This window comes from Hemicordylus capensis, chromosome 3 (genome assembly GCF_027244095.1).
Source record: "Hemicordylus capensis ecotype Gifberg chromosome 3, rHemCap1.1.pri, whole genome shotgun sequence".
Classification (NCBI taxonomy): Eukaryota; Metazoa; Chordata; class Lepidosauria; order Squamata; family Cordylidae; genus Hemicordylus; species Hemicordylus capensis.
This window is the reverse complement of record NC_069659.1, coordinates 179063274-179135362: the sequence shown is the minus strand read 5'-3', so window position 1 is coordinate 179135362 and position 72089 is coordinate 179063274.

Here is a 72089-nt window from a genome sequence, read left to right as displayed (position 1 = left end):
AAACTGCTATCACCCACTGGGCATGAAAGGGGCATGGGGCAGTGGCGGCCTGTGAATGCGCCACTGGGGAGGTGGTGGGAGGCACCTTTAAGTGAAAATGAATTTGGTGCTTACCTCCGCTCCTACTACACTTGTACGCTGTTCGACGAAGCAGCATGCTGCCCAGCAGCCCTTGCAGTGGGAAATTACCTCTGCCACTCATCTGGCCACTGGTGGGGGCTCTGCTCCATGGAAGCCAGGTGAGTGGCAGAGGCGATTCCCCGCTGCAGGGGCTGCTGGGTGGCATGCTGCTTTGCCTGACAGCCTTCAGGTGTGGCGGGAGAGGAGGTAAGCACCAAATTATTTTACTCTTAAAGGTGCCTCCTGCTTCCCCCCCCCCCCGTGGTGCATTCACGGGCCATCACTTGCATGGGGGTAATCTTCATATGAAGACCTGATGCAATTGATAGGACCAGTCCTCCTGTGGGTCTACCCTGCTTTTCTCTGGGCAGGGCGTTGACATATTGTACATAAAGCCATCCATCTCAATCTTATCCGTGGCCCAAGTCTCCTACAGGAAAAGAATATTGAATTTAGACAGGTATTCTATAAAAGAGATATCTCTACAGGTAGATTTACACGCCCAACAGGCTACATTCCACGTGCAGAGGGAAAGTCTGAGCAAGTTTATCTGATAATTGTCACTTAGGTAATTCAGCAGTGGCTGGGACAGAAGCCAGCTCTTCAGGTGGATTTTATTGCTGAACCAGATTAGCAGAGCTCAGGGCCTTATCAGACTCTGTTGGGCAGACATCCAGGGGAGATAGCTCTATTATTTGGAGGTCTGATGAAAGAGACATCTTGGGACTGGATTGATCCTTCTTCAAAGATTCTGTAATTTCAGGCAAAGATGGGAGGGGCACCAGAAGGTCCTCCAGCTTTTCCAATGATGAAATAGGCTCTGAGGGGAATTGCTCTGGTTCCATAGAATCTACATTGGAGTGCCTCTGAGTGCTCTCTGGAGCTATTCCTGTTGGATGATTTTGACTTGCATGGAATGTCTTAGAAATATCTATTAAATCAGAAGCCAAGAGTCTTACTTTGGGCTTCCCATCCTGGGTCTCGGTGTGCTCCAATTGCAGTGCTGTAGGACTGTGAACCATTGCATCAAGCCCATCCACATCTTTTATCTCCTGGCTCAATTGTCTCACATCCAATTGTAACTTCATCAGGAACTCTGCTTCATGCATAGAGCTCCTTTCCATGAATTCAGCATGTTTCAGAAAAGCCTCCCCCATATTTAACTATTCATTAGCAGATACATCTTCTAGAATAACAGAACATTCAGTAAAGGGGCCCATCTGTATAAATTCAGAGTTCAAAAGCTCTATTAAGTCCTTGTCTAGGGAGACATTGGTTAAAGCAAATTGATCCTGTTTCTCGACGACCTCTGTTTCACCAGGAGTTGAAATTCTGGAGTTATCAAATAACTTACACTCAGCTTGGTGCTGACCAACTTTTGCAAGAGGACTCACAATTGTTTGAACTGAGGACAGAACCTGTTTGAGATTAAGCAATTTTTTTTACTGATTTATTTTATTCCTTGCTGCATCTCCTTTGCCAAATCATCTGAAGATAAGATTAAGCTATCCTCCCGAAGACTGTCCAGAGTTTCAACTGTAATGCCTTTTTAATGTGAAACTATCTCAGCAGCTAGCAGTGAGAGCAAGTTTTCCACAGTGTGCTTATCAATGTTATGCAAATTCAGTCTGGCTGTCAGAGATCTTGCAGCATTAACCCTTGCCAATAGTAATGGGAAGATGGAAGTGTTTTGAAATACATGGGCAGGAAAGATTTGATAGCCAGCCAGAAAAGCTCTTATTTTGAAATGTATCAAAGGAACAGTAGATTGACTGAAAGTTAACAGAATTCTTTCACACACTGAGGAAGAAGGCAACCATTCAATATCTAATATATTAACACTCTGAGGGTGACAATGAAGTAATTGACCTAAAGAGAATTTAATAGCCTTACAGATAGACCAACACCTTCCCATACTGTATCTGAAGTGCAACCTGTTTATTCTGAAGAATTCTGGTATCAGATGTCTTGCTGGAGTCACTCCCTATTCCCACCACATTTCTGTTCACAGAAGTCTTTGTGATAAAGCTAGCTGTACTAGATGAATGCTTTTGCACAAGGACATCAACTGAAGTCATAATACAATCAACCTTCTGACTAACTGAGTTTAAATTTTCAAATATTGCAAGAATGGTCCAAGCAGTTAATAAACTTTGATCTCTGATAAAATCGACCAATAACCTGGGGCACTTCTCTAGACACAGCCCTTAAACTGGTGCAGGAGATAGATTCTTTAAAAGTTCTTTATCAATTACCAAGGTATTATTCCCCTGCAACTGATAACTGTTGCTGCTTCAATAAACTCAAGCTCCTGTTGCTCCAAGAGAGCAAATCTATTCCATGTGGACACAGGGTAGTTCACACTTACAGGCTCTTTTGATGTCTTACTATCCTTCATTGCCATAAATGTATCCAGACCTGTTTGCTTCAACGTTTTCACCCATCCTTGCATTTCTGGACTGATACGCTGGGTGGTTTTTGTTTGTTTGTTTGTTTTTTGGCCCATTGTTTAGGTTACCTCAAAAGTTTATTACAGAAAACAATCTGTTGTCCTTTAATAAAAATCAAATTATCCAAAAAAATTCTAAAGCCAAGCAATCAGTCAGCCAGCCAGCTGATCAACAGTGCCCTGGCTGATGAAGTGCATAACTCCTCTGAGAGACAAACCACCAACAGCAGAGTTTAAAAGAGTTTAAAACCAAAACTAAATAACTACTAAGAGAGTCCATATATAAAACAACATTAAAAAGGCTTAAAAATAAAACATATGGGCAAAAAAAAAAATTCCCACTGAACTGAGCTAACGGGACCAGCTGTTTTCACATCACCATCTTGGCCACACAGCCCCAATGGGAAAAGTGGGTGTTTTTTTTACCCCGGACATAAATCAGGCTAGGCTCTAATGAACAATTAAAAACCTGAATTGTGTGTTAAGTGCTCCCTAATATCTTGCACGACTTTGGCACAAATCCGGCCAATGTGCGAATGCACACCTTCCATTAGGAGCTAAAAGACCCATCTAGAAATACTCCAGGTGCATTTAATATCTCCCAACCATTTTTACAAAATATTCAATTATGATTTTGGAAGGGGTAACCAATAGGATAGAAAGAATGAAAAAAAGAGAGAAAAGGTAACCTTAAAACCTTAATGGAAGCTTTCAGAAATGATAGTTAATAATGAAATAAGAAAAATTCCTTTCTGTATACTTACCAATGTTTGATGACTCACGTAAAAAAATTTTTTGAACTGTTATTAATTCGCACTTCCTGTCTTTTCTTTTGAGGCATGAAGCAAATATTATTCTCCACAGTAATTTGCAGTCTTTTGTTGACTGAAGACCTAGAATTTTAGATTGGCCCTAACAAAGGAACATCTAGTAATTTTTTATACCATTTTGACAGACAGTTCTTCTTTCTCTCTGGTTAACTGCCATTCAGGAAGGCGCAAGACAATTATAAGATGTCAGCAAGATTGAAGAGCAAGACAGAATCCTTTGGCTTATTTCTGAAAGGTCTCTATTTTTTCTTTATCATGTGTGAAACTTTTATCGCATTGTGGTTTGCAAATTGTAAACATAAAATGCTTTGTGTTGAGCAACTCAAAAAGAATGCTTTGAATATCCTTACTGAGAGTGAAGCTTCATAGCAGAGGTACTGATTAAACAATGTTGGGAGTTTTCTTTCCATTTTATTAAATCAAGTGTATTTTAATGGTCTGGAAGAGCGTAGAAAAGCAGCACAATTGAGATTCTCAATGATGCTTTTAACATACAGTATAACCATTCATTTCCCCTAAAAACATCTATGACAGTTGAGGGAGTTGTATATGCAACAAAATATAACTAAGTGTAATCCCATGTAAATTTATTTGGAAATATGTCCCACTGTGTTCATTGGCATTTACTCCCAGCTAAATGTACATTGAATTTCAGCCTAAAAAGCATTTTGCTAAAATCCAAAATGTATATGCATTACATATATATATTTCCATTAAGCAAGTATTTTGGAGATCTTCTCCACAAATCTCTTGTTTTGAAGACATTGCCACCAGATAATTATTTTTATTGGAAACTACATATGAAAGAAATGTGCTGAGTTTTTAAATTTTGGTCAACCAATTTTACTAGTTCTGTATGTGAGACCTAAAATCTAATTGGAAACAGCATGCTTGCCTGGATGGCTTGCAAATATGCCATGTTCTTTGGGAATAAAGCAGACACTTTCCAAATCCCATCTGTCACTTGATGTTTGTGTGCATTAGTTGTTGTTATTATTGTTATTATTATTATTACATTTTATATCCCGCTCTTCCTCCAAGGAGCCTAGAGCAGTGTACTACATACTTAAGTTTCTCCTCACAACAACCCTGTGAAGTAGGTTAGGCTGAGAGAGAAGTGACTGGCCCAGAGTCACCCAGCAAGTATCAAGGCTGAATGGGGAGTTGAACTCGGGTCTCCCCGGTCCTAGTCCAGCACTCTAACCACTACACCACGCTGGCTCTCATTTCTGTTCCATTTCCTTTGAGGGAATCTTTTCCCACAAAGGGAGTAAGGTGTAGGTTCAAGATTACATCTGGAGGTGAGATCTTGTATTAGCATAAAAGGTGGTAACTTCTGCATTTACATGCCCATTTCTGATTGAGTCAGGCTGGCATTCCTCGCCTTGATTGATCAAAACTTTGTTCCCATGCAGTAATGAGAGTTTTCAAGCTTTTGAAAAGACTGAAATAAGTTAGTTTCCCTTAGAAGATACAGGAGTGTGTGAGTGCATGCACATGTGTGTGGCCTGTGCCTTCATGCCTTCTTTGTCCTAGAAGAGGCATTTTTACAATGGATTAAAAGCAAAGGATGATTTTCTGTAACCAAGGGTATTAGGAACTCCTCAAATAAAATGATCTACATAGTAAGAAACCTGAATTGATAGATTTTTGAACATTTCCTGCTTCTTAAATGGCATGTAAACTCAGTTTCCTTAAATAAACATAAATTTACTTCTTGATTATTATTCTGCATTCAGAGTCTTTCCACTCCGACCACTCAAATTGGTTAATGAAACTGCCCTGGGGTGATTGGTAAAAACCCCTAAATCTATGTTTGGGCTGATATGGGAAAATTAGCTCAGAAAGGACAATTTCACATCAGATTTAATTTGAGCAAAGTTGTGGACTCAGGAAATGACTTAGACTGAGACAGGATTTAAGTTTCAAAATAAAAAGAGCATATTTATTGTGGGGAGGGGTACAAATCAAAGAAATGTGTGGTAAAAGCAATATTACTATCAAAAATACTTTTAACTGCAATGAGGTGTTTTAATTTAAAATCCTAATTGCATAAATTCCCAGGCGGACAAGAGAAAGAGGCTTATAGAGAGAGAGAGGTGGTTGGATTACAGAAAGGGGAATCGAGATAAATTGGGCCCAGTGAGGGGCAAACCCTCATATCACCTGAACTAGACGAAGGGCTCCTTGAACAACCGATGGACCTCATTCCTCAGGGACAGCTGGGGCAAAGGTGGGTGCAAGAAGATTGGAGGGATTAGGGTTAGGGTGCTTCCTCTGTGGAAACAGCTTCCTATGTTAGTGAGGAGGATTGGGCAGATGAGGCTGGGCAAGAAAGCCGATCTGGAGAGTGGCATGAAGAACTGAGCACAGCCTAGTATGGCCTGTGGTCAGTAAATCGCCCAAACAGCAGCTGGTGACTCCAAGGTATTGGGTACACAAGGAGCACATGGGATCATTTAATTGGGCCATCTTCTACCAAAAAGAAGTCAACATGTGCTTCACTCAATACAGAAAAGCCTTTGATTGTATCAACCATGTCAAGTTGTGGAATATGGTTAGGAAAATGGGCATCCCAGAACATCTAATTGTTCTCATGAGAAACCTATACAAAAGGAGAGGAAGCCTCAGTCCAGACGGAACATGGTGAAACAGACTGGTTCCAGATCGGCAAAGGAGTAAGACAAGACTGTATACTTTCTCTTATTTATTCAACTTACGTGTACATGCTGAACATATACTGAGAGAAGCTGGATTGTAAGAAGATGAGCACGATTTTAAAGCTGGAGGAAGAAACATCAGTTAACTGTGCTACGCTGATAACAGCACTCTGATAGCTGAGAATGTGGGTGATCTGCAAGCTCTAGTAATGAAAGTCAAGGAGCACAGTGAGAAAATGGGACTACGACTAAATGTAAAGACAACTAAACTAATGACAACGGGTACAGCAACCAGCCTTAAAACTGATATTTATTTATTTATTCATTCATTCATTCATCACATTTATATACCGCCCAAACCTTCGTCTCTGGGTGGTTAACATAAAACAATTAAAACACATATAAAAAGTTTAAAAAATTCAACAATTTAAAATCAATCACAAAATTAAAACCAACAAATTTTAAAAGGCTGAGAAAGCTTGGTTAAACAGATGGGTTTTTAGATGTTTTTTAAAAAATTGCCAGAGATGGGAAGGATCGTATCTTAGTGGGGAGTGCATTCCACAATCTCGGGGCAGCAACCGAGAAGGCCCGTCTCTGTGTAGCCATCAGACGAGTTGGAGGTAACTGGAGACGGACCTCCTCAGATGACCTCAATGGGTGGTGGGGCTCATAATGAAGAAGACGTTCTCTTAAATACCCAAGGCCTAAGTTGTTTAGGGCTTTATAAGTTATAACTAGCACTTAGTATTTTGCCCAGAAACCTATTGGCAGCCAGTGTAACTCCATCAGCAAAGTGCTGATAACAAAGACATTGAAGTGGATAGCTTCTGCCTTTTAGGATTGACCATCAACAGTAAAGGATCCAGCAGTCAAGAAATACACCACGGACTAGCACTTGGTAGGGTTGCAATGGAGGCCTTGGAGAGGATATTTAGATGCCGTGATGTGTCCATACATACAGAGATTAGGATTGTTCGGACAATGGTTTTCCCCATGACATTCTATGGATGTGAAAGCTGGACCTTGAAGAAGCAAGATAGAAAAAGTATTGACACTTTTGAACTTTGGTGCTAGAGAAGACTTTTGAGGATACCATGGACAGCCAGGTAAATAAACAAATGGATCACAGAACAAATCAAACCAGAATATTCACCGAAGGCACAAATGACCAGGCTCAAACTATCATACTTTGGACTTTTTTTTTTTAACCTTCCCTCCTCCAGGAGAGTTCCTTGGGGTGGGGGGGAGGGGTCTGCGGAGGTTCCCCCTCCCCCCACCAGCCTTCAAAATGCCCCCTTCAGGCCTTTTCAGCCAATTTTTCAGTGCATTTGGGCCTTCCTTAAGTGGCGTGGCAGCCAAAATGGTGGCCACCACACATGCGCAAATGGCCTCTGCGAGGCCTGGCATGGCCCAGGGCCTCACAGAGACCAATTGCACATGCATGGCGACCATATTTTTGGCGGCCATTAATTTTTTTGGGAACAAATGGCCACCGCACATACACAAATGGCCTCTGAGAGGTCCTGGGCTATGCCAGGCCTCAGAGGCCATTTGCGCATGCACGGCGAATGCCATTTTGGCCGCCGCACCACTTTAGGAAGGCCCAAATGGGCCAAATTGCCCATTTTTTGCCAATTGTCCAATTGCCTTGGGATTTTTTGGGTGGTAGGCACCCCTGTCTGTCTACCACCCACCCCGCTTTTGTGCCCCTAGGTGCTCCACAATAGGGGATAGGGACTGGTTTGGGTCCCATTATACTCTATGAGAAAAATAATTAAAATATTTCAAATATTCATAAAAAATCATAGGGGTGTCTGATTGCTTCAGGGTTTGCATGGTTTTTGGCACCCATGGGTGCTCCACAATAAGGAATAATGGCCTGTTTCGAGTCCCATTATATCCTATGAGAAAATAATAATAATAATAATTTTCAAAAATTCATAAAAAATCATACGAGTGTCTGATTGCTTTGGGGTTTGGGTGACAGGTACCCCTGGGTTCCAGCTACCATCCTACCAATTTTTGGGTGTCCAAACCGGTCCGAACCAAACCAGGGGGTGGTTCGAACAAAACAAAAACCGAACCACCCCCTCCTGGTTCGGACCTGGTTCGAATCCAAACTAAACCGGGCAATCCGGTTTTGTGCACATCCCTAGGATCCATGCCCAACATGGCTTATAACATATAGCAGGGAGGCTGTTCGTGATGGCCTAATTGACATCATAAATGACTTGCTGAAGGATGGAAGGATGCCTCCATGTTTGAAGGAGGCAATTGTGAGACCTTTACTTAAGAAGCCTGCCCTAGAGCCCTCAGTGATGGATAATTATAGGCCAGTTTCCAATCTCCCTTGGGTGGGCAAGGTAATTGAGTGTGTGGTGGCTGATCAGCTCCAGGCAGTTTTGGAAGATATTGATTAGGGATTGCACAAATTGATTTTTTAAAATTCGATTTGTGCCCCAAACAAATCACCCCTGATTTGTTTTGCATCCAAATCTACCCCCTCCAAATCACACCAGATTCGATTTGTATTTGCTTTGATTTGATTCAGATTCGGGCCAATTCGGACCATTTAACAAGGTCCTAGGGGCACCAAATTTGGGTGGTGGGTACCCATGGGTGCCACCTACCACCCAAATTTCAAGGAAGTGGAACAATTGGTTGATTTTTAATGAATTTTTTAGTTTTTACCAAAAAAACCCATTTATGGCGGAAAAAACATTTCCGCCATAGGAAAAGATGGGGATTCGAAGTTGCCATATCCTAACCCTAAAATGGATCCCCAGCTTTCTTTTTTTTTCTTTTTTTCTTTAAAAAAGCTAAGCTCTAGCCCTTGTAGAAATGGAGTTATGGAGCAAAATGTGCAGTCATTGCTCTTCAATTTTTTGGATTCTTTGGTGTATAATAACTTTTCCTCACAATGAATCCCTATGAGGATTCATTGCACACCTTCATTTCTTATGTTCATTTTGACTGTAACTGGACAGTGTCAACTGTCAACTGCCATGTTCCAACTACACCCCACACTCCCACCTACTAGGCAGTGGGATACTCATTTTAATTTTTAGGAATATTGAAATGTTTAGATTATTTGGTATCTAATAACCTTTCCTCATAATGAATCCCTATGAGGATTCATTATACACCTTCATCTCTTCTTTTCATTTTGACTATCACTGGACAGTGCTACCTGTCAACTGCCATTTTTCAACTACACGCCCCCCCCCCCCCCACACACACTGGGGTACTCAATTTATTTTCTAGGTATTTTTGAAGTGTTTAGATTCTTTGGTGTCTTCATTACAAACCTTCATTTCTTCTGTTCATTTTGACCTCACTACTTTGCAGGTGGGGGTGGGGAATTAGTGGCATCCCATGTTCCAACTACCCCCCAACCCACAAGCCGCTGGGTACTCAGTTTATATTTTAGGAATTTTTGAGGTGTTTAGACTCTTTGGTGTGTAATGTATCTTCATAGAGATTCATTATGAGGAAAGGTTATTAGACACCAAAGAGCGTAAACACTTGGGGGGAAAATCCTAGAACATAAACTGAGTAGTACCCCACTGCCTTGTGGGTGGGAGTGGGGTATAGTTGGCACATGGCAGTTGACAGTTGGCACTATTGAAAAGACAGTCAAAATGAATAGAAGAAATGAAGGTGTGTAATGAATCCATATAGGGATTCATTGAGGGAAAGTTATTATACACCAAAGAATCCAAACACTTGAAAAATAGTGACCACACATTTTGCTCCATAACTACACTTTTACAAGGGCTAGAGCTTAGCTTTTTCCCCCTTTTTTAAAAAATGAAAGCTGGGAATCTGGGGAATTAATAAGAGGGATCCGAATCTTGAATTGATTTGAACTGCATCAGGCACAATTTGATTTGTACCCGAATCTAGCCAATGGACCATAGGGTTGATTTGTTTTGTCTCGAAATCACCCAAATCAGATAGATTCGGGTACAAACTGATTTGTACCCAAATCAATTTGCACCCAAATCAATTTGCACATCCCTAATATTGATTATCTAGTTCTATTTCAAACTGGCTTTAGAGCAGGCTTTGGGGTGGAAACAGCCTTTTTTGGTCTGATGGATGCTCTCTACCAAGGAATGAACAGAGGGAGTGTGACTGTTGGTTCTTTAGGCCCTCTCTGCAGCTTTCAGTACTATCAACCATGGTATCCTTAGATCATTTTTGGAATTTGGGAATATGTGGTACTGCTTTACAGTGGTTCTATTCTTATATCTTTGGTAGATTCCAGATAGTGTTGCTAGGAGATAGTTACTCTCTGAAATGAGTACTATTGCATGGTGTCCCTCAGAGCGCCATCTTATCTCCAGTGTTTTTAAACATGTACATGAAACCACTGGGTGAGATCATCTGGAGATTTGGTGGCATATTAGAAAGGTGGAATATTAAATTCTCATTAAAAGCAAATGCATGACTGTACCTTGGTTTTGCCAATGAGGATCTACTTCTGATTCCCAGGAGAGAGAAAATTCTTCTCTGACTTTCAGAAATCAGCTCTGCATTGAGCAGATACTGAGCTCCTCCCAAGAATAGCAGCCCAATGTCTAGTTTGATTCCTCTTCCACATACAATTTAGTGGAAGTCACTATCTGGTATTGTCTTATTGCAGTGTGAGGTTCACCACTCCTGCCGCTGCAACTAATGATGTGAACAGGTGGTGGGAAAGCTCATAGGCTGATGATGTAACACCATAGGGTGAATTTCACTAGATATTACGAAGGAAGAATGAGGAACTATACACTGGACTGCTGTCTGGGAGAGCAGCTCTGTGGCTGCCACAACATCTAGTTCTTTCAATGGCATGTTCAGTCACATGACTACCAGGAATACAGATCCATGAGTGTGTTTTGGAACAAATTGGTGGGGGGGGGGATGCTAGCAATGCTGCATGACATATTGTGCAGTTAAGTAAAAACAATTCCTTTGATCAATTTTCATGAGACTAAATCCATGAGATTGATTTAGGATTTGTTTCCTAGCTGTCATGTAGTGATTATCTGAACATTTTAAAATTATGAGAAATTGTTTGTGATGCTTTTGGTGATACCTTTGGTTTTCAGAGATTTAGTGCCCTATGGCATACAATCTTTTTACTGCCATTTTTAAATCATTTGACAAAGGTATTGTAAAATAAGTGAGGATGGTGAAGGATTATACATTGCATTATTACCCCAGATCTATAAGATATGCATAGCAGTAATGATCTACCAAGTCTTCTATGTAGTTATCCAGAGTGAGGCATATGGAGCAAATTAGATATCTAGACTTTTACTATTGTAAACAGTTTCATGGAAATGAATTAAAATTTGTAGCTGAAGAGTCGTATCTTTGTCTGTGTTTGAATGTCATCTCTGCCACTATGTTAGCCAGAAATAATTATTTCAAATCACAATACTGTTTACACTGAATTAACCTCCAGTGTGCCCCAGAAGATGATAGCTGACATCCTGACTAACCCTCTGCTGATGTGCCAGGATTTGCCATTGTGCAGTGTGTGTGTGTGTGTGTGTGTGGTGGGGGCGGGGGTTTAACAAATCTTTGGCAATCTCTCCTTTCCTCTGCAGCCACATAGGCCTGAGTTCATCAGTCTAAACTACTACTACTAATACTAATACTAATACTACTGATATTTATATATCACTTTTCAACAAAAGTTCCCAAAGCAGTTTACATAGAGAAATAAAAATAAATAAATAAATAAATATGGTCCCTGGTCCCCAAAGGGCTCACAATCTTAAAAGAAACATCACACGAGCAACAGCCACTGGAGGGATGCTGTGCTCGGATTTGATAGGGACTGTTGCTCTCCCCCTGCTCATTCAAGATAATCACCACTTTAAAAAGTTGTCTGCTCAGTTATCAGGGTGACTATGAAATAGGAATAATTGCATCCCTCTCTGATTTCATGGACCCTCTACCTGTCCATTAAGTGCTTGAAGGCAGGGATAAAAAGAGAAGAAAGGGGGCAAAGAGACTCAAAGAGGCAGAAGGTTAGCTCTACCTGTCCTTGATCCATTGTTGCATTTGGTGCACTTGTAGATGGGTGTAGATCTCCCATCTTACAGATCTCCTCACAGGAAAAAGGCAGAAAAGTGGGAAGAAGAAAGGGTGAACATTGTAGAGTAGGTATGTGCAAACTGGTTTGGAACCGAACCAGTTTGACATTGAACCTCTTCAGTCAATGGCTCAATGCCGAGCTGAACAAGCCCCGCCCCCCATTCAGTTAGCATTGAGCTGAACCCCTTGACCTGTTTGGGGGTTCAAACTGTAATTTAAAAAAAAGATTAAACTTACTCATTCCAGGGGTCACTGCCATGGCTGCAGGGGTTCCCCCTCCTTTGCTGGCCTCCATTATTGCCCAAAATCACCTGGTTCAGGTGGTCTTTGGCTTGTTCCTGGCCTACCCTCCACAGTGGCCTTTTTGGACACTTCCGCACATGCCCAATGGACCTCTGTGTGGTAGGGTCAAATGGCAACCGCAATGGTGGAGAGACCCGGAACAGGCTGAAGACCGCCCAAACTGTGGGATTTCGGGCAAAAATGGAAGCCAGCAGGGGAGGGGGAACCTCAGGAGATTCCCCCACGGCCGTGGCAGCACCCCCTGGAGGGGGCAAGTTGATTAAAAATATTTGTTGTTTATTTTGAAGCCCTCAAACTGGGGGGAGGGGTCTGAGGGGGTACAAAACCGAACGAGGCCAACTGGTTTTGTGCCCACTCCAAGCGTAGGGCTACCATTTGCATGCTTGAGAACCAGTATGGTGAACTCTAAGAGTTTATTTTAATTTTTATTTGTTTTGACCATTTTGTAGGCTTTGAACCTAGGAGTGGAACTAGATGTCACGTTCAACTTGGGGCTGTCACTGAAAATGTTGGAGTTGTTTTTGCCACCACTTTCTGTCAAAGTTTAGATAGTGTTGCCAGAAAGCCTGATTTTGGGGGGCACAGAGCACCCCTCTATGCTATTGGAATTGTGGGCTCACAGTCTCCATCATGGATACTTCTGTTCATGGGACCATGAACTTTTCACCTGCCCATATTTAGCAAAAGTTCACAGCTGATCACTTGGCATGAGCAAAGCATGAGGCAATGCACCCTGAGGTCACAACAGCTTAGACTTCAAAGGGTCATCCCTAAACCTCTCTCTTTATCTCAAGAAAAAGTAACCAGCCAGCAAGTAGACCCAATTCAAAGGATATACCTAAAGGGGAGAAAATAATCTCTTTTTGCAAGAGAGATAGCATTGTCTCTGTGCTGCAACTCAGATAAGAAGCAACATTTCCCAACTCACCATTAATACCCCCATTAGTTGGCAACGACAAGCGGAGGTGGCTCATTAAAATCTAAAAACATATGTCTTTGCACCTAGAGTGGCATCTCAGTTTCCAGATAAGCCTGAAGTCTACCAATTATTCAGATCTACATGTACACTTCCACAAGCCATTCTCACCTTTTGTTTGGCTAATCACACCCAAGACTGACCAGTTCATGCAACTATGAACTTCATTGTTCTATCTGAGTTTCTGCCCCTCCAGAGAGGGAGTGTGACTGATGAATTGCCTCCGGGCATGTTTTGTAGTATAAGTACTCCTGGCCAATCCACAAGGCCTTGGAATCTGCATGGGAGTCTACTTGGACCTCACCATACTGGTTCTAAAGCATGCAAGTCGTAGCCCTATGCTACCCGGCCTGTCTTCTTCCTGCTTTTCTGTCTTTTTTGTGTGAGGAGATCTACAAGTGCACCGAATGCACCAATGGGCCAAGGATAGGTAAAACTAACTCTCTGCCTTTCTGAGTCTCCTTGCTCCATTTCTCTTCTCTCTATCCCTGCCTCCAAGTCCTTTCTATGGCAAGCCTTTATCTGCAATTTAGACCCTAAGCTAAAATTGCCTCTAGTGAGATTCTTGTTAAGATTATGAGTTGAGATTTCATTGCCTTACCTAACTAACATTTGTCTTCCTGTTCCCCTTTTATCCTTAAATAAATCTGTTGTATTGCATTTCTGCCTCCTCCTCATTCCCAAAATGCAAAACTCCCTCAAATTGATACTGTAACAGAACTGTTTCTTCAAACCAAGCTAATTTCCCCATGCTAAGCCAAAAAACAACAACAACAAAAACACAACAAAAAACACCCAACAAAAAAACCAACAACAAACAATTGGAGTGTCTAGCCAGCACTCTGGGGCAGTTCTAGTAACAGTAGATTTACCATGGCTTTCCCTACATCTCCATTCCTCTGCCAGTGGCATTTGATAATTTGGACAGGGAGTGTATGAACACATGAAGTGATGGTGCCACAAGTATAGTGTGTCTAAATACTATAGGAAGAGGAAACAGAATGTGTGGTGGGGATGGTGTTTTCAGTAGCAGGCTTGTGTTGACATTATTTCTTGTGCCACCCTACTCCAAACGGGTTTATCTTAAACTTTTCTCAGTTTTGCAGGTGGCTAGTTCTGTTTCGAATAAAGCCCTGCATTGGGAGGCAGGGTTGCAGATAGTGAAATCTCATTCCTGAGCTTGTGGCCTTAGTTATTGGCTGAAAAATATTCCCCCCCCCCAAATGACTGGCCCTCTAATGTTGGCAGGCAGTTTTCAGTCATCATGAAAATTATCCTTGATGGAAAAGCAACGTGTGGGCTTTCACCTGAAATCTTGATGCTTTTAGGCAATGAAGGGGCCATAAATATGTTGAAATAGTGTGTATTAGATGTAGCATATCAATAAGATCTTGGACTAGTCTCTGAATACCTTCCATTGGCACTTCTGGAGGGCAGGTTGTCTGCCCTTGTGGTGCAGGAAGGGTAGAGACAGTAGGACATGTGTTGTTATACTGCAATTTCTACAACCAACTTTGCAGCAAGTTAATTAACCCATTTCTGTTGCAGTTGCCAAATCATCCAGAAGAATTTTATGTGTCTTTTAAAATTATCAGATAAACAACTAGAGATAACTTATTCAGTGGCAAAATTTTGAACAATGGCTTGCAGAGTGCATTGCGAACTAACAAAATGTTCCTCCAATCTATAATTGGGTGATCTGAGTAACGATAAATTACTGAATTTAATTGGTTTCTTTGCACATTCCTTTTCAATTGATGATTATACTTTTTTCTATCATTATTTTTGTGATGTAAGTTATTTATTGTTATACTATTATACCATATTATACTTACATATGATTTATATTTCCTACTCTCATATCACATTTGGGCTGGGTTCAGAAGTAGCATAGAATCGTGGGTCCAATGGACCCGTAATTCCACACACCCCTCTCCCTGCTCTACCTCTTTCTATGTTGGGAAGAGGGGGAGAGGGGCCTCTTTGCAGTAAGCAAGTCTGCAGAGAGGCGGGGTAGCTGGCTGTGTGGGCTTCCTTCTTGACGGACAACCTGCACAGCCAATTGGACTGGAGTGATTGAGGAGCTTCCTTCCTCCTCTTGGGTCCTATTGGGCTAGGTTTGAATGTAGCACTAGCACCACAAAACCAGAGTTAGGGGTGGCAAAACTCCATTCTAAATAAATAGGTACAGAGTGGAGTTTGGTGAGGGGAACTTCAGGTCCCTTTTCACTCTTACCTCTAGTTTGATGAGTTTGTACGTATGGCTTTGAAAACCCAAGGTGAAGGGACCTCTGGCTTCCTATTTCGCCTGAACTAGGCCCAGGTGTTACATTTTCACTATGTTATATTATATTACATCTGGTAAAAGACCATGAGAAAGGATTTATTTACTACCTGACAACATGTCCTTATTTTCCTATTCACTTGAATTGGAAAATAGGGACATGTTGGCAGGTAGGGCAATGCAGTTTCCAGTGTTTCCAGGTTCAATCTGTTAAGCTGAGCATGAGAGACCCATGGGATTAACAGCATAAGTTATCTATCTATTTTGTATTTTTACTAGTGCTTTGCTGACAAGCAATACTGTCTGCACATCCTATCAGTCTCCCAAAGATCACAGCACTGTTGGACAGACTAACACACCACAATCAAATAGCAGCGAATAACCCATATACAGAGAAGATACCCCAAGAGAGTAAGCCAAGTTACAAACTACAGATTAATCACACACATGTGGTATATGGTCAAGGAATTTAGCATGTAGAACAAATTACCCATATACCATGTGAGAACACTGATCATTCAAAATGTAAGGACCTCTTCTACTGGTTATGCCATTTGCAAACACTTCATTGCACATAAACATTCTCTTGAACATGAGTGAGCAAACCAATGAAATAGTGGCACTCCTTGTTGTCTGCCACCTTTTCAGCACCCACCACCTCTGCATTAGCATCAGGAAAGAGAAGAAGAGGATGACCAGCAGCAAGGTGGATGGACTCGATCATGACAGCACTAAGAGACTGTAAAGACCAAGTTGAAGACAGATCACCCTGGAGAGAATCTATCTGTGTGGTCTAAGAGTTGACACCGACTTGATGGCACCTAATCAATCAATCAATCCAACCAATCAATCAATCAATCAATCAGATACTTTAGAAGAAGTGAGAGGACCCAAATGCCTTAAACTCTAGACATTGACAAAAAGGAGACAAAAGAATGAGGGTAAGAAAAAGGAGGCAGGGTAAACAGGAGATAATCTATATATCTAATTCTCCTAAATATATATGTTGCTAATCCCACGTGTGGCAGGGGATAGCAACGGGGATGGGAGACAATGGCGGTGGCAGCGGGCCGGCCAGAGGAGGTGGTGGTGGGCTGGCCTGGGCCTGGGCCTGGCCTGGTCACTGCAGCAGGCAGCAGCGGGCCGGCCTGGCCCGGCTGCCCGCCGGGAGGAGGAAGCAGGAGGAGGCGGTGGGCTGGGCTGGCCTGACCGCCCGCCAGAAGAGGAGGAGGAGGAGGGCTGGGCTGGCCCTGGCACAGCTGGATGAGGCGGCAGCGGGCCGTCCTGGCCCAGCTGCCTTCCAGGAGGTGGAGGCGGACTGGCTTTCTGGCCGGCCTACAAGCCACAAAGCGTGGTGTGGGGGGGGGAGGGGAGAGGAAGTGGGCCGACCAGCCAGAAAGCACGGATGGGGGGAGGGGAGCGGCCAGCCGGCCAGCCAAAATGCCAGGCATGCTGGCGTGGTGGTGGTGGTGGTGAACAGTGGTGGTGGGTGGGCCAGCCAGAGGCACAGATGCTCTGCACCCAGCCCAGCTAGTATGTTATTATTTCAGTTAGACATACTTAAGCTTAGTTACAGTAGGGTATGGGTCCACAGGTGTAAGAAGACATTTGAAGGAAGTAAAACAGGAGGCATCATGCATGTGTGCTGAGAAGGCAGTTCCAAGCATAAGGGGCAGCAAGGGAGAAAGGATGCAGAGAGCAGAAGACGTTTGGATGGTTGAGAATGGTGGAGCTGGAGGCACAGAAGTCATGGGCAGTGTGTGTTAGGATGTGTGATCTGAGAGTTTGCAGGGGGGCAAGCCATTGTAAAGCAAGAAGCTTGTGCTGGATCCATAACAAACAGGAAGCCAATGGTAGGATTTAAGGAGGGCATGATGTGGAATAATGGAGGAGGTGATTCTGGCAGCAGAGTGCTGGATGGAGGTGAGGGGCTCAAGATGGACCAATGAAGGACTAGAGAGGAGAAGGATGCCATTGTCAAGGCAAGAAATGACCAGGTTGTTATCTAGAGCTTTTTCCAGGGGCCATATTCTTGCTATAGTAATAGCAATAGCACTTACATTTATATACCGCTCTATAGCCGAAGCTCTCTAAGCTGTTTACAATGATTTAGCATATTGCCCCCAACATTCTGGGTACTCATTTTACCGACCTCGGAAGGATGGAAGGCTGAGTCAACCTTGAGCCCCTGGTCAGGATCAAACTTGTAACCTTCTGGTTACAGAGCAGCAGTTTTACCACTGCACCACCAGGGGCTCATGTAAAAGGAAGTGCTATAGTGTAAAAGGAAATGCAATGTAGTTTAGCAATAGACTGAATATAGGGAACAAAGAAGAAAAGGGAATCAAAGATAAAGGCAGGGCTTCATAGTATGTTCAGCAGGGTGTGTGGTGAAAAATCAGTAGATAAGGAGAGAATGCTGTACAAGAGAAGAAGGTTTAGGAGGAAAGATGAACAGATTGGCCTTGGACATATTGATCTTGAGATGACAATGAGGCATCCAAGCTGAAATGTCAGACAGCAGCTGGAGATGCAAAATTTGATGGAAGAAGAAAGCTCTGGGTTAGAGAGGTAGAGCTGGATATCATCTACCTTCTCTTTTGCCCATTATTGTATACCAGGCAGAGATAAGCAGTCTTCCTGATGCAGGCACACACACAAACACCAGCTTCCACCCATCTCCCCCTTAATCAGCACATATTTAAAATATATATTGTGATGGGGGCAGAAAAGACCCAAACAGCCTTGTCTTTCCTGGGAAATGGCCAGAAGTGGGGGTATGAGGAAAACTGAAGCCATTTCCCATACAGTCTTCTGCTTCCCTTTGCAGACTTGATTTGCATAGAATTTATTGGAACAATCCATTTACACACGTTTTCTGACATTTTCAGAGTTAATCTTAAGATTATATTAAGAAAGTTACCTTAAATCAATATACGAAGAATACCTACCTCCACAGCTGGATTGAAATGTGGTGCAACTGATATGGCGCTATTAAATTACTTTTTAATGTACTTCATACCTAAATGATTGTTTCCACTGCTTATTTTCTTTTTGATCAAGGAGAACATTTGTTCTCTCCCTTATTATACATTTCTCTCAATAAATAATGTTTCTGATCAGCTACTATCATGGGGTGAAAACCTGGACATGTTCATTTTTCCTGGAATATGGTGTCTGAATATCAAGACAGATTCATTTTCTCTTTAATGATGTTCAATCACTAAATATGAATGAATTTCCATTCCATTCTATTTCCATATCTACGGATACAAGACTTAAAAGCTATACAATTTCTATACCTGAATCATTCTAATTTGCACTCTTAAAAGACAAAGCACTTGAAAATCACACAGTTTTGTGAATTATCAAGTATGATTCTAATCTAAAACCAATTTAAGAAAACATAAACCATTCCTTTGAGTTCAGCAAGATTTTGGACTTTAACACAGTGAAGGAGAATCTATCATCTTAAAAATAATTTGTTCATTTTGTTCTGAACAGTTGTACTTTAGATTTTTACTGTATGATTAGGAGGTGCTGGTGAACACATTGTATTATGTTGCTTAAAATCCATCACTTTAACGTTATTAAAAAGAACACTGTACTAATGTTTTATATTTTGCAGAATGAGATTGATCAATCAATCAATCTTTATTACGGTCACAGACCAGCATAAAGTATAAGGGTGATTACATGTTAAAAGTGAGAGTAGATAAAAAGTGATTACATATAAAATGGTACATATTAATACTAAAAGGACTAAAAATAATAGATAATACACCAAAAGCATGAGGGCCTAAATGCCTGAGAAATAGTAAAAGTCATAAAAATGCTTGAAAGGCATAAAAGTGAGGGGCATAAAAATTGATGTAGAATGAGATTGTTACTGGCACTGTTACTACAGATGGATAGGAGAGTTGGTCTTGTGGTAGCAAGCATGACTTGTCCCCTTAGCTAAGCAGGGTCTGCGCTGGTTGCATATGAATGGGAGACTAGAAGTGTGAGCAGTGTAAGGTATTCCCCTTCTTAGGGGATGGAGCCGCTGTGGGATGAGCAGAAGGTTTCAAGTTCCCTCCCTGGCTTCTCCAAGAGAGGGCTGAGAGAGATTCCTGCCTGCAACCTTGGAGAAGCCGCTGCCAGTCTGTGAAGACAATACTGAGCTAGATAGACCAAGGGTCTGACTCAGTATATGGCAGCTTCCTATGATCCTACTGCATATATTTTGAGTGAAATCCTTGATGATTTAGACTTCATGTGAATTCTAGTGTTTTATCTACTTACCGTTATGAAAAATCATATATGTATTCTTGGGGCTTTTAGCACCTTAAACTGGGGTTTGCCAGAATGTGTACATGGAATGGCAAATCCTGGTTCCCTTCCTATACAACACAGACATATGCAAACTTTAAAAAAAAAAACCCACCACATATTATGGTTAGGGTAGTGCAGCACTGGGTTTGGGGTGTGTGCAGCAGTGGGATCGGCCTCGATCCCAGCACTGCCCTCCTGGGTAGCCTGGGTAGTAATTTAATACCTGCCATTTTACCTGGGTAAAAGGGTGCAAGCGTGCCCTTCTTCCCAGGTGAATGGTCATATGTATGCTTGGACTGCATGCAGCCTAAGCCCAAAAGTGGCTGACTCTCAGGGGTTCCCCTATTGCACTATACTCATCATGCATTGCAGTGAGGGATATCTAGAGGCTGGGAAAACAAGTCTCAGCCTCCACTGATTCACACTGCACAGAGCAGCACAGATTGTCTGTGTGGATTGTCTGTGTGTGCGTGGTGGCATTCGAATGATTTTTTGGCAGATCGTCTGGGGGGGAAGGTAAGTGAAACCCTGCCTTCCCCCATCACCACTACCACTCTCCCCGCCCTGGTGGGGAGTGTGTGGTTAGCCTTATTCTTCTTGTACACTGTGAGATGTGTGTATTTATACAGGAGCTTTCCCTGTACCTCAATGGCATGACTGGCCAGAGATAGATAGATAGATAGATAGATAGATAGATAGATAGATACACACACACACTAATATACTTGTATACAAACACACAGGCGCGCCATTATGAAAGCTCCTGCAGAATAAACAAAGTGTAGCAAGCAGTGTCTCAGAGGACATTTATTTCCTGCTTTTCCACCAGCTATATAGTCTTTAAAGCTTCTTACAACATTGATCATTAAATAAGCAGATAACAGTCAAAATCAATGATGTAATGTAGTCATGCAGGCTGGGGGTGAGGAAGAACTTTTTATTCCCTTTTGTCTTTAGCCCCTTGTTATGCTCTTATCGGAACTTCGTTGCAGCCTTGAAATTTATATCATGTCATATGATTATATCATTGTATGATACCATCATATCATGCCACAGGCAGTGGCAAATTTAAAGAGAGGCAAAATAGGCACTTGCCTATGGCAGCAAAATTTGCTGCTCAAAATTTTGCTGCCCCTCTTTGGTTTTTAGAAGAAAAAAGGAGGGACTTTCCTCTTGCCACCTCTACCCTTGCTGCAGCAATAGGGGCGGCAAATCCTTGGGTGCATATCGGTGTTAAAAGGCTTAATCTGCCCCTGGCCACAGGAACCATGAATATTGCAACTCCCCAAGTTTTTATGAAAACAGAGGCAGTAACCATAATTGCTTCTGCCAATATTTAAACAGAAGTGACACACACAGATTCAAACCTGCCACTTAAATTAGCTGAAAGCAATACTTTTTACACCAGAACATGCTCAGGGGAAGGTTGAACCATTTATTGTTGTTGTTGTTGTTGTTGTTGTTGTTTTATTATTTTCAAAGGAGTACTTCCCACTGACCTGCAGAAACCAAATTGTGAATGGACACTCCAGACACACTCACCGCTGTCTTGAGCAGCAGGAGCATGAAGCAATTGCAGGGGAAGAAATACAGCACAGGCACTAAGAAAGCCAGGGGCTGAGGGGAAGAAACCCAGTGGTGGCAGGAACCAGTCCCAGTGGGGAGGAATGTCGCCACTTCAGTGGGAGAAGGAAGGAACACAGCAGTGGAAATCAGTGAAAAATCTCTTCCCATCCCGATCTCCCAGCCAGTGTGCAGCCTTCCAAACTCTACCATGGCGTTTCCTTTCCCCCCCCCCACCTGTTAAAGTGGCAGCATTCTTCCCCACTTGCTGGGGCCGATTCTTGCCACTGTCACTGCCTCCTGACCCTCCCCCCACCATCCATGCATGCCAAAGCAGCAGCATTCTTCCCCAGCCAGGTCTCAGCAAGGATGGTGGGTGGGAAACATGGAGGTGGTAGGAAACAGCCAGCCAAACTGCCACAGCCCTGGAGGAGATGGGGTGGGCATCGCCAAGCTGTGGGCAGGCTTCAGCCCTCACAGCCCAGTTGCACAGCCCAGTGTTGGGTGGTGGTGCAGCCACCTGCCTGGGACATAATCCTGATGATTTGGGGGGCCCAGGGATTGTGGGGGGCTAAACTTCCACCCAGAAGTCCAGGGGGAAAGGAGCCTCTGAGTGTGCATATGAAGTAGACTTTGTTTCTTTCCAGTTATAACTGGAGTTCTTTCCCCCTGGCACTGCTTCTCCACTCCCAACCCCTTTATTTTAAAGGATCTTTCCGACCTGCTTTTCTTCCTTGGATATTTTTCTCCTCCTCTATCATATCCTCTGCATTAACAGTTCCCTTAAAAAACCAGTTGGCTTCTTTCTGCATTTCACACTGTTTTTTTCCTGAGCCATATCTTAAAATGTATGCTGGGAAGGAGCCCAAACAAGACAGAGTTCCATTGGTGGCTGATGGTACTATACATCTCAGTCACCGGAGACTCCAACCATACCTTCCCTCTCTGTCCTTCCACCCACAGATCTTCCACCTGTTCCTGCCCAGCTCTAACCATGGAAACTCTAACAAGTCAACTATAACTGTAACATTTACTAACTGTAAAATCAGCTGCAATAATTAAAAGAATCTCTGTGTTCAAAGGTGATATACCTCTAGATATGTGGGAGGAACAACAGGGGAATGTTGCTGCCTAGCTTCTGCTCTTGGAAGCATCCCAGAGGCATTTGGCTGCTAAATCTTTGAGTTCTAGGCTAGGTGGAGAGAAGGGATTTATCCTAAGATATCAAACAAGGCACAGGTGGGATCTGAGCCTCAAATCCCACTTCCCTGCCCCACAAAAGGACAATTCCACCTTTTACAACATTTGCTGTAATTCATCATCATCCTTTATTACAGTCACTGACAAGAAAAGATATGTAACAAATAAATAACAAAACCCATGCATATCAAATAATATGCAAAAATTGTTATTGCATGGTTGCAAATTTAACCAAGGAGGTAGTTTTGCATGTATTACAATCAGAAGATGTAATACAACTATCTAAGTACACACTTACTGTATCTACCCTGATGGTTTATAATGCTTATTAATTAAACTAATGGCAGTCATACCATCTCCTGCTGCCCACTGAATGTTAGCTTCAAACCAAACATCACATTGAAGAAGTCACCTTGTGATGAATTCTACTTGTGATGATGCAAAACTTGACTACATTGAAAGAAATCCTGTGTTCAGGTCAGATATTAAACAACTTACACAAAAGGAATCCAGTTGGCGTGGGAGATTAAGTTCCTGAGTTACCAGGATTTGCTGTAATTCTGTGATATACCATGCTCCTCTGCCCCTGTCCCCTGACTTCAACTTTTTGCAGCGTCTCACAGAGGCTGCACCTACTACTTTCCCAGACAATATATAACAATGTGCAGGGCTGTCCTTAGGGCAGGGCAATCAGGGCAACTGCCCTGGGCCCCACTCTTTTAATTCCCATTAAAATCGCCTGTAAGGGGCCCCCACACTGACATTTGCCTCAGGTCTCTCACCCCACCAGGGACTTTTGCACACAGCAGGCTTTAATGCAAGTTTACTGGGAGGCTTTACTGCGAACTTGAAGTTGTCCCCCAAAACTGACGCAAATAGTGGATTTTTTTACCCCAGATATAAATCGGGCTACACTCTAATGTGCTGTGAAAAACCCGAATTGTGTGTGAACTGCTCCCCAATAACTCACAGGGACTTTGGGGTAAATCTGGCTGATATGTGAATGCACCCCCTCCATTCCAGAGGAGATGCGAGTTAAAGGTAAAACCCCGTGTGAAAAACTTCCAGGGTTCTTTAAAGACAGCCCTGGCAATGTGCATCCACTACCTTTTCATTCTACACATATGGAAGTAACCTCTGCAGTGTGTAGTGATGGGCACTGGCTTAGATCGTTTTGACAAATAGTAGTCAAATCCATGGAGGATAGAGCTATCTATATTTACTAGCTATTTTCATTAAATACAGTTTCTAAGCTCAGAGGCAGTGTACCACCGAATATCCATTGCTGGGGAAAAAAATAGGGATGGGTAATTGCTTTCATGCCTTGTGTGTGAGTTTCCCAGAGACATCTGGCTGACCACTGTTAGAAACACAATGCTGGAGGAGATGGGCCTGGCACAGGTATTCTTTACTTCTTAAGCACCTGTCAAGGTGCTCCTCTCCCCCATATATACTGAAAATATTTTCTCACTTCTCTGATTAATTTTCTTCCCAGATTTTCCCCAAATTAATTTCCCTTTTTAAAAAAAGGAATTCATCCCAGTTCCCTCAAGTTAATCTTTCCTTCTGTTTCCATCTGCCAAAAACCTGTTCCCAAAGCAAAAGTAGAAATCTCAGTTTCCACTCTAACCTAGAAGTCTTGCTCCATTCATTCAGTTTCCCCAATCAAATCACCCTTTGTGTGGGGTAGGGGTGGGGGAAGAGAGCAGGGTGTAATGATCTATGTGTAGATCAGGGTGTGAGGAAATTAATGTGTGTGTGATAAGAATGTATGAGTACTGTACAGATAAAATACTGCATAGAAAATGTTGCTTATCTCACATTTCTGCAAGCCTGCAATCCAGTTTTTCTCAATATACACTGAGGAATATTGAACTACTCAGGTTCTCCTCCTACCTTGCTTCCACACAAATGAAAACTGGGAGCACACACAGCTCCCAAACCAGGTTAGAACGTAGTTTTTGACTGTGTGAATGATCTCACTGTTTATTTTGTTGCTAAGATAGCAGTTGGCTTCTTAAAAAGTTGTTGTTGCTCAGTATGCTCACACTGGGCAACATCCTGACTACAGTTGCATGTATATAGCCATGCCTAGTGTGGTAGTATCCTTGCTTTGAAGCACAGGTGCTTGCATGGGCAGGGTAGGGCAGGGGGGAGTAATTTTCACCAATCTCTCCTTTCCCTGGAAGCCCTTTGAGCAATGTGCAATTATGTGCATGTGCCTGTGTTTGTGGGGGGCAGTTTTCTCTGATCTCCCCTTCCCTCAGAAGTGCTCTGAGCAATGCACTTTTCTTTTCTTTTCTTTTATTTTATTTTATTTTATTTTATTTTATTTTATTTTATTTTATTTTATATACCACCTGACTCCAAAGGCTCTAAGCATTATGTCCTGAGGGTCATAATTCACAAACCATTAATGAGCTGATCAGCATTCATTCCAAAGTTCTCCAAAGTAACTATCTTGGAATAGTTACGGAGCTGCCACATATGCTCCAAGTAAGTGCATTCGGGGTGCATCTAAATCTCATAAGTTTGATGACTTAATCATATGACTGATTTAATCTGGTGACTAGGGATGTGCACGAACCAGTTTGGAGGCTCTTTTATGGGCCTCCGAACCGGTTCGATAGACTGGTGGTTTTGCCAGTTTGAAGGTGGGGGGAATAGCTTTAAGGAAGGGGGAGGGTGCACTTACCCCACCTCCCGCCATGTTTCACCCTCTAGTGCTCTGTGTAAGAATAGTCCAGATCTCCAGACTGGAGGTGGCCATAGATGCCCAGCCACTTCTGGTTTGGGGGATCAATGGGGAGGCAAGGAGGTACTCTGTTGCCCCGCTGGACTATTTTTACACAGAGTGCCAGAGGGGGAAGGGCAGGGGGGACTGCACTCTCCCCTGTCCTTACAGGTACCCTCCCTGCCACCATTGGCTCAAAGGGTGCTGGTTCCATGCACACCACTACTGATGACAGCCCCAGTTATTACCAGGCAGCATCAAATTATTATTATTTTATTACTATTTTTACATTTATATCCCACTCTTCCTCCAAGGAGCCCAGAGCAGTGTAATACATACTTGATTTTCTCTTTCACAACAACCCTGTGAAGTAGGTTAGGCTGAGAGAGAAGTGACTGGCCCAGAGTCACCCAGCTAGTTTTATGGCTAAATGGGGATTTGAAGTCGGGTCTCCCATGTCCTAGTCCAGGACTCTAACCACTACACCATGCTGGCTCTGTTCTCCATATTCTCCAGTGTTCTGAAAAATGCTTAGAGTATGCAAATATCGCCTTTCCTCCAATTTGTTTCATTGTAATTATTTGCCTTTGTCGCTATTGCTTTTTGTTTTTGCATGACCAGCTCAGTAATGGCCCTCTCTTCTACTCAAGCCTCTTCCATGGTTTCCCAGCTAATAAGTGACCACACAGTAAAAGGAGTGGCATCATAATGCTGCAAGCCAATCATTTTAGTTAGATGATGTCACTGCCTGCCAATAAAACCAACTGAGTCAGAGCAACAGAAAGCAATATATATGAATAGGCTAACTTTTTCATAAGAAGTGTAAACATTGGTCAGTTTTTCAATCCTATATGTTACCCACTAAATGACTTGAGCTCTAGATATCTGAAGGACCACCTGCTCCCAAGTAAATCTTCCTGACTTACAAGGTCTTCTGAGAGCACTCTTCTCTGTGCTGCCAGTTGAAGTCTGGAATTTTTTAAAAAAATGAACTATCAATCATTTTGGCTTGGATTATATTTTGTATTGTCCCCTACATACAAACAGTAACTTGTTGGACCATGAAGAAGGTTTATGTAATTTGTTGTGGGGTCTTGACCTATTTTTAGGGTATCCTAATAGCATCTATACTCTTGATACATATTTTAGAAATATATTGTCACTTTGTGGAAGCTTCCCCACCAGCATCTGACTGAATTTAACTGTTGAAGGGGAAGTTTCAATCATGAAATATTCAAAATAAAAGTGACTGATATAAAAGAAATGGAAGGTGGCTTTGCTTGTGTAAACTTTATTTCGGTCGTAGACCAGCAATACAACAATATTAAAATAATAATGATAATAACAATAATAAGATGATAATATAAAATCAGACTACATTTATACGCATTTGGCATATTATATAACAATATTTGGCCACGATATGAATAACATCCAGATTAGGATTAGTGAGCAAATAGTTTAAATAGAAATCCTCTCCACGACCCGGAAAATTTATCAAAAGTGGGGCAATTTGTTGGCGTCTTATGTCTCTGTAATATTCACAATGCAGTAAAACATGAGCAGTTGTTTCAACATTACCAGATCCACAAGAGTATAATCTTGATGTGTATGGTATACCCTGGAATCTCCCATGGAGCACAGCTGTTGGGAGAGCATTTACACGGGCAAGTGTTAGAGCTCGTCTACATTTTGGAATTAAAATGCTACTTAGATATGTAGCAGGCTTGAGCTCGGTGCACTGGCTACCTATGTAAATGCTACTCGGTAACTTTGCATGATCCATCTGCAACTCCACGTCATGGATACGTTGCACAATTTCTCTTCTGGCCTGATCGAAACCTAATCTAATAAAATCATCATGAGAGAATCCATATAATAGAAGTTTTTCTGTAATTGCCAATTTCCAATTGGATTTAAAGGAGTCTTCCAGAATTAAATGCACTAAGCCGACTTTCATGAAAACCAATTTTAACCAGTAGAGTATGATAGATCTCCAATAATGTGATTCAAATCTAACCAGACCCACCTCCCTTCTAATAACAGTATTTGGGACACAACATGGCAGCTGTAATATAGTTCTTATGAACTTAGTTTGCAGTGTTTCTAACGGAGCAAAATTACTAAATGGGCCCAATTGTGCACCATACATTATCTGAGGATATACTTTGGCCAATAGTAATTTTATTGCAACAGGGATGTACAGAGCTCCCCGTGAAAAATAAAATGATTTGATCAGATTGATTGATAATTGGGCGCTCTGAATAATATGTTTTTGATGCGCAATACGGGAACCAGATGAGTGGAATACAACACCTAAGTATTTATAAGATTGAACTTGTTCAATTGTGTTCCCATTCATGTGCCAGGTATATCTCTTTGGCCGTTTAGCAAACACCAAAACTTTTGTCTTTTGGTGGTTTACCTCTATCATCTCTCTGTTACAAAATGAACTTAATTGTGCTAGTGCTCGACGTAGTCCTATGGGTGTTTGGGATAAAAGGATCATATCGTCTGCATACAGCAGGACTGCAATGTGTTTCTGTGCCAGTTTTGGAGGGTGCATAGACATGTCAGATAAACAGCTCACCACTGAGTTGATATAGATGTTAAATAAAGTAGGTGCCAAAATACAACCCTGCTTTACCCCTTTACTAGTTGGAACATCTGACGTTAAATAACCATACTGGTTGCAGCGGACCCGCAATTGAGACTTCTCATATAGTTTATAAATTAATAATAGTAATCTCTTATCAATTTCCAAATCTATTAGTTTTTGCCAGAGCCTGTCTCTTGATATGGAATCAAATGCCGATTTCAGATCTATAAATGCAGTATAAAGTGCAGCACCCGACTTAGCTGTATATTTTTCAACAAGATAATGGAGGGTCAGGGCATGTTCTGTAGTAGATCGACCTGTTCGAAAGCCAGCCTGTTCAACTGCAAGAATGTTCTTTTCCTCAGTCCAGTCCACCAGCTTAATTGCTAAGTGTTTAGCATAAATTTTACTAATCACACTCAGGAGGCTTATAGGCCTATAATTTGCAGGATCACTCCGTTTACCTTTTTTGTATATTGGAACTATTATCGCCACTCCCCATTGTGGTGGAATTTTTGCCGTATTATCAATAAACGTGAACAGTGAGGATAAAACTGGAACCCACCAGTCTAGGTTAGACAGAATCACCTCTATAGTAATATAATCGGTTCCAGGGGCTCTGCCTTTTTAAAATTGTCTTACAAGACCTTCTACTTCCGAGCAGGAGACCGAGTCCCGTCTTGGGGGGTCAGTTATATATGCCTCGACATTCACCGTTATGGCGTCATTTCGTCTATACATTTCGTGAAAATGATTTTCCCATTTATCAGCTGGAATTATACAATCAGGTAAAGTGAGGGCTCTTCCTAATGAAGGTGCTACCAAGCACCAAAAGGTGCTTTGATTTTTCAGTTTGGCCGCTTCTATTAACTCCTCCCCTCTCTGTATCATCCATTGAGATTTCTTTTGCTTTAATAGTCTCTTATATTGCCTCCTCATTATTAGTAAACCCTGTACATTGAAGTTAGTTGAATCATCTGTGTATCTATCAAATATTAATGAACCTTTCGCCTCTTGGCAGTCTCTATCAAACCAGGGACAAGAAAGAACTTTCCGTCCAGTTTTTGGCCTAGTGTTAATGAGCATTGGGTGTATTAAGGTTAAGAGGCTATTCAATCATGAAATATTCAAAATAAAAGTGACTGATATAAAAGAAATGGAAGGTGGCTTTGCTTATTAGAGAGACTTCACAAACGACCTAGACACAGGTAGGGCCATATGCTGTTGGACGATAAAAGTGCATATATGTAAAGCATGTATTTCATATACTGTGTGTATTCAAAATAAATAATTTTTTAGCTGCAGTTTGCTGGCCTTCTAATAATTCCTAAACTATTAATAAATAGAATTTCAATATGGATCTAGCTTCTAAAAATGGTTGCATTGGCACTGTGTTCATATGATTCTGATGGTACAATATATTTAATGACTTCAAACAAATGATGAACAAGCTCTCCTCTCATTTGATTCAGAAGTAGGCTGAGCAAACAAAAATGTTATTTTTCTAAAACATCAGAAAATAGCTGTATTAGTTTAGATATAGTTGCATCATCATCAGAAGCACGATAGGACCTGAATCCCTCTCTCCAACTTCCTGTGAGCCCCAATGCCTTGCTATGGGCCCCTGCTGCAGCAGTAGCATCAGCTTGTGCTGAGGCTGCTTCTGTGAGAGTGACAGGCACAGTGGCTGCTCTCCCTGTCCACCTCTCTCTTCAGCTTCTTCTCTTTGTGACACTTGGAACATGGCATGACCACAGGATTCCACGCACCAGGGAGGGGGAGAAAGAGTCCAGAGTAGAAAGAGGAGGACAGTTTTTCTCCAGTTCAGATTAGAATCTGAGCCAGAGAAGAACTATGGCAGGCGTAGAGGCTGGGTTGGGAGCAAAGAAGGAAACGGGTTAATTTGGAATACTGGCACACTTTACCAACATGCCAAAACCATATTTGGTGGCAAAAAACAAAACACAGATTCCCTCCCCACCACCAATGGTAGGGTCTGTTGACATGCTCAGTTATGTTTGTCATGAGTGTCTACAGTAGAAGCATTGCATGCCAAATCAAAACCCATTTCTACTGGCTGGCTTTACACACTATATTTAATTCCATATATTTTGCTAAACTAAAGCTAAACTTCCCCTCTACAATTCAAACTTTGGAGGTGTATACCCACCACCCTATAGTGTTCCCTTTTGTGTAATGTATCCATAATGGATTTGATTTGATGAATTTGACAAGCCAGGCCATTCAAAAGAACAGATTTTTGTGCAACTGAAAGGATTGTGTAAGTAGTATCTGGAACAATATGCTTATGTTCCCTTTTGTTAAACAATCAAAATATATGTTTAAGAATGAATAACCTGTGAATTACAAGACAGATACGGCAACCTGCTGTGAAATAATTTGCACTGAAAGATTTACAAGAAAAGTGGTAATGGAGGGGGGGTGCATTTTGTACCTATATTCTTGTTTGTCACTTTATGTATTTCAGGACAGGTGACATTGATTTATTATGTACTACTGCTAGAAGGTTTTGCTGAATTTGGGGAACAATGCCGCCCACTGCACAGTCGGTATAACTACCTGGAATTGCTTGTGAATGTCAATGACAAGAATTCATTTTGGATGTAATGTGCACTGGAAACAAGACGGAAAAAAAAACATTCTGGATGGCTCGGAATGACCTTGGGATGAAAGTATGAGCCATACTTGACAAAAGGGGGGGAAATAGTGGGTGAGGACAATCCGCTGTACCACTGCCATGAGTTACTTGGCTAATAAATATCAAAAGATGTATTGCTGAAATAAACTAGAATGTGAGTGATGTATCCATTTCTCAATTTAATCAGCATAGTGTTAATTGTTTTTATTGTCAAGGATGTAGGCTTATATACAGGGTTGGCTCATTGCCTTTGACTGCCTGAGACAAAATGCAAGGTGCCACCTTGCCCCACTGAAGCCCAGCACTGACGCTGCTCTGCCTCCCTGCCAGCTCTGTCCTTGGCACAATATCACCACCCCTTTTCCTTCCTCTTCTCTTGAGTCCCTGTGCTCTTTGCTTGTCCCACCAGCCCCACCCCCTAGACCGGAACCTGTTCTGCCACTTTTCTTCCTTCCTGCCTTCTTCTCTGTGGGAGTGCTCTGCCTGCCTACCACCACCTTTCTGGCTTCAAAGGAAGCAGCAGCAGCTTTGCCTGCCAGGTCCATACACTCAAACCTGCCAGGGCCCATTGGGGACCAATGAAGAAAGGAGAGAATGCTTCAGGTACCATGTTCAAATCTGTACAATTTTCATCTCTCTCTTTCTCTCTCTCTCTCTCTCTCTCTCTCAAACAAAAAGCACAAACTGGGCTTTTCTGTGGATCATCTGCCTCACAAGATACTTTAGCAATAGCAATAGCAATAGCACTTACATTTATATACTGCTCTATAGCCGGAGCTCTCTAAGCGGTTTACAATGATTTAGCATATTGCCCCCAACATTCTGGGTACTCATTTTACCGACCTCGGAAGGATGGAAGGCTGAGTCAACCTTTAGCCCCTGGTCAGGATCGAACTTGTAACCTTCTGGTTACAGGGCGGCAGTTTTACCACTGCACCACCAGGGGCTTTAATTGTGGGTTGCTGTGCTGTGCTACTAGATGTAGTGTGCAATGTACTTCGATTGTTAGCACAAGGACCAAGAGAAGGTAACTTGCATGTATTTTCACAATGTTCTTTCTAGATGTCCAGCCAATATGGTCTTCATTTAATCTCAATGTCAGCACCGGCCTCCCTCAGTGTCAGGACACTGTAATGGCTCTAAATTAATCAGTGGGTTGCATCATTTCCCACAGGCCCTTGAATATTGTGAAATGTTATTAAAATGTGGTATGATTTTGCTAGTACCAACTGCCTGGAACACAACTGTATAGCCATTGTTGTCATAGGGCTAATAAGACTAGGATAAGAAATGTTGAGAAGCGAGATATGGGGTTGGATTGAATTAAATTTTAGATTATTATAATGCATGGAGCCCTTTGTTTTATGTAATGGATGAACTCGGGTGTTATGGTTCTGTTTTATGTTTTATTACTTTATTTGACCAAGTTCGCTTTTATGTAAAGCTCGCTTTTATGTAAAGCTTTTGTACTTTGTGTTTTGCTGATTGAATGACCATAACAATAAAGATTTGATTTGATTTGATTGTCATAGGTGTATTGTGTGACCTGGTTGCGCTGTTAAAATTTCAAGGATCTGGACTCTAGTCTGGCTACGTGTTTGTGAAATGTAAGCAGGCCTTAGAGAAATAATGCTCTTATAATGTCTATGTTCAGATAGAATATTGTTTAATCTCTGTGTTCAAATGCAGGAGAAGCAACATCATCAGGACAGAGGCAGGATAAACAATATCCATCAGGGCCATCACCAACATGCCCTAGAAGCATCTGACATCAGTTGTTGTTGGGAACAGAATGCCAAAATGTATGGACTTTGTTCTGATCCAGCATGGCAGTTCCACCATTCATTCTTGTTATCATCTGATGTTATGTTAATGAGTATGTGAAACTTGGTGCAACATACGTTGCCTTATGACTGTTACCATAGTATATGCTATGTACCGTCAAAATGCTTATTTTGACTGTCATCATCTGTATCAGACACCCAGAATCAAATGCTGGGATGATCTGACTTGATGTAACAATGTTTTGTTAATAAGCTGCCAGAAAATGGATAAAAAATATATCTAGGCTTAACTGTTACCTTAGCCTTAATTGGAATGGAATGCAGAATGACATACATAGCAGGGAGAAATACTAAGTAATGAAATGTTACACAAACACCCACCCGCCCATTAGTATCTGTTTTGTAATGGCAAAGCTTCTGCACATTTTTCTTTGTATTTACTTCTTGCACCTCCTCCATGACCACCTCTCAGTCATGCTTTTTTCTTTTGTTGTGGTAAAGTCACTGGAAGTAAAAATAAAATAAAATCCCTCCCGGTTTCCTCCTCATTTACCTCCACCACCTCCTCCTCCTCTTCTTGCACCTCATTTAGATCATCAGCATACATTGCTGCTGGACACAAATTACAGGACTACTAAGGTGCCAAAGAGAACTCACAGATTCAGCAACTCAATCTCTTCCTTCCAGGCCACCAAGACAGTCTGCAGGCTGCCAGTGCTGCCACCCCAAGAGAGAGCCCCCACAGCACTATAGGGCTACCAGGGCCATTGCGGCAAGAGAGCTCACAGCCTCAGTAACCTCACCTCCTCCTTTCAGGCCACCAAGAGAGCCTGTAGGTTGCCAAGGTCAGGCTGGCTGCTCCAAGACAGAGGCCTAGTAGGGCTATCATGGCAGGTGCCTCCAAGAGAATCCACAGCTTCAGCAATCCTGCCACCTCTTTTTCAAGTTCATGGGCATCCCTATGGAAAGGAGGAGGAACAGACTGAACACCTTCTCCCAATTTCTTTTTCCAAGAAAGTGCTCCCCCTTTTTAAAAATCGAGAATAGATTTAGAAGGAGGACGACACAACCTGGACAGAGGAAGTGGTAACAGGGGGGTGCGCACTGAGCTAGAATTAAAAATTCCAGCCCAGCAGGTCCTCCAAGCCTTCATCTTCTCTGTACTCAAATGTCGCAGATCCTGGGCACCCAGAAAAACATTTGAGGCATGTGTCCCAGGCCTAGCACGGCCCATCATGTTTTCTTGCATTATCTTTAGAATTGTTTGCTAGGTTTAATGGATGGTGCTGACTTCTTCTATGGCTATTCAATGGCTGAACATAGCACCAACTCATGCAGTTCACATTGCTCTTTGCATCCAGCTGACTAGTTGATAGGCTGCTGTTCATCTTGGCAGATGGATTCATTATGTCATGCAATCTGCGATATAGATAGGTGTGTAACTGAGTGCATTTTCTGTTTTGTGGAGGTACACATTTTCTTTCTCTCCCCATATGTTTGCAATGCCTACCTGCCTGCTTGCCTGCCTGTCTATCTCCAAAACTCTTTTTGTCTGCTTGGGAATGTACCTTAGAGAATTGTTCTTATAACCCCTGTGTTCAGAGGTTGTATGATAGCCAAATGATGGGGATAAGCAACAAAAGGGACCCATTGTACCATATGTCTGTGCTTCCTGTATCTCACAAAGGAGGTTGTTAACTACAAAAGAAGCTCATGCTGCCATAAATCAATCTTCAAAGCACCGTAGGACTCTTCTCTCTTTGTGTTTACAGGCTAATGGCTAGCTGCCTCAGTATTTCTGAGCGGAGACCAGATTTATTCCTGGAATTCCTTTTCCAGCTCGATTTCCCTAGCCAGCATTTTTCTTCTCTTTGAATCCATGCCGTTCCCTCATCTTAGAAATCTCAAGCTTAACTCAGAAGGGAAACAGGGTAGCACCCAGGAAATCACAGAGAAAGCCCATAAAAGAACACAGTTTTATGTCCAATGCAAGTCATTTGTTAAAATTCAATGCTAGAAAAACATCTAAAAATGAGCGGCAAACAATGCTTTTGATATTAAGAAATGTGGCCCATTGATCACTTGTTTAAGAACAGGGCTTTAGGACAATGCTATATACATCTCTGAAATGCTGTATACCTAGGAAATGTAAGTGCTAAACCCAAAAGAAATTATGCAAATTGATATACATTTTGTCAATTATCTTAAACAACTATTTCAATTGGTATGGTTTATTCTGAAGTTGTTGGGTTTTTTTAACCCAATTTTATTTTTTCTTCTAAGGAATTTAGCATAGGAAGAATGAGAGATGAGGAAGTGGGCAGTACCTGCTTATGATTAAGAGAAACAACACTAGAGTGCCTGAGAGAATGAGGAGGCCACTGATGGAGCACAGAGGCTTTGCTAGCTGAATGCTGGAAGCTTGTGCAGACATGACTGAAATATCCCCTGCTAACTGGGCAAAGCGGCACCTTTTACCATGGTGATTCTCTTTATTTAGCAGGGGGAGAGTAACTGGCCCTGTCCACCGCCAGCACAGTACCTCCAGTGACTGTTGCTGGTGTCTATCGTGTTTCTTTTTAGAATGTGAGCCCTTTGGGGACTGGGAGCCATCTTATTTATTTATTATTTCTCCGTGTAAACCACCCTGAGCCATTTTTGGAAGGGCGGTATAGAAATTGAATTAATAATAATAATAATAATAATAATAATAATAATAATAATAATAATAACAGAACAAAGGCTAGCTGACCAGAGAAGATTCATAATAAAAATTAAAGTATTCACAGGAGCTGAGCTGGAAGAACTGCAAAGAGCAACACAGGATCAAGATATGGAAGAAGAATTACCACCAATTGAAGAAGTTGCTCAGGCACAGGTGGAGGAGGTGTTGGAAATCGAGGATGCCACTGTTACTGAACTGTTTCAGAATCAAAACCAGGCAACCACCCCTTTGCCTTCACCTCAAAAACCCAAATGCCGTTTAACAGAAAAGCAACAAGAACTAAAGCAAAAAATAACTGAGCACATGAACCAAACAACCACCAGGGTTCGATTTCCAGCTCTAAAAACAGTTGCCAAAAAACAACTCACTCAGGCATTAAAAGATGTCAATGCTGCACTTGCAAATATAACAAACAAGAATTTGCAAGAAACAAACCAACTAATGTACAGTGCAGCAACAATAACAACACAAGAGCTCAGATATAAGATCAGTGGACCTGTAAAAAAAGAAAGCAGTACATCACCTAAATGGAAGATTAGATTAGAAAATAAAATCTCCAGGCTTAGATCAGATGCTAGTAAATTGAAAGATATGAAAGACAAGAAGCTGAAGAATGAAAACACCAAACAGTATCTAATCCAAAAATACCACCTAGATTCAAGGAGAATTAGAGAAGTCCTGGAAATAATAAAGCAGCAAATAACAGCAGTGTCAAAGAAGATTAGCAGGTATGAAGCCAGAATTACACAACACAGGCAGAATTTCCAATTCCAGTCGAATCACAGACGTTTCTACCAAAGCATAGAAGGAGAAACTGCAAGAAACCTAGAAACTCCAAATAAAGAAGAAACAGTGCAATTCTGGGGGAAATTATGGGACAATCCAATAGATTATAATAAAAAAGCAGGCTGGATGAAAGAGGTCGAAAAATGTAACCAACAAATGCAAGATCTAATAATAACACCAGAATTAATAAGTGAAAGAGCAAAGAAAATTAAAAATTGGACTGCGCCAGACGACGATGAACTGCATGGCTTTTGGCTTAAACACCTAACAAGCCTTCATAAACAACTGTCAAAACAGTTCAATCACATTTTGCAAGGAGGTGATATTGAACAATGGCTAACAACTGGGAAAACTCATCTCATAATGAAAGACCCAGCAAAAGGTGCAGTTCCAAGTAATTATCGACCGATAACCTGCCTGCCAACCATGTTCAAATTATTAATTGGAATAATAGCAGATGAAGTGATGCAACACTTATTAACTAACAAACAGCTTCCAGTTGAACAGAAAGGAAATTGCCCGAACACCAGAGGCACAAAAGACCAGCTGCTGATTGACAAAATGATTTTAGAAAATTGCAAGAGAAGAAAAACCAATCTAAGTGTTGCATGGATTGACTACAAGAAAGCCTTCGATTCATTGCCTCACACATGGATCCTAAAATGTTTAGAAAACTGGTGTCAGCAAAAACATTCAGATATTTATTTAAAAAGCCATGAGCATGTGGAGTACACAGTTAACAATCAATGGCGAGACACTTGGACAGGTTAGCATTAGAAGAGGCATTTTCCAAGGGGACTCACTATCCCCTTTGTTGTTTGTAATTGCCATGACCCCACTTTCACAAATACTAAACAAAACAGGCCTCGGATACCAAACATCTAAAACATCAAGTAAAATCAACCATCTGCTGTACATGGATGATCTGAAGTTGTATGGAAAGTCCCAATCAGAAATTGAATCACTGCTAAACACTGTTCGTATATTCAGTAGCGATATAGCAATGGAGTTTGGACTAGACAAGTGTGCTGCATTAATAATGAACAGAGGGAAAATAACAAACACAGAAGGAACAGAACTGCCCAATGGAAGCAACATCAAGAACCTGGAAGAGAAAGAACCTTACTCATACTTGGGCAATCTCCAGGCTGATAACATCGCACACACTGAAGTTAAAAGAAAAATTGGAAGTGAATACATCAGGAGAGTTAGAAAAATCCTCAAGTCCAAACTCAATGGCAGGAACACCATACAAGCCATAAACACCTGGTCTATACCTGTTATCAGATACACTGCAGGAATAATAGACTGGACCCAGGCAGAGCTAGAGACGCTAGATCGTAAGACCAGGAAAATAATGACCATCAATCATGCTCTACACCCCTGCAGTGATGTCGATAGCCTATACCTCCCTCACAGCTCTGGTGGAAGAGGAAAGCTGCAAGTCCATCAAACAGTAGAAGAGGAGAAAAGAGGCCTTGAAGAATATATCAAGGACAGTGAAGAAGATGCACTTCAAATAGTCAATAATGCAAAACTATTCAACACCAATGAAACAAAGCAGGCCTACAAGAAAGAACAAGTCAAGAACCGAGCAGAAAAATGGAAAAATAAGCCACTGCCTGGTCAATATTTGCACAGTATAAGTGGAAAATCAGACATCAGCAAGACCTGGCAATGGCTTAAGAATGGCAACTTGAAGAAAGAAACAGAGGGTTTAATACTGGCTGCACAAGAACAGGCACTAAGAACAAATGCAATAAGAGCAAAAGTCGAAAAATCCACCACAAACAGTAAGTGCCGCCTTTGTAAAGAAGCAGATGAAACCGTGGACCACCTAATCAGCTGTTGTAAAAAGATCACACAGACTGACTACAAATAAAGGCATGACAAAGTAGCAGGGATGATACACTGGAACATCTGCAAAAAATACAAGCTACCTGTAGCCAAAAATTGGTGGGACCATAAAATTGAAAAAGTTGAAAAAAATGAAGATGTAAAAATATTATGGGACTTCCGACTACAAACAGACAAACATCTGCCACACAATACACTAGATATAACTGTAGTCGAGAAGAAAGAAAAACAAGTCAAAATAATCGACATAGCAATACCAGGGGATAGCAGAATAGAAGAAAAAGAAATAGAAAAAATCACCAAATACAAAGATCTACAAATTGAAATTGAAAGGCTATGGCAGAAAAAGACCCAAATAATCCCAGTGGTAATTGGCGCCCTGGGTGCAGTTCCAAAAGACCTTGAAGAGCACCTCAGCACCATAGGGGTCACAGAAATCACCAACAGCCAGTTACAAAAAGCAGCTTTTACTGGGAACAGCCTGTATTCTGCGACGATACCTATAACAACATCAACAACATTGACAATAAAATTCTGGCATCCCAGGTCCTTGGGAAGGACTCAATGTCTGGATAAAACAAACCAGTCAATAACACCTGTCTGACTGTGTAAAATAATAATAATAAGAAATAATATCACCATATGTACTTCCAAATGCAAATCAACATTACTGTACTACTGTGGACTTTAGAATAAAAAGCAAACTGTGTTAAGGCTCAAAATAAGCATTGCTTATAATAAGAGATTGCTACATTTTCTTTCAGCCAAAGAACAACCAGGAAGATGTATGTATGTATGTATGTATGTATGAATGAATTTATTTGAAATATTTATACCTGTCTCTCCAATATACTACTGCTTGGGGAGACTCAAAACATTAATAAAATAGATACAATGTAAAATAAATGATTAATACAGTTAAACATGTTAAAAGACCAGACTAAAACTACTTTTATATATACTTGTATATGTTTGCTCATTTCCCTCTCTTTTTGGACTGTTGGTTCCATATAAACAGTGTGCAGTACAGAAATAGGTCAGTCATCAAGTTGGTAGTTCTATTTTTAAATTTAAGCAAAAAATCAGAATACCTAAAATAGCCAGGGAGGGAAGCATATGTGGCCACTTTGGTCTGGTTCATGCACTTGTCAATTTTGAAATGATTGATGTACTGTGTGGTGCAGAGCATATTGCATACATGGGTACATCCAGTCTCTGAAATCCTTCTACCACCATCCTTTTGTTCATGAAGGATAGGAACTGGGCATATATGCATACTGATCTCTGTGTTACACCTCATATAGTTCATTGGATGAGTAATGTGGGAGCGGGATCTATATATATCCTGTGTCCCACTGCATGTACATACAGTATTTGAAATCTGTTAAGTGTTTGCACTGCCTTTAATTTAAACCTAACAGATGATGAGATCACCAAAAGGTTCCCATTCCATCTTAAAGAGTGAGAAGGAATATATAGAAGAAAGAATTGTATCCTGGGCTCAGCCTGTAAAGATACATATTCTAACATTCAAAACATCTTCTAAACAAACTAGGAATACTAAACCTTGATAGCATCCCAGACTAAACCTCCTGATGATCTCGGCCAGAAGTTAGGAATACTAAACCTTTTGATACCATTGACCATGGTATCCTTCTGGGTCGCTTGAGGGAGGTGGGCTTGGGTGGCACTGTTTTACAGTGGTTCCACTCCTACCTCTTTGGCAGATTCCAGATGGTGTTGCTTGGAGACTATTTCTCTGAAAAGCAAGAGCTGAAGTGTGGGGTTCCACAAGGCTCCATACTGTCTCCAATGCTTTTTAACATCTACATGAAACTGCTGGGCGAGATCGTCAGGAGGTTTGGTCTGGGATGCTATCAAAATGCTGATGACACCCAGATCTATACCAACTTCATCAGGAAATGGCATGATCCCCCTAAGTGCCTGCCTGGAGGCGATATTGGGCTGGATGAGGGATAACAGACTGAAGTTAAATCCAAGCAAGACAGAGGTACTGTATGTAGGGTGTCAGGATCCGAGAGATGGCTTAGATCTGCCTGTTCTGGATGGGGTTACACTCCCCCTAAAGACCAGGTTTGTAGTCTGGGAGTGCTCCTGGATTCCAAACGCTCCCTGGTCTCTCAGGTTGAGGCTGTGGCCAGGAGTGCTTTTTATCAGCTTCAGTTGATTCTCCAGATACGTCCATTCTTGGAGATTAGTGACCTTCAAACAGTAGTACATATGCTGGTAATCTCTAAGCTTGACTACTGTAATGCACTCTATGTGGGGCTGCCTTTGTACATAGTTCAGAAACTACAATTGGTACAGAATGCAGCAGCCAGACTAGTCTCTGGGTTTACCCAAAGGGACCATATAACACCAGTTCTAAAAGAACTGCACTGGCTGCTGATAGGTTTCCGAACGAAATACAAAATGCTAGTTATTACCTATAAGACCCTTAGCAACTTAGGTCCAGGGTATTTAAGAGAGCGCCTTCTCTGTCGTGAACCCTGTTGCCTATTAAGATCATCTGGAGAGGTCCAACTATGGGTTCTGCAAACTTGTTTGGTGGCAACTCAGGACCGGACCTTTTATGTGGCTGCCCCAGGGCTTTGGAATGCGCTCCCTGCTGAAATAAGAGCATCTTATTCTCTGTTTGCTTTAGAAGGACCCTGAAGACACACGTGTTTTCCCAGGCCTTCAGCTGAGATTGTATTTTAAAATTTTAATGTGTTTTTAATGTGTTTTTATCTATAATTTTTATCTTTTTATGAATTTTAAATGTGTTATATTGTATGTTTTAATTCTGTAAACCACCTAGAGATTTTTATACTAGGCGGAATATAAATTCAATAATAAATAAATAAATAAATAAATAAATAAACAAACAAACCCTGACATATTCATACAGATAGTCATGGCAAATATCTGAAATCTGAACATTATTAAGATGGAAAACAGTCTGCCCAGTAAAGGCCACCAGTTGATCAGCTGCTCACAAAACTTACACAAGGGAATTCCCCCGCCCCACATTATGAATCTGTTAGAGGTTTTTTTCCAAAAAAATTGTTGTAAGGACCCCAAATATGGGGGGAAATGTTGTGTATTAATAGAGGTCCATCGGCATTTTCATTGGCAGGATGTGGAGCTGTGCTGGTCCTACCCCAGGTGGGAACATCCAATAACACAGTCCTCCTGGAAGAAGGTAGCAGTATATTTTGGGACTATTGTGGATGCAGATAACTATGAAGATTCATTTCTTCATCTTTTATTTTCATTGGCATTTGCAAGCATGGAATAAGGTTATGGAAGCACGTAAAGCCACCTCTCAAATCTGAATGGTTCTCTATGATTTGGGATGTTTTTGCCATGAAAAAAAAAACCCCATCTCAGGATGCTTATCCCAAAACAGAGCAAGTCCAGCAGATTTCTGTGAATTTGATACAATTTGCCGATGAGGTAATCTCTCTTTAACCTTCATGTAAACATAGAATTGTATATGCAACTTAGATACAAAACAGAGGCTTATAATCCTGTAAGTGATGCTTAAGTTTTAATTTTTGTTACCAAACTCAAAATCTGTTAGAATATGTTCAGTATAATGATATGATTTGTTTTGTAATGACTTATGATCAACCGTTTATAAGGAGATTTTTTTAATGTGACAAGTTCTTCTTCATGGTCTCTGTTGTTCACACGATGGGGTCTCCCCCCCACCTTTATTTCCCTTCCTTCTCTTTGCCCTGTTTCTTGATTGGGGCATGGGGGCATTAAAAACCCCTGTTTTTTGGGAGGGGAGGGAGTTCTGTTTTCTCCTCATTGGTCAGTCCCTGTTTGGCTGCTAAAGTCATCTTTATAAGTTGCACTTTTAAATACCAAAATAACATCTTCTGATGGGTATTCATGTTGCCTGCTTTGCTTAGGTGAGTCCCACCAAGTGGAATCATGCCCCCATTGCCTAAAAGTTACAAAACAGGAGAGACAAAACTCTCCTTTGGGAGAAAGTGCTCTCAGCTCTCTCTGTCTCGACATCCTCCTCGAGTTCCTCAGCTTTTAAGCAGCCTTTGCTATCAGCCATAGCTTCAGTTCCAACCTTGCCTTCCAATCTTGGCTGTATCTTTGACCATGGCCTCTAGTGATCTGATCCCAGACCGAGTAGATTTGCCCCATTGGGGGATTTTGGTTCTAACTGTGTTCCACTGGTCACTGCGGTCCCAACCACTTTGATATCAGCTCTATTGCCTCAACTGTCAACTTTGACAGCAGTCTCAACACTGAGGCTTGCACCTCCAATACAAACCACTGTGGTGAAACCTGTCCGATCCTCAGACCCGAACGCTGAACTACCAAAGAAGAAGAAAAAGAAGACTACTTTGCCTTCTTCTGAAACACCCAGTATCGAAGCTTTCCAAGGCACATCTGCCAGCTGGAGAGGGGCCTCCAGATCCATTAAAAAAACCCAACCTGAGACCACATGCTTAACCACTTTTGATCACCCTCCATCTCCTGTTCCTAGTTATGACCTCATCGAACTCAACCAAATTCCACTTGATCCCACTATTCCAACTAGACCTGACCAAACTGTCGAGCCTGCTACTCTGCACAGCCTCAACATGCCATTTAGCCCACACCAAAGTTGGGCCTCCCTTACTAGCATGGGAGACTATTACTTGTAATCCGAAGGCTGGAGATCGAAAGGCTGGCATTTTGCTTGAGATCAGGGTTGGAGCTCTAACCACCTGGATCATTATTATAATACTTGGACCCAGCACCAGGACGATGACTACAATATGAGACCCAACCTTGCTGAACAGATTGGTCATGTTATGACCATTCCTTTGCCATTGGCATCGAACCTGTGACTGAGAATGGGATAAACCGACACTAAGATACTGTAGGTCCCTGTCTCCCTACCACACTTCATATTACTCCCAGGGCCATCCCTCCTGTTACTGTTATCCATCTCTGCTTTACTCCCACAGGGAAAATTCCCCATTGTACCAAATGGATCATCACAACAGGAATCGAAGCTGTTCCCTTCCTTGGGACCAACCAGAGAACTGGATTTATCATCCACAACTGGCTCAATCTCCACACCAGTTGCCTCCAAGGTGCCTTTTGGTGCTTTTCAGAAAGAACCAGGGCACTTCCACAACACAAGAATGACCACCTGGAGCCCCTCTTCAATCACAACCACCAGTACAACTGGCAACTTTGGGGCTGAATGGTAGGCAGTGCTTTCCCTGTCCCTTAAAGCAACCCTCTGCCCTTCAAACCAGTTCGAATGCCGGCTGATCGAACTGGTTCGGTGCTCCAGGAAGGGAGTGCCGAACCGGTTCGTGCACATCCCTATCCTCCACCCAAATGTCCATCATCTCCAGTGACAGAGCCACATCTCCTTGCAATCCTGGAGGCATCTCGAAAACCTGCAACCAGAAACACATATAGACTAAAATGGAAATGTTTCCTTCTTGAGGAGGAGGGTATGCATCCGCATACCCACCCACCCCATTTCCCATATACTACCTTTCCCATATACTACCTTTTACAACTGAAGTCATCTGGTCTCATCCTCTCTTTTGTCCACATCCATTTGTCAGCCCTCACTTACTACCTCATCCAGGAGAGTAGACCTTCCTCCTTTTGAGGCCCAATTGTGAAGCAGTTTGTCAAGGGCCTGGCTCATACCTACCCAGATCTATCTTGTATCTCACCCCCTTGGGATCTACCCTTAGTCCCTACCAAATTAATGGGCAGGCTGTTTGCACCTATGGTCACCTGTGACCTCAGGTAACTTACCTGGAAAATGGTTTTTCTTCTCATAATAACTGCAGCGCACAGGGTGAGTGAACTCAGGGTGCTCAGAGTGGACCACCCTTACCATAAGGACAAGGTGGAGTTGTGCCCTGACATTGCCTTATTACCAAAGGTTGTGTCTACTCTCCACAGTTCACAGATGATTTCATTCCCTGTCTTCTTCCCATCCCAACCTCTCCTGCGGAGGAACGGTTACACACTTTACTGTTGCCACCAAGAAAGGTCATCATCTCTTCATTTCCTAGGCTCTCAGACCTTGGGGACCCATCCTTCCTCCCATACCGTATCCAGATGGATCACTGACTATCACGCTTGCATACAAACTAGCACAAAAGCCTCTCCTGGGACCAGTATGGGCACATTCTTCCAGATCGCTGGCTGCCCTCATGGTATTTGACAGTAACCTGCCCTCGGAGACAATATGCCAGGCAGCAACTTGGGCCACACCACCTTCCTTTGTCTCACATTATGCCTTGGATGTTCAGTCACAGCAGGACGCGATGTTTGGGAGAATGGTGTTGAGGTCAATCTTCCAGTGACTGCACCCCTCCTCCAGGTAGGTCAGCTTGTGATGCACCCACCCATCATGTGAATGACAGAATTCATGCAGAGGAACAATAGGTTGCTTACCTGTAAGTGAAGTTCTTCTAGTGGTCATCTGTTCATTCATACACTCTCCCTACCTCCCTTCTGCAGTCTTTTCCAGGTCCACAGATTCTTGAACTGAGGGGAACTGGAACAGCACTGCTGAAGAGAGAGAACCTACCACAAAACACAGCAGAGAGAACAGCTTGGAAGGTTCCCAAATTGACTACTGTGCAGGTGTGAGACCCCCATCATGTGAACAAACAGATACAGGTTACAAGAACCTCAGGTAAGGCACCTGTTGGTTCTTAGATAAATTCTGTACATTTAAAAAAATCTTTCACTGCTTATGTTTGTTGATTTGTAAGACATTATGGATATTATAAATAAAAGATAGTTTGAAGAAGAGGCACTCAAAGGCAGCACCATCACCACTGAGAGATTACTAAAGCATCTCTCTTGTTCCCTGTGTCTCTCCAAGCCTCTCTTTTTGTGAGAGTACCCTGAAGAAAATAATCCTATCTTTTTTGGAGGAGGTAGTTTTATCTCCCCTCAGTGATTTTTGTGACAGGCCAAACCCTGGCACAGAGGGAATGCCTGTCAGGAAGTTACTCAGGTATATAGCATCCTTCCAAAAGATGACAGAAATGTATTTATTTTATTAAAAACACACAAAAAAACCAACATTTCTATCTGAAACAGCAAGATGACTAGTAATATCCTCCTTCATTTTTTTCTTTAGATGTAAAGCCAACTATCTAGATTTCCCTGCTGGGTTTTCAAAAGTATTTATTCTGTATAGAGTTTTGATTATATTGTAGTATTCTCTGTCTACTTGAGTGAGAAAATGAATGGATTACAGATTTGATTGGGGAGTGTGGCTGGAGGTTCTTTTCTATTTTCTGTTATGTGGAGGCTGGGTGTGGTGGTGGTGTGGTGGTGAATTTTGTTCTTTCCTTCATCAACCTTTTGAAAGAACCATGCTGCTGCAGAAGATCCTTGATAAAGCATTAAAATCTTCAGATTGAGAAATTATCGGTGCATATGCATGACCACATTAGTGCATACTGAAGTGCTCACCTGCACTGTATTTTATAATTTATAAATGTGAGAGCTTTTAGATTATCATCCTTATGTTCATGATTTGCAATGCCACACAGCTCATCAGTGTTATATGTGAAATATTACCAGGGAGTTGGGCAACCTATTTTCTCCTGTGATATCCTTTCATTCAGTTCTTCAGTCTACCATAGTCTGTAATTATCAACCAAACATAAGCCCTATTTAGGCTATGTGATGTTTGCGGACACCGCATCAAGGTGCAGTGTACACAGAAGTGCACCTGTCAGTCACCCCGCTCTGATGTGTGCTGAAACTCTGCCCGCTCATAACCATACTTATAGCATCCACATATATTATAATACCTGTATAGGGCTATGGTGTGTGAAGGAATGGTGATTATAGTAGGATTGTTTGCATTGTGTGCCCCATGGTTGTGGGGGATAGCAGCTGTGGCCATTTCATTTTCAGCACATTGAATCTTTGTGAACAACCAAAGAACGCACATTACAGTATTGCATGGCTCTGACAAGCCCACATGTGACACTGTGGTGTTTTGCATTTAGCACTGCAATTACAGGAGCACCTTCACATGTCCTGATGTGGTTTTCTATTTGCCTTCTGTGGCCTAGTTCTCTTGTCACAGAGGCAATAAACCTGCCTGGGCTGTACCACTTCAGATTGCTGGTGGGGTCTCACAGGAGCTTTCTGCTGCCATAACACTCCCATGTTTACTGACACTCTGTGCTTTCAGTGTTCTTGAGAAAGGGACAGTATTTGAAAGGGGAAGCTTAAGGCTTTTAGAGGTAATTCCCACTTCCCACTGGATGTCTGGTACAGCCCTGGGGCAAATCTTGGGTCTCATGAAATTTCAGTTAATACTTTCCTGAACCTTTGCAATGCAAGGCAGGTACCACCTGTTCTTTTCTCCATAACAATCCCATTTGACATGGCTTTGCCTGCTTCACTCAACTGGCCAAGCAAAAGAGCCACAGATAAGACTTCATTTGTTATCAGGATAGTATGGGCTTTCCCACAATATATCTGAAAGGAGAGGAGAGCTGGTCTTGTGGTAGCAAGCATGACTTGTCCCAGTAGCTAAGCAGGGTCTGACCTGGTTGCATATGAATGGGAGACTTGATGTGTGAGCACTGCAAGATCTTCCCCTCAGGGGATGAAGCTGCTCTGGGAAGAGCAGAAGGTTCCAAATTTCCTCCCTGGCTTCTCCAAGATAGGGCTCAGAGAGATTCCTACCTGCAACCTTGGAGAAGCCGCTGCCAGTCTGTGAAGACAATACTGAGCTAGATAGACCAATGGTCTGACTCAGTATATGGCAGTTTCCTATGTTCCTATGTTCCTAACTGGGCCAGGTGCAGAGCATCTGTGCCTCTAGTTCGAATGCCACTGCTTTCTCTCCCCACCCACACCCCGCCACTGCTTTTTTGCCCACTCGCTCACCTTCTTCCCCTGCCCCCCTCACTGTCAATCTCCTTCACCCCCCCCCGCTGGTTGTCTTCTTTGCCCACCCCCGCTGACCATCTTTTCTGCCTGCCTGCCCCCCCCCACCGGCCATCATCTTCACCCCCATTGACCATCGTCTTCACCTGCCTGCCATCCATCTTCTTCCCCCGCCTGCCCTACCACCCCACCACCGCCATCTTCATCTTCTTCCCTTCCTTCTGCCCACCCCCCATCATCATTTTCTTTGGCTGGCCTGTCGCCCACCTGCCGCCATTTGCCACCATTTTCTTTGCCTGCCGGCCAGCTGGCCAACTGCCACTACCATTTTCTCTCCTGTCCCCGTGTCTATCTGGGCAGCTATCTCGCAATAACTGCCACACATGGGATTAGCGATGGGTATGCCTTAGAGAAATAAAGGTTGTAGATAGTAACAGAATTCTAACTCTTGCCTCTTAATTTCTGTTCCATTTTAACAAAATAATTTTGTTAAATTGCATCAGTCAGTTGTTTTACATCAATGCAGCAACAAATATACATAAAGCTTTAAAGAGTCTTTTGTACTGTATTAGTTTGTTGCTGTTTCACTTCTCCAAGGGATGAGAAATTCCAGGGGCCTGTAGTACCTTGGATTCTGGCTTCCTCTGGAAATAAAGTCACTGTAGTCTGACAGTGTGTCTTTGTACTATTTTTTAATTCACATAACAAGCAGGTTGAGTGTTCAATGGAGATAGAAGACATTGGGGCCATTCACACAACCTGGTGGTGGGTGGGCAGGGGCAAGGCTCCAAAAGCCTTGCCTTTTCCCCAGATGATCATTGTTTGGTTGGTGGAAGCACAGAATGTTCTCCCACATGTTCAGTCCTCTGTAAAGCATGGAGCAGGATAGATCGCTCTGAGGCCGGGACTCGTCCCATCCTCTGGGAATCCCACAGTGCACCGCATGCCGAGTATTGTGTACTAGGGGGTTCTCTGAGGGGACGAGTGCTCCAGATACCCATCTCTGTATCAGAACATGCTTCCCAGCAGCCAGGTCGGACACACAATCCCCAGCAGCGTCAAACTAAGGTCTTTGGTACAGGGTTTGGCAATGAGGCACCACTGGGATCCACATGGATCATAGTGGTTCTCACGGGTAGCCAAGCTCGTGAAAACAGCCTCAGCATGTTATTAACTACATCCTTCCCAAAATAATTAGTATAGCCCACATTTGTTATTAGTATATTTTCCAATGCACTCCTAGCATGCAATGGTTATTATTTCACTCACAGCCTGTAGGATGTAACAAAGAGCTCTAAGGAAGTAGTTCTCTTGGCTCAGTTGACGTTATCTAAATTTACAGCAGTAGCTTGGGCTACTTATATTTATTTAGCTTTAATGAAAAAGTAGGTTCTATAAATAACTAGATGGATGCAATAAATGGTAAGCATCACTTCATTTCCATTTCATCCACTCACTGCAGCTGCTTGATGTACATAATCCAGCTTTCATTCATTTCATTGGTAATTACTCGATCTGAATGTATTTTCACTGCTTCACACCTGAGCACGATGGAAGAAAGATGCTGATATTTGGCTTCTGTAGAACTAAGCCAGCATAACTTGACTCAAGCTTTGTAGTATGCTTGGTGTCTGAATTTTCAATATTACTTAGGCCAATCATATTGCTTTGAGTTCTAAAGAAACATAGCTTTTAAACTTTATTTCTCCATCAAGAGCAGAAGTATTTTTTCCTCAGGGGTCCTTACAGATGTCACTTATTCTTCATTCTATATATATTGTTTCCCCCAATTATTTCAAACTGTTTAATCTAAGAACCATAATACCACAGTTTGTCTGTCATGACCCAGGCACGCAAATGGCCAGTATGCATGTGCGGTGGCTTTCAAAATGGCCATTGTGAGTAGGGAGAGGGCCAAAAAGGGTCAAAAATAGACTGAAACCTCACTAAAAATACTGGGGGGAGGCCAACAGGGGGAGCAGAGAACATTGGAGACCCCCTGTGGCTGCAGCAGCAACCCCTGGAGGTGGTATTTTTCTTTTAAAACATTTTTAAAAAACCGTGTACCCTCAAGCCATCCCAGCAGGTTCAGCTCGAGGTCAAACTGAACCAGGACCGGTTAGGCTCAAGGGTGAGCCATTGAACTAGCCTGGTTCAATGGCAAACTGGCTTGACCTCGAGTCAGGTCATACATCCCTAGCTCAGCAGTGTCAATCCTTCAGTGTAACTGTAGAAACAGCTGGTTTTTGCATCTAAAGGGTACAATCTAGTAAGTGTGCCTATGCGTAGATTGCCTTTGCTGGTATCTGGCTGAAAATACATTCAGAAATATGTTCCTGAATGTACACTATGATAGATACAACAAAGAATAAAGATGGCCTGAACAGAGAGGACATGGTTATGATGGCCTTACTTGTAGGGAAGACTTTGGGCCAGTTATGCAGGCAGGCAGTGACATGATCTGGAAACATTATATTAGGGAACATAGAGTTAGAGCAATTCCACCCATATCGGTAGATCTAAGATGGAGAGTTTTTTCCCCTCTTTAATACATGATCTATGTATTATCCATGTAGAATAAAGATAAGCTGAACTGGAATCAGAATCTCCTTCAAAGCTGCTGTTGAGCAAGCCTGATGTAGATAGATATGGGTTGGACTTATCTCAAGGGGAAAGATGAAGAAAGTGTTGGGATCACCTGCCAAGTAGCTGAGCTTAAGAACTTTTCCATTCCACTTTTCTGTTGAATTGAGGAAAAAGCCTATGCTGTTTAATTATTTCACAGATAAGAGCTAAAGAAGTAAGCTTAAATTACTTGTATGCAACCACACAGTGAGTCAATTAAATTACCTTGCACAGCAAGGAAAATGTTAATGTGTGTAGCAAGAAGGAAAACACTTATTTGCTTTCAAAACATTCTGTCACTGCATAAAGAAATTTGTGAGCCTTTCTAGCCACCCATATTTTCCAAGCTCTTGGTCCTAAGCTTGACCCATCTCAATCAACCTTCAGACTTTTTTGAAAGAATTGTGGTGGCTAGTATATGAGTACAACATAATGTATTTCCAAAGTGAACTTGGAGAGTTTAACCTCCTACTAATATATTTCAGAACAGCTTGAAAAACAAACCATGATTCTAGGCTACGATAGAGGATGCCAGCTAAATCTTGGGACAGGCCATTTCCTCCCACCTAAAGCAAACACACTTGACTTTTGAAAGGATCTTGACCTGTAATATATGGGAAGGATTCATTGCATGGAACTTATTTTAAGGAAGATAGTTGTTTTAAAGAACAAACCATGCAGCTTTCTAACTACATAGCGTTGCCTCAGAGCTCTATTATTACAAATATTTAAAAATATCATTGAATGAAAAGGTTATTTGTTAAAGCTGTAATATATGTCTTTGTGTTATGGAATACAATTTCTTTTTTAAAAAAATGTTAAGCGTGTAGAATAGGTTTTGCTGCTCCTTAAAACTGACGAAAGTCAAAAGCATTCTTCATTTCATTTTCATAGTAATGAGCACAATCTTATTCTGTTTCGGAACCCATGTCTCCCAGTGCACAATTAGTCTTAACACACTGTGTTGCAGGGAGGAGTTGCCCAGACAAGATTAGGAAAGAAACACTTCAGATTGGTGGAAACATGTAAGGGGGGACAGCTGACACCCCCAACACACCATATGCACAATGCCCTTCCCTTTTCTTCAAACTATTCCACATATCAAATCACCAGGACTGTCTAGAAGCCAAGGGCTAGTGCCTGTATCCTGGGCAACAGTGTTCAAACAGCATTCCTGGGAACCCCAAAGTTGCTCATATCTACCATTTCTCAATTTGAAAGTCAATAATGGTAGACAAATTTCCTGGATGACAGCTGACTCGCCAATGCTATTTTACTCTTGCAATGCACAGCCCAGGGAAGTGTTAGGTATGTGCTAAGTTTTGCTTTTAATTCATGTGGTTCAGCAGAGAGGTCCAACAGGCCTGTGATCAGACTATGACCTAAATGTGCTCAGAATCCTCTGCAGTGTAGGCTTCTTTAGTATAATGCAAGAATTCATTGGAAGGGAAGTTGATCTGGAAGGGATTCTTTGGAGGAAGTAAATTTGAAAACCACTGTCCTAAGGAATGCTTCTGACGAGCATAGACTATCTGACCAACAATTCTCTCCTCTCTCAAGGAAGACTCTGTTTCATTCCTTCTACCCCGTGATGTCTCATATCTTCTATCTTGAATATATTGGCTGGCATCCAGAGGTACAGCTAGGTAATTTTGGACCCTGGACATAATGAGCTTACTGGGGGCTCCCTGCAAAATATGACCAATCCCTATGATTCTCTGCCTGCCTTCATATACATATTCCCTCCTAGGAAGTAATCATGATTCCTTCCCAGAATAACAGAAAACTAGTGCCCCTCTCCATTCCCCAGTACCAGTGCATGTGTTTGTGCAATATGGTATGGCTTCAGGGCTCTTGCAAGGGCAGTGGTGCAAGTGGACTAAGGAAAGGGTTAAAATGCCTTTCCCCTGCTGAGGGCAGGTGATTGATGCCAAAAGACACATTCGCACTGTGCACATCCCCTTGAAGATCATGGCCAATGGTTGCCACTTTACTAATGTCCTGACACCTTGCCCATGGCCTAGCAATGTTCACAGCATGGAGCTTGTTGGGATGCAGGCTTGGTGAAGAGAGAGGGGTCCCTCTGTCCAGAAGCCAGAAGTTGCGAAACCACAGCTGGACGATCATCTGTGGATTGATTCCTGGGCTCACAGATTAACCACAGGTTCATCTAGGCAAGGTTTCACGCTATGTCTGAATGGGCCCTTGGTGGTCATTGTAGCTTTATGTCATTGTCAGCCCTTTGCTTGAGCACATGTAGAACTAGAATGTGACTCCCAGCAAGGCTGGAATCAGAGTTGGATAGGAGCACTGGGCAGGTCTAGATTGAGCTTCTGAGGCAAACATCTGAAGAATTCCATTGAAAGGCAGTGCTGGAATAAGAATGTAAATAGGCAGCAGGGCAAGCAAGTGGATGGTACCACTTTGGGCATTGCCCCCCTTTCTCACACCACTTGCACCACTGCCCTTGCAAGAGCCCTTCAGCCACACAGTCCCGCACAAGCACAATAACAGCAGATTGAAAAGGGAGCATGTAGAAAAGGACATAAAGAAGGGGCTGACAGACAAATTATGCTGGAACCACAGGAGGAAGGTCAGAATTGGTCTTTCTGCTCAAGCAAAGACTCAGGCCTGACCTGGAAGAATTTATAACCAGGTTAGGTCAGAAGAAAGCAGTGAGATGCTTGTGTGTTTGTGTGCACAGAGTCATGGTGTGAACAATACTGCTGCTACTTTCTGTGGTCCACCACAAAGGGCATCAGGGCACCAACCAGGAGCTTCCTAACACCATCTTCCTAGTCCTGCTATCTTTTCCTCCTGAGTGGCTATTGGTGCTGAAATTAGAAACCTAAATAATGTGCAAGCTAAGATTTTCCTTAAATGTAAGTGCTGCATAGTCTCTAGGCGCTAGCAATAGTTTGTACTTTATATAATCAAAATGCAAAGATTGCTTGTATCTCCAATTGCTCTCATTCTGTCAGCCCCTCCCCCCAGTCATAAGACAAAAAATTTATTTTATTTTAGGCAGAATTCTCTCTCACTACTGCTCTGGAACTGGAAGATGGGGCATAAAGGGGCTGTCAGGGAAAGGGTTGAACACCCCTGCCTCTTCTTTGCTGCAAAGAACAGTACATACTCCCAAAGGGAGAAAGGAACTTTGGACTAATGCAGCCACAGTGTAATTTGTAGTTTGGCTCTCATGATTTGTTCTGAATATAGATAACGTGACCCAAACTATGTATCCATTTGATTGGAGCCTAGCTGCAATAATTTCATTGTTCTGCAAATCTCAAAACTTCTGTGAACAGGTATGCATTTGATCCACCAATGTAGACAACCTGTATCGTTATTTACTTCAGGAAAAGGGTTATGAGCATGTATATGTACATCCATTTTACCCACCTACTTCCACCTCTTTTGAATGTGAGCATAAAAGCTCCTAAATAAAAAGGTTTGATTGTTATTTGCAAAACAAGGTCTGAATCAAATAACATCCCACAGGGATTACATTCAGTGCCTCTTTGCTATTATTGTTAGAGCATCATTCCAATATATGTATTGTTTTAGGAAAACAGTCTTTTCATATATAGAAACATTTTGGTGCCAGGAGCTAGTGCTTTATTCACAGTCAAAAATTGCTTCTTTTGCTGCACTAACTTATCCCCATCTGCCAAATTGCATGCAGAACCCCACAATTAGTGCTACTTTCTCAAGGGAGGTTGGGGGGTGTGTGTTTCTCAAAAGTATTCCCCTAGGCCACATAGCAAACCTATTTTGAAACTGTGGGAAATTTCACCCATGGCTTGTGATGTGGCATGAGCCCTTTTCAGGGCACCCCAGCATTGCAGATCACTGGGAGGATCTCTACTCATAAAAAGTGGGAGGCGGGGCTGTGGAATGCATTGTCAACAGTGTTGAGGCTTCTGGGCTCACTCCTGTTGGCATTGTAACCATGTACATAGTTGCATAACACCTGAAGAGGGTTATGGAGATCTGCTCTTCCAAAAAGCTGAAATGTTTACTGGACACACTTGCCTAAAGTAGTTCTTTGGATTGTGGCCATTGGTCACTTCCGACATACAAAGTTGGCTTTAGTCCTATTCAGGTGTTACAAAACTGGGTAAAACACTGTCTGTCCCCTAGCTGTCCCATGGTGGGTGTAATCTACCCTGCCTCCTAATGTGCTCCTTATCCACTCCCACAGCATCCCTGCATTCAGCACTTGTTTGAAAAGACAAGCTCTTGTTTGCAAAGACAAGTAGAGAGCAGGGGCATAGCAAGGTTGGAGTGGGCCCTGGGACAGAATGTGAAGATGTGCCGCTGCCCTCTCCCTTCTTCTTCAGAGAGGTGAGAAAGGGAGAGTAAAGTTGTTGCCCATCTATAGCCCCCACCCCACCAGTCCCAGGGATATTTGTCCTCCTTGGTTTGATGACAGCTACCCCGCTCCTGATAGTGGGGGTAGAACACAATTCTTCCTGTGTTCTAGAACTTGGGACAGCCAGGGCTCTAAATTGCAAGGAGTCTCCCTATGTTTAGTACTTGTCTCTGCAAACAAGCACTAGGGGACTGGAGACAAGCACTAGACTCCAAATTTGGACTGAACGGTCGTTCTGCAAACAGGTTCAGTCGAACCGACTGGCTTGATCATTTGTACCGATGAACCAGCTCAAACTGATTTGAAGTGGTTTGTGACGAAACTGCTTGAACCGGTCCAGTTCATGGAGGACCAGTTCAGTCATGAACTGGTTCTGCACATCCCTTACAAGCACTGAATAAGGAGACTTCATGGGCATGACTACAGAGTACAATAGCACAGAAGGCAGGGCTAGCTGGTAAGCTCCCATTCTCCCCATCAGTGTACACACGATATCAATTTTATAACACCTTATAGGGAATTTGAGTTTGTTTGGTGGCTCTGGGTCCCTATTCAGTATGCTAGTGTTGACCTTTAAAACTTTGAATGGTAAAATGATATCTCTTAGAGCATCTCCTCCCTCAAGAATATCTATGCAGTCTGAGAACATCTGGATGGTCCTTCATGCAGATACCATCCATCACAGACGCTAGATGAATACCGACTAGAGGCTGTCTCATTGACAACATCTACCCCATGCAACTCCCTCCCTAGGGAGGCATAAAAGAAACAGCCTTTTAGGCAGACGATATGAATAACCTTTTTAGAAAACCTTTGGGGTTGTGGGTTGATCTTAGAATACTGTTGTCCTTTTAACTCTTTTGCTGCTTAAATGTAATTGACATGGTGATTTTACTGTTTTTATGTAATTTTGTTTTGAATATTTTTGCTTTACTATATTTTGACCATCTTGTGGAGTTAAATGGCAGAATTAAAAAAAAAATAATCATTTTAAAATGAAATGTGAAATGGAATTAAATATTTACTCTTATTAAATATAAATAAAAAGCACTGTTGCAGTTGTGGAAAGTGCCATTGAGTAAATGCTTGTATTGCTGCATGGTGAATACAATATGTTTGTCTGCACAATCCTTTACATGGGGACATTATTATATAGAGAAATAAGCTGCCCTTTGGGGTGAGGGGATATTGCATGTTAGAAGAAAGGCCGTTTAAAAACACTTTCCGGTGAGAATACTACCCAAAAGTGTGTAATCCCATGAAAATTACTAAAGTAGATGTCTTATTTTCCACAATGAATGTTTGGAATTTTAATATATGAAGAGCATGGTTTATTTATTTTGTAAAGAGGATTAGAATATGAAGAGTCCAAGTATGTGATCTGAATCCTTTTTAAAAAGCATGAATGACTTTTTAAAGTCATTTCTGAAATCTGCAGGTTCTACTTTTTAAAATTTCCCCCCCTGGTTTAATCTTTTGCAGCGTGCATAAAACTGCTTATGGTACAGATCTGCAAACAGATAAAGCAATCTATTTAATACCTTTTAGTGTATGCTTTCAGGTGAATGGTAAATCAAGGTGAAAGATGTTTAAAATCACACAAAGGAAATAGGGATATGGAGTGGCTGTGGTTATAGTCACTGGCCAACTAACACTGTGCTTGTGGAAGGATGTTGTGCTAGCACAAAGCTGTCACATTATCTAGTTGCGCTGAGTTTGGAGCTTGTGTTCCAGGCTAGCATTGCACTAGCACTGCATAAATATGTTTGTGCTTGCACAGCAAGGTCCTTAACCTATGGCATGCCTCATTTGTTTTGCAGGGACCTTTTGCACAATAGCACAATTCTGAAAATCCCTGTGATTTTAGCGCAGCGTTAGAATAAAGCCACTATGTCTCAACCTATTTTACAGTTCTTATCAAAATTCTTTTGGCGTTACTCAACGTTACTCATACTTTTAGTCTTCAATTTAGATCTTAGTTAGAAACTTGAATGTCATTATTCAGTTGCCTATCTAAGTTAATTCACAGCCTCTCTAATGTAATTTCTTCCTCAGCAGCACCTATGAATTGCCATCTTAAGAATCTCAGCTAAGCAATACTGGTTATTCCATTAATTATTAGTTAATCACAAGTAAGCACTATTGAAATCAGTGAAACAAATTAGTCATGCCTAGCTTGTCCCATTAAATTCAATCAGGTTTAAGAATCTTAATGTTGCTGTGATAAAACCCTATGAGCCTGTTTGCACGATTCCGTGAGCAGGCTTGAGGGTGGGCAGCAGGGAAGGTGGCAGCAGAAGCTTACTTTCCCTCCAGACAATCTGGTTGGAGTTGTTGGGTGCGCAGATCACATGCCCAGATGAGCCACTAGGTATAGGGGCCAGGACGTGTCCCAGATCCTGGGAATCCCACAATCCACCATGTAAGAACACGGTGCATTATGGGGATCCCCCAAGCAACAGGCAGCTGCCCATCAGTGTATCTGCACTGGCTGAGAGCAGCTGGTACTGGCACACGGTCAAGTAAATGCAGTACTTGCTCCCTTAACCTTACTTATGAGATGGGCTCCCTAGGTGGTTTTGCCGCCAAAGTGCCGCTAGGAGCCACTCGGTTCCCGGCAGTTCTCATGGGCAGCCTAGCCCGGGCTTGGCTTCCTTAGCCCGGACTTGGCTGCTCATGAGAACAGCCTCTATATTTCTTGCCAACAAAAGTGACTGGTGGCTATATTATCAATCGTTAATAGGCTTGAGTACAAGAAATGCATGCCAACACCATAAATCCTGCAACTTAGGGGAAAGGAGGGCTTTTTCTGGGTTGGCAGCATTTTAATGGGACATAAAAACAATTAGATCTTAAAGGTAATTACAATAAATATTCTTGAAATACCTTACTTTTTTGCAGTTGAATCTGGAATAGCAAGTGCTGTAACCTTGCTGTGAATTTCCCCTCCCTTACTGAAATGAAACCCCCCCGATTCTTCCCATGTCTTCCACAAAATCCTTTTTGAGCATTATAGATGAGTGCTATGGGTAATTGTAGCTAATGATGGTGATATTTATTTTTCAGCAGTTTTAGTTTCAGATTTTAAGATGAAGACTTGAAGGCTGAAAAGCATTAGATGTAAAAGTAAACAATTTTTTTTTAAAAAAAAGTCTGAATTCACAAATAGCTTAAACAAATCAAACTTTATTTTTAAAATAAAGTTTTAAATAAAAAACTATTTGTATTTTAAATTTAAAAACCTATTTAAAATAGATTTCAAAAAGGAAAACACAAGAAAAAAGGTAAGCATCCTAGTGTGTTTTTTTTAAAAAATAAACAGCAGATAATATTTGTTTGTAATGTCTGAAGCTGCACTAAGCTGTCCAATTCAAGGCTTGAGGTTGGACTTCTGTCCATTTTCTTCCTAACTGTTCTTATAAGTGTCCTATCAGTGGCCTGAAGAGCCTTGAAGTTGTACATTAAAACACATTTATTATGGGAAATAATTATGGGTACAGAATAGTCTGCAAATTGCCAAAGAGGAATCCATAAAGCGTGACCTGAGCTTTGGGGAGAGAGCCTCATGACTCTGCATACTGCAAACTGCAAGTGTAATTGGCGAAACATAATTCTTACTTATAGCTTTAGTAATTATAAGATGCTTTATTTATAACTTGACACCTTTGGAGCTCTTCTGATTAACAAGGTTGCCCTCCATTTCTATAAGATAGGCCTGCACCACTTAATTTATTGAACGCAAAAATGTCAGACTGTCCTAACTCAAGCTCTGGTTATTTTGCAAGCAAATTTCTAAAAGTTGTATAAGGACTAAGGTACCCATTTATGCAGCTAACAGAACCACTAAATCTTTTCCAGGAAGGGGGAACTTTCACTTTGGAATGAAGGTAGAAGATTGCGTGTTCGACTTCCACCACAGTCAATCAGACTAACAACAGTTTGATGAAAGAAGCTTTCATGTTGCCAAGATAAACAGTATTGAAACAATATGAATTCATTCAAACAACTGCAAGACATTTCCAAAAATGGAAGCATTCTTTTTAGTATTCATGAAAGCTAACAAGAAACAAGGTGATTTAAACATGGAATCCTCCATCTGTAGCCCGATGTTGGTATAGTTCAGGAAAACCTTCAGCACTTCATCTACTGAAAGTATAAACTCGTAACTATACATTGGCCAGTTCCCACTAAGGGGAATATTGATGGAGGCCATTACAAAAAAACACTGAGCAGATTCTCACGATTGGGCAAAAGTGGGCTACGGGAGCCTAGCCCGCTTTTGCCCAATCATGTGCTGCCAGGGAGCCACGCGTCTTCTGTCAGAAAACCATCCTAATTCCCCCTCCCCTTAGACAAGGTTAGTGGAGATGAGGAGACCCCCTCCGGGAGGCTGAAACAGAACTTCTAGGGGCCACATGGCCCCCGATCCCCTCAGTCTCTGCTGACTCCATGACGCCAGGGCTGAAGATTGTCTGCGATCTAGATCATCTGCTAAGCCCGCTCTCCCTGCAAACCCTTTTAAGACAGGTCTCACTGATCGTGAGACTCGCCTCACTCTCTCTCAGAAGCTTCTTAATGGCTAAGAGAACAATAAAGAAGAACGAGCGTATAAGCTGGACCCATTATAGAGCTGGGGCCAGAACAAGAGTATAAGAAAGAACAGGGCAGGACTGAACAGAGAGGCAATGGTACAGTGGAAGATTCAGAATACGAATAAGGATATGGTGGTAAAGGCATTTGTTTCATTCCTATGGCAAATTTTCAGTAGGACTTTGGGAATTATCATTTTCCCTCTCTGGGCAATTGGCTCCCCACAGTGGATTCTGCAGAGCTGTGAGAGTCAGTATGATGTTGTGGATGAACTTGGGCTCAGGAAACCTGGCTTTAAATCCTCAGACTGCCATGAAGTTCACTTGGTGATCTTGGTCTAGGCATGGCAAAGACAAACCTACCTCATAGGGTTCTTGGCGGATAACATGGGATAACCCTGTGTACATTGCCCTTAGCACATAGGGAGAAGGCTGGAAACATTCAGAAAAGAGAGCTGTGAGCAGTGTGAATTGACCCCAAATCCCCAGCAACTGGAAATATATAGACAAAACCTTCTTATGCACATACAATATAAAACAAGTGTTAGAGCTCTCCTGTTCCTCCAGATTTCAAATACCACTTTATCTTGCAGGCTGCTTCCTGCTATGCCTCTTTCTCCTTGACCGCTGCTGCCTTAATATAAAATACGCCTCATATACAGCTTCTCCATTCACTGTCTGTTTCCTGTCTGTAACACATAAACTTCAATTTGTTCCTCCATCTCCCCTTTTGCTAGGAAATATTTTAAATGTTCTTTTCTTGAGAATGGTTTTTACCATCTGGCCGCTGGTGAAAAGCATCTATCTCATTTCAAGGTATCCTAAGGTGGATAAAAACACACAGTATCCAAAGGGGGGGGGGAATGAACTAACAACAATTAAGTGGTTTTGCGTCTTCTTCTTCTTCTTTTAAAGTGCGTCGTGTTAGAGTTTGAATAGATGGGGGGAAGGGATCTAAAGCCACTGCTTTCTGCAGGAATATGCTAGAGGTAATTTATGAACACACAGGAGTTATTTTTGTGATTTAAATGAGGTTATAAATAAATCCATGGTGTGAGCTTAAACTCTGTATACTCCCCCCAACTGAGAGGCTTGAGGCAAAAATAACTTTTGAAATCCCTCTTTCTCATCTGTTTCATGTTAAGTGTCTTCATGCTCTGCACATTAGGAGATTATTTCCCTCTGCTTTTATTGATAAGAGCTCATCAAAGATTTTTCTATGGGAAAATGTACGCCAATGGCATCGGCTACTACAATCCTGTTCACTTACAGTCTCATGCACCAATAAGTATGTGTGAGTGTGAGTGTTGAGGAATATTGTGAATAAGTCTGGCAGAGTTGTGCTGTTGCTTCTTGACAATCCCCTTCTTTATTGTTTTTGTAATGTTAGATGATGATTCATTTCACAGGGGCAATACCAGGAGAAAAAGTTACATGCTACTTGCTGTTTCTGAATCACAGCGACTACAACTGTGCTATTCAAAAAAGACTCATCCTGGTCTTTTAGGACAAAAACAAAGCATGATGCTGCTGTGTTCCCAGCTAGAGGGAACCATAGGTAAGACACCAGTGAAATGGAGACTCACGCAGCAGGACCCTGGGACTTTATTCTTTGCTTCATTGGGTGGTTTGTTAGAAGAAAGTTGCTTGTTCTCTGCCACATTTCAGAGCCACCAGAGTGGATGGCCAGTAGAGAGGGAAGTATTCTAGCTACTAGCTAGACAGATAACACAAAGGGCCAATAGGGCTCTACCAGGCCCTATGCCACCCATCAATGCCTCTCAGTTTCCCAGATTACCCCCAGACTTCCAACTTTGACATAGCACAAGGACCATCCACGCTGCTACCTCATAGGATGGTAGAAACTGCCTGATACTGGGTCAGACCATTGGTCTATCTAGCTCAGTATTGTCTACCCAGACTGGCAGTGTCTCCAAGGTTACAGGCATGAGTTTCTACCCAGACTGTAACTATCTCCAAGGTTACAGGCATGAGTTTCTACCAGCGCTACCTGGAGCTGCCAGGGAGTGAACCTGGGACCTCCTGCATGCAGATGCTCTTACATTGAGCTATGACCCTGTTCCCCTAAATAATGTACCGAGACAGACCATCTATCTAGCTCAGTATTGTCTACACAGACTGGCAGCAGCTTCTCCAAGGCTTCAGGCAGGAATCTCTCTCAGCCCTATTTTCGAGAAGCCAGAGAGGGAACATGAAACCTTCTGCTCTTTTCAGAGTGGCTCCATCCCCTGAGGAGAATATCTTACAGTGCTCACATGTGGTCTCCCATTCAAATGCAACCAGGGCAGACCCTGCTTAGCTAAGGGGACAAGTCATACTTGCTACCAGAAGACCAGCTCTCCTGGATGATGGTGATATCATCCATCCAAATAAAAGGAGAGACCATAGCTCACTGGTAGAGCACAATTCCTTGGTCCTTGGTATCTCTAGGTAGGGCTGGGCAGGATCCTTGTCTGAAAACCTGAAGATCCACTTCTAGTCAGTGTAGATAATACTGGACTAGATGAATCAGTAGTCAGTATAGTTGGTATAAGGCAGCTACATATAATTTAAAAACCAAACAGAACTAGAACAAGTGTTGGTAAAGGTAGTTGCTAAATCTGAAGGGAAGTGTCACATATTTATGACAAAAAATGGGAACCACTTAATGATTTTTAGCTGTCAACAGCTGTGATATTTATTATCTCTATTATTTATTATTTGCAGGCATATATCACCTTTCATCCTGAGATTCCAGGGTGGTGAAAAACAAATTAAAAAGAACAATAACAAGATTGCATTAAAAAACACACTCAAAATAAACACAGCTACAACCTACTAGAAGGAAATCAGAGAGCTATTCATTCACCAAAGGCCTGAATAAACACAGCTTTGATGAAAAAAACACCAATCTCCTCCAAATGACTGGAATTGAGGAAGCCATGTAGCTATCACCTGAGAGTGATTTCCATGGCCAAGAAAGTCCTGTCCCACATGCTTGATAGACAAGCATCAGCAGGTGTTGGCACACAGAGCAAAGTCCTCCTGTCCAACTTAGTCAGCTGGGTAGACTCAGTTGGGAGTAAGGGGTCCTTAAGGTACCTGGGGCCCAAGCCATTTAGGGCTTTACAGATAATAACCAACACCTTGAATTGTGCCCAGGAACAGATTGGCAGCAGTGCAGTGTCTTCAAGATAGATGTAATATGTGCACTGCAGGTGGTTCTGGAAATCATTCTGGCTGCCACATTCTGCACCATCTGCAGTTTCTGAATACTTTTCAAGCACAGCTACATATAAAATGCTTTGCAGTATTCAAAATGTGGCATGACTGAAGCATGGGTGGCAGAGGCCAGATCAGCCTTCTTGAGGAATGTTCACAGCTGCCGTACCAGCTAAATCTTTGCAAAGTGTTACACCTGATTCTCTAGGAGAAGTACTGGACACATGATGACCCCAAGCTGCAAACCTACTCTTTCAGAGGGAGTTCAGCAGTGGAGGGTGTGATTGAAGAATGTGTCAGCACGGGGGGGGGGCCTGGGGGTGGTCCGGGCCAGGCAGGGCATCCCATCCCCATTCTTCAAGTACCCAGTTATCGAACAATAGATCAGGGCTGCAGTGAATGTGATGATATCACACTGGCAAAGATGACAGAGTTGTCTCTTCCTCATCCCGACACCTGCTCCTTTACCAACAGTTTTGCACCTTTTCATTGATATGAGGGGAAATATTTATATTTTTAAAAAGAGATTTTCTACTCAGTAAACGTGTTTAGAAAACACCCCCTCCCTTTCAGTTCAGCACTAAAATGGCATAAGACCAAAAAAAAAAAAAGTCTCCTGGAAATACTTAACAGCACAAGGAAAGACAGTCGTGAAAACCGAAGTGGTTGCTTTCCCTAAAACTCTCATAATAAATGGAAAACTCCCCCTCAGAGCCACAAGTGGAAGTTAAGTGCTTTACTCGCAGTGAAAGTAAATAGGCATTAGATGCTGAAGTGACAATTATACCCTAGAATATTTGCCATAGTACTAACATACAGCCTTTTATATTTAAAACCACTTTAACTTTTGTGCAGAATCTCAGGGAAAGGGGTACTACAGCCTATTATACAGGTAACTATTTGAATTGTTCATTGTTCCTGAATTTGCTTCAAATTCTGGTCTTATTTCATTCTCTCACTACCATTTCTAGCTATTAACATTTTATGTGCCATTTATAGCATCTGTACAAATGTCAGCATGAGTAGTGAGCCTATTTCCAGTTCAAAAACCATTCGCAACTTGTTTCTATTTAAATACCAGAGTCTCATGCATGAGTGTGTCTGAAATCCTCAAGCTTCTTAAGCATCCTTGCACCGGAATCAGTTGAATCACTGATGTACCTGTTTGCTGATTTAAGGTAATTGTGGGCTGGGGCTTTTGTTTTGCTTCTTGATGCAGTGTTTTGCTGACTCTTTGATGCACAGTTTATGCCAAGATTAATGTTCCTTAGGTTTGTGTCATATACTTTTGAGAAATATATGATAAAATTTACAGAATTTCCCCTTTAACTGATGGGGTGGATTGGGATGGGGTCAAATTTGTAATGCTTACAACTTTTTTTTAAAAATCTTTTTGGCTTACAAAGTATTAGGTAAGATTGGTTTTTGCTGGAAAATAAATTACAGCAAACAACAATAATTAATAATGCTTTGAGTCCAACTACTATATTTGGGGGTCAGGAAGAAATCTTCCCACCGTCTAGCCAAATTGGCTAGAATGCCATCTCCCTTAGTTAGCAGCTGTGCCTAAGTGGGGGAGGAATCATTGGAAGGCAACTTGCCGAGGGCCCCCTTTGCATCTCGTGCCTTTTTACAGCAGTGGTAGTACTTTATGGTAGAATGTTTCATACCAGCACTCCAGGCATTCTTTCAGCGCTGTGCATGATGTGCATGCATACTGCTTTCAGGCAGCATTTGCCTCACCTTGCCATGATCACTGATCACTATCACAACAGTTGCCTCCTCCTCCTCTGTTCAGCTGCTCTCTCACTCTGCACAGTTGCTTTATGAGTGGAGCACCCAACTTCAGCCCTCCATCTGTTGTTGGACTACAACTCCCATCATCCCCAGCCACTGTGGCCAATAGCCAAGGGGTGATGGAAGTTCATAAACAGTTACAGCTGAAGGGATGGGCATGGCCTCTTTAAATTATCAAAGATATCTAGCAAGTGGAGGAAGATGACCAGAAGCCATTGCTGACTTCCCTTTCCTTCTGTACAAAGGAGAAGATATTGCTTCTACAAGCAGCAGAGAGCCACTCAAAGTGAAAAGGCAGACAGTAGAAGTTCCTAGGGCTTCTCACACTCACAGTTCAGTAGTGTGCCCTCCCCGAATCCTGGAGAAGTAGCTATCCTCAGGAGTAGCTGCGAGCAGATGTTGACCCTTGAGATCCACCTGTCCTGTAAGTGCTTTCCTTTGGGTGTGCACATGGAGTTAAATTTTGTCTCTAGGAAAATGTCTAGGTAAACTGTCTCTAGGTCTAGGAGATAAATGTGTTAAAAGTAAGTCATGTTTATAAACTGTGCTGGGAAGAACAAAGGCAATACTTCTTTTTCCATGTTCAGCAACTCCTTATTGATGGGGAATATAGTTTTCCAGGATCAAAGTCAACACCTCAACAAGTAGAATCCAACCTGTTTATATTGGTTTGATATATGATATATTTGCAAAGTTTATTCAGTGTCAAAGTGGTGACATCTTTTTGCTGCAGATGGGGCACCATTATCTGATAAAATGTTTCCTAAGTGTTTTGAGGATTTAATCTCTGATAGATCCCCTTTCCAGAGCTCACTAAGTAAAGAAACTGGCATATGGCATATTATACAGATGGATCAGCTCTGTTTATCTGGCCTGTAGTAGTTTAATCATAATACTTGCTAGTTAAGCAGGCAAATTTTTGTGCTTAGACATGCAGTTACTAGACATATGTGAAACTCTTCAGATACATTTAAGGGGAAAGTCCTCTATCAGGCAGCTGTAAATTTGCTTAGAAATATTGAAGGCTCCAGCAAAATTTTGCCCAGTTTCCCCAGATCTTAATGGTCTTAGCCTGGTTATCTTTCCTATTTATTATTATTATTAATAATAATATAAAATTATATTTTATATAATTTTGGTGCAGTACCAAAAGAACTTGAACACCATCTCGACACCCTGGGCATCAATAAAATCACAACACATCAACTACAAAAGGCTACACTACTCGGGACAGCTTGAATACTATGACAATATCTTTAATTCTTCTTTAGTTTTCCTAGACTCTTAGAAAGGGCCTGATAATTAAAGCCAGCGTGGTGTAGTGGTTAGAGTGCTGGACTAGGACTGGGGAGACCTGAGTTCAAATCCCCATTCAGCCATGATACTTGTTGGGTGACTCTGGGCCAGTCACTTCTTTCTCAGCCTAACCTACTTCACAGGGTAGCTGTGAAGAAAAACTTAACTATGTACACTACTCTGGGCTCCTTGGAGGAAGAGTGGAATATAAATGTTAAAAAAAGAAGAAGTACCAAATCCAGTCAATAACATCTGGTAGACTGTGTGTCAATAGAATAATAATAAAGGTAAAGTGTGCTGTCAAGTTGATTTTGACATCCTAACCAAAAATTAAAATATCTATCTATCTATCTATCTATCTATCTATCTATCTATCTATCTATCTATCAGACTACAAATTTAAGTATACCCCTGGGCACACAACTATGCAGGAGAAAGGACCAAGACACATGTCCACCAAAAGGCAAGAGAAACCAAGAGGTCATTCACATAATCAAAAACTGTGTTCTAACCAGGTTTGGTTGCTGTGTGTCTCCTAATATTTGGTTGTGTGGAAGCAAGCTAAGAGGAAAACCTGGGTAGAAGTGATTGTGTGGGAGCAAGGCAGGAGGAAAACCTGGGTAGCTTTTCCTCGTACCTTGCTTCCACACAACTGAAAATTGGGAGAGATGCAGCTCCCAAACCCAGGTAGAACACAGTTTTTGATTGTGTAAATCAAACCAAAGTGGTAGGGTATGTATTTTCAATGGAGATGAGTGATGATTGTTAATTGGCATTTTTGGAAAAAGTGTTTTTGTTCCATTTGAGCAGAATGGCTTTATTTTACCGGGCCAATGGAGTAGGGACCAGAGAAGGATGAGGCAGCTCTAACTGAAGAATGCCAAGTTAAAGGACTGAAGGAAAAGATGTGCTGGAGATGACAGTGCTACTCATCCAAAATGATTTTTGTGAGGAGCAGGTACCAAGGAAAAGGTACTAGAGCTAATTGGCCTGCACCAGGTGTATTGTCAATGTTCTAGAGACATTGTACTAAGGTTTAAAGACAGAACAATTGAAAATGTGTTGTTGGCAGATGAAATAGCTGGACAACTGAGGTTTAACATTAAAATTTCCCAAATATAAAAGGGAAAAGAGAAAACTCAAAAAGAAAAACTGACAGTAAACCACATATTTTTGCACAATAGTTTGCCTTGTGGACCAATGTCTTTGCAGCTGTGTTCATGAGCAGCTTGAGCTAGGCTGCTCTTGTGGAGCACCAGGGTCTTCATGGATCCCGGCATTCCCACCCAGCCTAATCCCAAGCTAGGCTGCTTGGAAGCTTGGATCTTAGGTGAGATTAAGGGAGCAAGTGCTCCCCTAACCCAGCTTCCAGGATCGTGTGTCTTTTCAGGCTGCATGCACCCCGAGGAGACACGGAAACATGCACCTAGAGGACCTATCTGGCAGTAGAATCTCCCAAAGCACAGTGTGATGAGTGCAGTGCCTTGTGAGATATCCAGAGACCAGGAAAACCAGTCCTGGCCTCTGTTGATCTGCCCCATTGGGAGCAGCATGGATAGTGATCTGTGCTGCTCCCTGAAGTGTGGGTCGTGTGGGCGCTGTAGAATCTAGAGGAGAAAGTTGTGGTATGCAAGGACAAGACAGTGGAGTTGAATTGGGATTATTAATGGTTTAATTAGATAGATATTATTTACAGAGAGGCAAGTGCAGTCTGCCTTCAGTGCTCTTGCTGTTTGATGTGTCTTTTTAAGCCCCACCTCTACTCCAGGACTGGAATAAAAGTAACTAAAGCACCATTCAAAAGCTGGCCTGGATCAATTAACGGATTAACCAAAAATACCACAAGCACACGGTTCACACACCAAAGAAACACAAATAAATCATCTGGGGGGAAGGTAGATTGAACCCTGCCTTCCCCCCTTTCCACTAGGGAGGTGCATGGAACCATTCAGCACCCCATTCTAGGAGCGCTGAATCAGTTCTGTGGACCAGCATTCGAGCCAGTTCGGAGGGTGGGGGAGGTTTCTTTAAAGGGCAGCGGAGGAGTTGCCTACCTGGCAGCCCCCGCCCCACCACTCTTCCCCCTTCAGCACTTTCATAAAAAGCAGGTGTGCGGGGCTGCAGCGTCCTTCCCTGTGCCCTGGTCAGCATCGCAATGGAAGTGGCCGACGCACGTGTGCGCCATGCGCACACTCATTGGCCACTTCTGTTGTGATGCTGACCAGGGTGTGTTGGGGACGCCTGGCCCATATCCCAACATTAAACCCAGAATACCAACCCAGAATTGTGTAGGATTCAGGTCTGTGTCTGATTCCATTTTATTACGGAATTAATGCCTGAACTCAAGGTGAACTGACACCCAGGTCTCATGACTGCCTTGGCAGACTGCTCTGTGAAGGAAGAGGCAATCCAGCATTGTATTGTGAAATGGGCACTAACAGAAACACAAGGGCTAGGCCTGAGCTATCATGCTAAAATGTAACACTATCAGATAATGTCTGTGGAAGAGGCCAGAGGCTGGTCCCCCTTTCCTGTTGCAAGAAGTCTATGTTAATCCTTGTCAATGATTGCTCTGCCCTGCCCAAAGGGGATACTCAGTTGCTGTCTATAGAAATTTCACTCTTGGAAAACACCTGTAGATTTAGTCTTTTACTAACACCTTTTAACATCTGGGACCAGGCCGGCAAATCTGGGACAAGGGAAGATGCCCATTTGCAGCTCAGACATGCAGATTTGCTTTGGGCAAAATAGAACTTCCTCTCCCCAAGATAACAGATAACAGAAGATGGGATTAAAATCTCCTTGGACTGCCTGAATAATTAAAAGACACTATCCAGAAGGAAACAGCAAATTGTCACCTTTCTGGGGACCCTGGAAGGATGAGGATATTTTGAATAGACTCTATGGGGATCAGAGGAAGATACAACTATAAAGAATGAGGCTTACTGGACAGAGAGTGAGCAGTCTTTTGCCTACAAGCAAGACTTGCTCATGAGCAATCCAAGGGTTTGCTGCCCAAGCTGCGGGGCTAGAGGCAGGAACTCTTTCCAGGGAGAAGGGTCTGTCTGTTTGTGACTTCTGCTGCACAGTGAGAAGTCAAGGCTCCCCAGCCATGATACTCCCTAGCAATCTTGCCTAATAAGCATACTTGCTCAAGAGCCATCCCAGAGTTTGCTGCTAAAGCCGCGGGGCTAAAAGCAGGAACTCTGTCCATGGACAGAAACTGTCTGTGATTTCTGCTGCACAGTGAGAAGTCCAGACTAGCCAGCCATGGTTCTTCACTTTGCTCTGAGCAGCTGACCCCAGCCTGTTTGACTACTTGAAGCTTGCACCTCAGGCTCCTGTTCTCCAGCACCCAGATTTCTCCTCCATCTGAACCCTGCATCGCTCTCAAGTTCCAGCAAAGAACAATTCCTTTGAAGCCTTCTTTGTGAACCTGGTGAAATGCCTATTCAACGCCCAGCTAGGCTGCTCCCCACTTTCCTCTTCCTTACTAATCACTGCTACCCCTTTCCTAAGCCCCCCTCCTCCTCCTTCTTTCTCTGCTTCTCTCTAAATGTTGTATTAGGATTTGTTAGATTATTAGATAGCTGTAATTACTGATTGCACACTACACGTTAGTTAGGCACATTACACTACACTACACGGAAACATGTCTTTAATGTGGATTATTTTATCCTGATGAGCAACTTTCTATAATAAAGCCCATTGAACTTTCTGAGTGTGTCTCTCTTTATCTCTGTTTGCACGCCCAGATCCTACATGGTCACCATCTCCAAGAACCAATTCAATTTGTGTAAGATGTGACTTTCCCTCTTTCCCTCTGAGCATGTACAGAGTGCGAAACCAGGCGTAGTTCACAACTGGTGCAAGGAAAGATGCTGCAGTCCTGCGCACCTACTTTTTATGAGAGTGCCAGAGGGGAAAGAGTGGTGAGGTTGGCAGGTAGGCAGCGCCTCTCCTGCCTTTTATAGACCCCCCCCCCCCGGGAGTGCATGGAACCAGTTCCGTGCACATGCCTACTGCCCACCTGCCCCTGTGTGAAGTTGGTTGAATAGCCCATCTCTCTCTCTCTCTCTCTCTCTCTCTCTCTCTCTCTCTCTCTCTCTGTGTATGAAGAATTCTGAGGGCTTTCTCTGTCATGCCACTTGGCCTTTTTAAAAAAAAAAATTAGTGCAAGGTCTTAAAGCTTTGATTATCAAATTGTTTTGTTCTTATGTAGACCAAACTTTAGCAAATTGTATGAAATTTAGTTTCCAACAAAATTCCTGCAAAGGTTTTCCCTAGGTTGGCACTTCCTATGTCACCCCAAAATTTGGAACTTTAGGGAGGTTTTTTTGTATTGAGGAGGAAACTTCAAACATGAAATATTCTCCCAACTGCACCTGAAGGGGTGCACTGCAATAAAATTTTGGCCACTTGAGTCTTCTGATTACATGAACTAGTTCTTTAAATGCTAGAATGTAGGTCTTCAACTAGCAAAATCTGGTGAATTTAAGCATGAATTTACATCAGAACTTTTACTGGCATTTTATTATTTATAGGCAGAGTATTGTTTTCCTCATAACTAAAACTGCGTATTTGACATCCAAAATTCTTTACATTTAGGGATGTCACCTGCAGTAGAAATAGTAATATACTGTTTTTCTCTCTTTGATTATTAAAACTTTGATTTTTAATGCAAAATTCTTATTATTTGGGTTTTTTCTTTGTATATTTTTGTCTACCAAGCAAAACAAACAAACAAAACCTAATCTAAATCTAATCTAGTTAATCAATTTACTAAGACAGTAAATCGATTTTTCTATAATAACATGCTTATACAAACTAAACTTCAGCAAGAAATAGCTTTCTCTGCCTGCCTACAAGAAAAGATGTACAAAATAATCCAGGTGATGCCATGTATGTGACCATTATCTGTTGGTGTAACAGTAGATAAGATTTTAAGTTTGCAGAGGAACACAGTGAGAGAACTGTAAGATCCCTCAGGGGATGAAGCCGCTCTAGGAAGAGCATCTAGGCTCCAAGTTCCTTCCCAGGCATCTCCAAGATAGGGCTGAGAGAGATTCCTGCCTAAAACCTTGGAGAAGCCGCTGGCAGTCTGTGAAGACAATACTGAGCTAGATGGACCTATGGTCTGGTATATGGCAGCTTCCTATGTTCCTATGTAAACTGTTGTTTTAATTTTTGTGTGACCCACCTTGGGATTGTTTTAATGTTTTAATGAAAGGTGGTATATAAATTTAACAATAAATAAAAGAAAACTGCTGTTTGGGTTGTGGCTATGGAGTATGTCAACACAAGCTGTTCCCCTTGTATCTGGGTACAATGCATCCAGTTTTGAAGATGTGAAGATGGCTTTTGTGTTTGAAGGGATGTTAACAGTGAGGAGGTTTTAATAGTGAAGCTATGTGAGTAAAATAATGGGGAAACTAGTCTAATAAAGGACTCAAATATTTGATTGTGTCTTAATTCTGGATTAGCCCAACTAACTATAAATAGGAGGAGCCTGGTCTTCTAGCCTTGTCTTGTCAACAGATCAGAGACTTTCTACCCAATCCTTGGCAAGGCCCTCATGGCCTGAATTTTGGACTTCATATCTTTGTGACTAAGTTTACTCATATAGCTGAGTCGCATGTGGTAAAGATTTAGATTGTGAGCCCTTTGGGGACAAGGGTTAGATTGTGAGCCCTTTGGGGACAGGGATCCATCTTATTTATTTGTTATTTCTCTGTGTAAACCGCCGTGAGCCATTTTTTGGAAGGGTGGTATAGAAATAAAATAAAGAGGAATATATGCTGCACTGGATCAAAGTACTTCTCAAAATAAGTTGAACATCTTAAATAAGAGATGCATTAAGGGATACTGGAAGCCAATAAAAGTGGACTCCTAGGATTATATAAACTGAACTGTTGCTGAACTCTGTGCAGACAAGGGAAAACATTTAAAAGGAAAAGGGTTAGTTTCATTTACCATGTCTTATAAGTAGACAATTTATTTTGTGTCTATCAGTAATGCATCCAGGGCTGTCCTCAGGGCATGGCACACAGGGCGACCGCCCCAGGCCCTGCTCTTTTAACCCCCATTAGAATTAACTGGAAGGGGGTACTGCACTGGCTGATTTGCCCTGGGTCCTGCACCCAATCAGGGCTCCCTAAGGACACCCCTGAATGCCTACACATGTTCATTTCTCCCCGCTTAGGTCTATTCAAACAGAAGCAAAATTCTTTCAAGTTTGGTGGGTTTTGTAAAATGTTTTTTTTTTAAAGCCAACCAACACCATCTTACTTTCTGAAGCAAGTATGAGACTGACTTTATTCTTATTATTTTGTTTCCAAGGAGTTTAATCCTCTCAGGCCATCAAAGACCTTCCTGAAATGCATCTACAGAGGGAAAACTTGTTTACAGTGAACTTCATCAGTCAAACTAGCAACAAATATTTGTAGAAAACTTTCAAATCTATAATGCAGTCTGAGATTTTCCAGGAGCATTTTTAGGGATTTTCGAGAACCAAGGATTCAAATTATCTAATGAACTTTTACCCAAAACTTTAACTTTGACATTTTAAGGTAGTGATGAAAGTAAATTCAGAATGGACATAATTTTTTTTTTTTAAAAAAAAGCCTTATCCCAATATGAGGTGAGCAGTGTTCCCTCTAAAAGGGATTCCCAGATGTTGCTGACTACAACTCCCAGAATCCCCAGCTGCAATGGCTTTTGCTTGTGGATTATGGGAGTTGTAGTCAACAACATCTGGGCAGAGGCGTAGCTAGGGAAAATAGCGCCTAGGGCAAGCACTGAAATTGCACCCCTTGTCCAAACATCCGACACCCATCTTTTAGATAACTTTACCATAATATCAGCTGAAAAATAGAAGTCAAGCTCTTTAATCCTTTAATATTTCAAAAATAATTTAGAAAGTATGCTGGGGCTCATGAAATACCCAAATACTATGTGGAGGTATACTTGGAAAATGAATGTCTAATTCTCTCCTATGCATTGTAGCATCACTATTACATGAGTTTTAAAAAGAAATGGAGAATTTGACTTTTCCCTTTTCCCTATTACTCTGAAAATAATTAAAAGATATGCAGAGTAAACTGTGTCACTGCTTGGAATATATTCTAGTATTTCAGAAAGACAGTTAAAAGGAGAGAAAGAGAGCAAGAAACTCCCAGTGGGCCTTAATACTAAGGATTTCACACTGATTGAAAGACTCACTTATTTACACATTTAACTCACTTATAACAAGAAGCAAAGTAAGAGCAAATGAATACAATCCTAGCTCATAAGCTTCAGCTCATTATTCATAAGCCCTGATTCT